This window comes from Solanum stenotomum, chromosome 8 (genome assembly GCF_019186545.1).
Source record: "Solanum stenotomum isolate F172 chromosome 8, ASM1918654v1, whole genome shotgun sequence".
NCBI lineage: Eukaryota > Viridiplantae > Streptophyta > Magnoliopsida > Solanales > Solanaceae > Solanum > Solanum stenotomum.
The window spans coordinates 20,480,438-20,552,526 of NC_064289.1; the positions used below are offsets into that span (position 1 = coordinate 20,480,438).

General features: G+C 31.9%; 4 protein-coding genes and 1 long non-coding RNA gene across 5 annotated transcripts; 1 reads left to right on the forward strand and 4 right to left on the reverse strand.

Moving 5' to 3' along the window:
• Positions 1-4,399: 4,399 nt before the first annotated feature.
• Positions 4,400-6,004, reverse strand: LOC125874598 (uncharacterized). The gene is made up of 3 exons (XR_007447286.1): positions 5,929-6,004; positions 5,661-5,765; positions 4,400-4,465 (listed from the first exon to the last, which is right to left on the reverse strand). It is a non-coding gene; the product is annotated as an uncharacterized LOC125874598 (long non-coding RNA).
• A 17,957-nt stretch (positions 6,005-23,961) lies between these two features.
• On the reverse strand, positions 23,962-39,395 carry LOC125874591 (spermidine synthase 1-like). Its single transcript, XM_049555504.1, has 10 exons — positions 39,280-39,395; positions 38,684-38,766; positions 38,471-38,593; positions 38,227-38,331; positions 37,957-38,029; positions 37,771-37,842; positions 37,450-37,645; positions 36,246-36,375; positions 35,799-35,840; positions 23,962-24,177 (listed from the first exon to the last, which is right to left on the reverse strand). Exons 1-10 carry the CDS (start codon positions 39,377-39,379, stop codon positions 24,157-24,159), a joined length of 945 nt encoding a protein of 314 aa, XP_049411461.1. The 5' UTR covers positions 39,380-39,395; the 3' UTR covers positions 23,962-24,156.
• Positions 39,396-40,245: 850 nt separating this feature from the next.
• Positions 40,246-44,179, reverse strand: LOC125874589 (putrescine N-methyltransferase 3-like). The gene is made up of 9 exons (XM_049555501.1): positions 43,904-44,179; positions 43,184-43,260; positions 42,893-43,015; positions 42,683-42,787; positions 42,488-42,560; positions 42,326-42,397; positions 41,332-41,527; positions 40,606-40,726; positions 40,246-40,498 (listed from the first exon to the last, which is right to left on the reverse strand). The coding sequence occupies exons 1-9, from the start codon at positions 44,082-44,084 to the stop codon at positions 40,442-40,444; spliced, it is 1,005 nt and encodes a 334-aa protein (XP_049411458.1). The 5' UTR covers positions 44,085-44,179; the 3' UTR covers positions 40,246-40,441.
• A 12,124-nt stretch (positions 44,180-56,303) lies between these two features.
• On the forward strand, positions 56,304-59,261 carry LOC125874595 (uncharacterized). The gene is made up of 2 exons (XM_049555509.1): positions 56,304-56,347; positions 58,739-59,261. The coding sequence occupies exon 2, from the start codon at positions 58,787-58,789 to the stop codon at positions 58,991-58,993; it is 207 nt and encodes a 68-aa protein (XP_049411466.1). The 5' UTR covers positions 56,304-56,347; positions 58,739-58,786; the 3' UTR covers positions 58,994-59,261.
• A 358-nt stretch (positions 59,262-59,619) lies between these two features.
• LOC125874593 (uncharacterized) lies at positions 59,620-68,425 on the reverse strand. Its single transcript, XM_049555506.1, has 3 exons — positions 68,231-68,425; positions 68,012-68,149; positions 59,620-60,045 (listed from the first exon to the last, which is right to left on the reverse strand). Exons 1-3 carry the CDS (start codon positions 68,357-68,359, stop codon positions 59,863-59,865), a joined length of 450 nt encoding a protein of 149 aa, XP_049411463.1. The 5' UTR covers positions 68,360-68,425; the 3' UTR covers positions 59,620-59,862.
• Between the last annotated feature and the right edge of the window lie 3,664 nt (positions 68,426-72,089).

Below are 72,089 nucleotides of genomic sequence, written 5' to 3' on the forward strand. Positions count from 1 at the left end.
TCAAAAAAAATCTGAATTTTAAACCAACAACTCTCATAGACCAATTCCCACTTTTTGGGACTGATGAAACCGAAGGAATTTCATTCCGACACTTGAAATTTCAAAAGACATCAAAAATAACTTTTAATAACTTTAGCCTTTCAAACTTGGAATTTACAAAATTCACAACTTTTTACTCAAAGTTCGAGACAACTTTCAAAACTCAAACGGAAATAACTTAGGGTCACGGTAATTTTACGAAATATTTCAAAAATGATTTACCGGATCATTTCATTAGACATACTTGAATTTGACAATATATATACATATATTTAACTAAGAGTCCATGCATTTGATAAAGTGTACATATATTTAAGTTAAAATTAATAACCAGTGGTGGAGCCACATGTAGTTGAGAGGTGTCGACCGACACCCCTTTGTCGGAAAATTATAGTATGTAGTTAGAGTAAAAATATTTTTATGTATATATATTACATATTGACACTCCTTGACTTCTACATAAGTTTACTTCTTTATTTTTTGACACTCTTTAGTCGAAGTTTTGACTCCGCCACCACATATAACCATTATATATTTCTCAGAAATCTTTGTTCTGAAATGTCTCAATAACATAGTGATATGGATTGTGTTGAACCAGAAGCTCGAAATTATTGGAGATCAATTTCGAGGAAGAAGAGGTGTAAAGTTTGTTGAGTAAAAAAAGAAATTAAAACATATTTTACTTTTTAAATTTTTTAGGAGTTGTGATATATACGGTAGATATTCTGAACTAAAATTCAAAAATGACATTTTCATATCCAATTTGAACGGCCTAATCACCCACCATTGTCATTACCCATTTATTACAAGAAAATAAAATTTGCATTTGAAATTAAATCCTCTGAAAACCAACCATTTATTAAAAGAAAATAAGGTTTGCAATTGACTATCACCTTGCAAATTTATTTGAACTTCAAATATATACTTGAAATTCTTATAGGCAAAATGGTCTCGTGGACCCTTATACTTGTATGTGTTTGTATTGTGAACCCTTCTACTTGCCTCTTTGTCATCTGAACCCCTGAACCCATCTAAACACAATTTTTTACTACTCAATTGTGTGTGTATCACAAATGCCTGACACATAATTTTAAAAATAATTATACAATGACACGTATGATTATAAAATGACACACATATATATAGTCACTCCACATCATTTTTCCTTTTATTATATTAGATTAATGTAGCAATACTTGTCTTTCCAATTTTTTTTTCTTTTTGCTATAACTGTCTCCATCCCCACAATTTCACTTCATCCCTTCTTCTACTTTTCCTTACCTTTTCCTTTTTCCTACTTCTTCTACTCTTTCCATTGAAGTAAAAAATGTTGGCATGACTTCTGATTGTTCACAATCTCATCGGAGTTCGGAATTGATTTTGAATTTTATCGGATTGGGGTGTTGATGGTGACCGGTGGCCTAAGGAAGAGTGGGGCTCTGATTGTTTCTAGTTGTTAACAATCTTGCCGGAGCTCGGGGCTGGCGGCTTTAGGAAGGTCGAGACTTATTGGCGGAGTTGGTTTGGTATTTTTGTTGTTGTTGTTGGTTCTCGCTTATAGTTGCTCGTTGAATCTTGTTGGAGGCGGTGAGAATGAATGCGTTTTGGTCAGAGAAGGTGAAGAGGACGAGAGGAAGGCAGTAAGTTTGTGTTTGGTTGGATCTGAAACAGGGGTCATTTGAGTGGTAGATGACTGAAATAGGGTCAATCTAAAAAATTATTTGAGTTTTTTTTTTGTTGTTTTTGTTTGATTTTCAACTTATCTAAGTAGGTTTTTCAATTTATTTTCAAATTTATTTGTTGTTTAATCTGGATTTGATCTTCTATTTGTGTCTTTGTTGGTTTTGGATTTTAGTCAATTACATTGATTTTCTTGAAATTTTTTGGAAGTTTTGCTTTGTTTTATGCTTAATGTTAGTGTAAGATATTTGGGAGTAGTGTTTGCTTTTCATGGCGTGTTTCATAAATAAAGAGAGCAGTATAATGACAATAAAAAATAGAGAAGAAATTTGGGGGGGGGGGGGGGGGGGGNGCCAAGAAAACCTCAAATTCTATCCAACAATGGTGTTAGATCCAACTAGGAAGATGATGGCTATATAAAAGCCCTAATGTGACTTTTAGACCCTTTTCCAAGGGTCTCATGCTCCTAATAGGTGTGTTTTACACGCACTCTGCTATTAGATGCCACACAGGATGTCAAGTCAGAAATAATGTTTAAAATATTGTGTTTCAATAAATTCAGGAGTTCAGATGACAAAGGGGCAAGTAGAAGGGTTCACAATACAAATACAAACGCATACAAGTACAAGGGCCCACCAGACCATTTTGTCAATTCTTACATCTTCCAACAAGAATCACTTTTTAGGACAAAGCACCCTTTGAGCAAAAGTTGGCAAAGCAAATGCTGCTGTATGAACCTGTGAATCAATTAAGAAAAAAATAGGATTATTTGAAGACTATATATATATATACAATTTAAAGACAAAATTTTAAGGGAAAAGGGTCCGAAATATATCTAAACTTTGATTGAAATTGTTGTAACAATCTCAAACTTTGAGCAGGACCTATTACCCAACTGCTCTATTTGATAGTGCATTTTAAAGGTGATTCACTATTAAAATACACTATTAACAATACACTATTAAATAGTGCATGGGGGTAAAATGTTCTTTCCAAAGTTCAAAATTATTATAACAATTTTGATTAAAGTTTGAATATATTTCAGACTTTTCTCCCATATTTTAATTCAATAGAGAGAGAAAAAGGTACCTCTGAGTTATAGTACTTCAAAGGTGATTCAGATTTTGTAGAGATGATATCCACATCAACTTTGTTTACAGGATTCTTGAAATCAACTGGAGGCCCCTCAGTAGAGCAAATAACAAAACCAATAGCCCCAGTGCAAATATTATATATTAGAATCATTTTTGTATAACAACAATGAATAATATATTTAGTGCATTTTTATAAAGTGGGATTTGAAAATAATAAAATATACTCAGATTTTACCTTTACTTTTTATGTGATAGAGCATTTATTTTCTTTAGACCCTCAATTTAAAAGAAAGAAGGAATTTGAAGCACAACTATAAGGAAATAAGATAGCAAAAAAAGATACAAAGTAAATTGAGCAATAAATAGTATTCCATTTGTTCCAATTTATATGATTTACTTTTATTTTTAGTCCGTCCGAAAAAGAATCACACATTTCTATATTAAGTAACAATTCAACTTTAAAATGCTCATTTTATCCTCAATGAAATGATTTATAGTCACACAAATATCTATCACTTATTTTAGACTACAAGTTTCAAAAATCTTCCTTTCTTTCTTTAACTTTGTGCCAAGTCAAACTAACTCATATAAAATGGGACGGAGGAAGTAATAAACACTGAATAACAAAAAAAATGTGATTTCTAAATATGATTACGAATAAGGAGGGGAAGCTAGCCTCGTGCCTTTCCTACATAAAATGCTACAACTCTCAACTACCCATTAAATTTCTATCCAAATTCTTAACCTCCATATATATCTTGTTATCTAGGGTCATGATTCCAATAAGCTTTGGCTTACCTCTACCTTACCTAAATTTTGTTATGGTCAGTCTTCACACCTCCTTATGGCGCACCTCTTCACATGTTTGAACCATTTCAGCCTCGTTTTTCTCATCTTATTCATCACAGAGGTCATTCTCACCTTGTATCGTATAACTTCATTTCTAATCATATCTTTCCTAATACACCCACACATCCATTTAAGCATCCTCTTTTCACTACATTCATTTTTTGAATGTGGACATGCATAGTTGATCACACAATTCAATAATAATAAACATAATAATAATAGGGAAGGAGAGAATATTGCCTTAGGAAGGAAGGAACATTAGTCCATCCATAGTTGACAGAGCCTTTGAAGAATATGTTGCAATCTTCAACAAGTTTTTGAATAATATCCAAGAAAATCCATGCACTTTCACCTTGAGTTGAGTAAACTCCTCCTGGCCTTAAGGCTTTTGAAACTGCCTCAAAGAAGGGCTTTTCAAAGAAAATTTTTGATGGTCCTACATCCACACATTTTATATATTTTTTCAATTCGCGCAAAAATTAAAGACCAACACAAAATACGTGTAAAGCATAGCCCTCCATTTCTAATTTAATTATATGCAAAATATTACTTCTTAGTTACCAATAGGATCAGAAGAATCCACTATAATTGCATCATATGTTCCTGGAGCAGTGTTCCTCACAAATGCATTTCCTACAACATTGAAAATGTATCCAAAAGTTAATATATATTGTTCATCCTAAATATTATTAATTAATTCTAATTAAATTATGTGAGTGGCTATATTTAATCATCTATACATAAATGGTTGCACGTGGATCCTCGTATCCCTTAGCTATGTCAGGAAAATATTTCCTTGAAGCCTACATTTAATTGAAAAATAATAAGTATAAATAAAGTACAGAAATTTCATATATTCAAAGACTAATTACATATTATTTTGAAAGTTTTCCCAATTATGAAAATCACAGATTTTTCATTACTCTCACATATATTCCTTAAATGGTTGATACATTATTTAATGAAAGGGATGTATCCGAGAGGGACAAGATATATTCCAAAGGGGACATCAGAAAAGGGATTTTATAATTTTTTTAAATAATAATTTTTTTAAAAATATTATAATATTTTAAACGGTGTATTTATGTAATTTTTCAAAATAATAATTAGAAACAAAATAATGAATCAACAAGAGTAACCACGCAAAAGTACAATCCATAACATTATATTAGACCTTTGTTGTTAATAGTTTTTAAGTTTTCAGTCCCATAATTCACTATTTTTGGCCAAAAATAAAGTGTCCAAAATAATAAAATAAAGGGGAAATTGTATAAAATAGCAAATTATTAATTCAAATTAAATGTCATAACCACAGTTTCATTTAATTCTAATCCGTAGCAAACAGTTTGTCACTCGCCTCTCTCCCCAGTGAATCTCTCTCGCCACTCCCAGATCTCGTTCACCACTCTCCCTCGCCTCTCTCACTTTATACAAACACAAATTTATAAACCGCGTTTGTGTTTGTATAAAGCGAGAGAAAAATGTATATACACATGCAAATACATATATCTTCATCTTATACACTTATAATTATACAATACAAATCTTCCTCTGCCGAGTTCTCTTTTGTCTTTCTCTCTTTCTCGCTTTATACAAACACAGATTATACAAAATACAATGTATAATTTGTGTTTGTATAATGCGAGAGAGAGATTTGTATACAAATCTATCTGTATACAAAAATACAATTACATATACATATACTAATTTATATTTAAATACATAAAATACACATACACATATACGACTGAAAATCACAACAAAAAAACATATATACAAAAATAGTTACATATACATATATAGATTTTTTTATGTATAAGTATAATGAAATATACAAATACAACTTTTTATGTATATGTATACCGAAATATATAGATTAATAGTCATAACAAACACAAAGTTTGTTATAGAGCACAATTATGCAAACTATAGTCATAGCATACAAATATGATTTTTATGTTTACTTAACCTAAAATTTACTCTAAAATAAATACTTACATTAACCACCATGTCATCAATTTCGACCAAATCAACTCTTTCAACAGATGGATAACGTAAAACTTCTCTCAAAGTAAATCCCATTCCTCCTCCAACAATCAGAACCTAAAAAATATCAACAAAATTTTTTAAAGATATGTTAAAAATCTATGTATAGACGACAGGAAGAATTTATAAAGTTGATCTAGTGCACGAATTTAAATTTAGACAAACTCCAACATAGATATCAGATATCGAGTGAGAAATAATAATAATAAAAAAAAGTTACCTTTTTTGGGTTAGGAATAGAAGCAAGTGGGAGATGGACTATCATTTCAACATAAGAACATACATCTCTCTCTGTAAAGTTACCTTTTTTGGGTTAGGAATAGAAGCAAGTGGGAGATGGACTATCATTTCAACATAAGAACATACATCTCTCTCTGTATGTTGAATTATCCCATCCAGAACTATCACTTTTCCATAAGTTAATGACTGACACAATAATATTAATTAATTGATGAATAATTAATTAATATTACATAATTACAATAATGGTAAAGTAGTACCTGAAAGATCATAATATCCTGGTACTTTGACCTCCCTCTGAATAATATCTTTTCTATCTTAATTGACATGATTTCTCCAGGTACTAACATTTTTTATCCACCAATGAAAAAATCAATTATCCATCATTTAGTTAAAATAAACAAATAAATAAATATTTCATCAAAAAAAATTAATTACATTTTTTTTTCATTTTTTCAAGGCCTTATTTGTTTCCAACTTTTCATTAAGATTCAGACATATGCATGTGAATAAAAATCTGAATTTTAAAATCTGTATTAAGATCTAGATGTCGAAATCTAAATACACATTTGAATAATTAGAAATTTAAGACCGGTTGTTTTCAATATATGAATATACAAATGAAATTAAACATTTATATCAATTAAATATTATAAAATTGTCATTTCATAAAAAAATAAAATATTTTAAATATTTATATTTTGATTAAAAAATTAAATTATATTATATGCAAATAAAATTATATATCAGTTCAAAAATTATTATAACATGATTTTTTTAAAGAATTCAACATAAACATATTTATTCATAAAAAAAAAAGTATTCGGTAAATCGAACTGGATACAAAAGTCTCCTAACTGAGATTTTTCTTTAAGCTTATCCATCTTTAAGTTGCCTAGATAATTTTAATTCATTGCACAAATTTAATCCTTCTTGAGGGCAAACTCCTATCAGCTTACCATAAGTATAATCCTTATAAGGAATTTCACCATGATTATTTCTCAGAGCTTTTCTAACTCTTTCGGCAAATAAAGGGGGAAGTCCATCTATAAACTTAGCTTTCCAATGTTCATACTTATTTTCGGGCAATTCCATCACCCTACTCATGTAAGTATCTTTATACCATCTAAATTCACCTAAGGTTCTACAGCGTAGACCATTTAATAAGGTACGAACAATCTCATATTAATTGGTAAATCTACCATTAAAGTGTTCTAAAATGGTCAAAACTAAAGTATAAACAACGTCTTCTCTATTTTTTACTAGAGTCATGCCTAAGTTATCAACACCTTCATTATCAGCAATAGCATTTATCACCGCTGATTTTTGCTCAATACTCATATAATTATCCCACCAACCTCTGAGTTGGCCAGTAAAACCTGCAATAATCATTTTGCAAATATTTCTATTTGTATTTTTAACACTTTTACAAATAGTTCCATACACAAGCATTCTATGAAAAAGAATAGTTAGTTGTCTATCAGTCAAACCATCAAGATTCCATTCGTAAATTTCAAACCCACTATAAGAGGTATTAGTCTGATTCCAATCCTGTTCCTCTATTAACACATCTTGAGGAGTTGGTCTGGGATAATAATAGGTATGCATGCTTGGTTTATGGCCATACTTAGTATTACTATTCTTTATAGGATATCCACGAAATTTATTAAATTTTGAAGAAACATGATTTTTAAAATCAAAAGTATTTTCCATTTCATTCGTAAAATTGTCTGACAAATCAATAGGCTTTGCATTTAATCCTGAGAATTTTTTATCAAGAAGTTCTTCCAAATCATTTAATGATTTAAATTTAAAATCTTGAATATCAGTGGGCCTTTGCACATGAGTAGAAACAATGAACTTCTGAATTACTTTTAGAAGTAGAGGCAATATCAAAAGTCTTTATATCATTTTTTATTTGGATTACTAAAGCAGTTAATTCATCCAATTTTTTGTCAAGAGAACTAATATGTTCACATAAATCTTTAACATAAAGACCCAAATAATTATTTTGAGAAATTAAACTATTTATTTCATTGATGCTGACTGCCGCAACATCTTCTTCAATAAATTTTTTAAAGGCAGTAAAAGTGATACATGTATTATTAGGTAAAATAAAAGATGACTGTGGTGGATAGATAGCCTTAATAATATTACCAGTTCCATCTTTATAAGATCGTTCAAGAACGTTGATGTATAAAGGTAAATAAATGGTTATGAACCAGGGTACAAAATATATAATTTGATTATGTAAAGCACAAGTTTCATAAAATTCTTGAGAAATATTATTCAAATCACTAGCACTATAAGTGTCAAAAAACCAGATTTTAAACCGGTTCCATTTATTACACAAAAACTCTTTCTGAATATACTTTCATGCCAGTGAACCTGGACTAAAATCTATTTGGTGTACATTCATGATTAAGTTTTATTAGGATCAAAATCCATTTTAGATACAGAAGGAATATCCTTATCAAAAATATATGAAGAATTATCATTAGCTTGACCAATATTCTTTCGAGGATCAATTTTTTTTTATTAACAAGTTTATTATTTAGATCAACAGATATAATATGACAATAAATAGTAGAAGGTATGGTATGTAAAGAAGCAGCACGATTACGAGCTGGACCATACACAAGTTCAATTGGTGAAATATGTTGAATAGCAGACAATCTTCTATCAGAAAATGAATGTCTACTATATGGAACACTTTTATCATCAAACTAAATGCAAATCCTACCATCAGGATTTTTGTGTAATATGATAATACTCAAAATTAGTGACAGCATATGTTATCTGACTTGGGGATAAAATAGTATCCAGTGTCCAAGTTGTTGGAAAATCAATTTCCTCCCATTTTATAGGTCATAGTAGTGACCTTAGATTTAACAAAATTAGTTTCCACCAAAATAGTCTGATCAGATGCATCATATAACTTACATTTCGAGTTTAACGTAGAAAGCAATTTAAAATAAATTCTATATGATAAACATATTAATTCAGATCCAAGTGCATAATTATAACCATGCGTTTTAACATTTAATGTTAAAGCATCAAGAATATTAACATCAGTTAAAGATAATTACAAATTTGGCTGAGTATTAAAATATACAAGACCATATGTCACAGTGGACCCAATCAAACCCATCAAAGATTGTCTAAAAATTTTCTAGTATCACGTAGAGCAGCTAAAAATGTCTCAAGTAACCCTTTAAGAGTTAATGGTTTAAAAGCAATTTGAACCATGCCAATATGCAAGAAATTATACTGATTTTTATATAAATCGATATCTCATTTATTTAATAAACAAATAGTTTGTTCAGACGAATTTAACGTCAAAGATTGCTCGGTAGCTTTTATTAACTGTTTATGAGATATTCTATCAAACCAGCCATAATCATAAATAGTTTTAATATCAACTTTAGGAATAGTCCATTTGTTTAACAAATCAAGGCTCTGAGGTAAATCTACCTCTTCCAATCTAGTACTTTTAGTACTTACTTCTCCTAGATCCATGTTTTAAAAAACATATCTATGTCATATACTTCACATCAATCTCATATTTACCATGAAGGTTCCTAGGCTCTGATACCATATTTAGGAACCCCTCTCTCTACTTTCACTCTTCAATTGTAAATCTCTCTCAACTTGTAAAGTTTTCAGTACACCGGATACTGGCCGAAATTTAATAAAATTTTTATAGTTTGCTCATAGGCCTTGCAGTCGGCCATCTCTACAAGGTAATATTTTTCTTTTTCTGACTTCTTCTTTAAGTATTTCTCCGATCTAAGTCGTGACTATGTCCGACTAAAAGATTCATATCCATGTCGGATAACTAACTTCTCTTTTATATTCACTATGAAAGATCTAGACTTTATCAAAATATACATAACTTTATATGTGGTTTCTTGATTTGGTTCCAAGATGGTGGTACAGTCAGATTCGATACTATTTTTATTGGCTTTGTCTTTGTGACTTCATCTAGCCAGCCGTGGTTCTAAGTCCGTTAAGGAGTTGAAAAAGGGCGCCTATACCCAGTTAGAACTGCTAGACACATGGGCTCAATAAAAATACGTATTAAATCTTGACAGGCCCCTTGCTCGGGTAAAACGATAGATCCTTCCATACAATCATAAAACTATATAAGAATTTGTATATATGTGTCTTAACTTCTAAGTTATTAATCCATCTATAAACAAAAGACATGTATTTCTACATTTAGTAAGATTTTAATTTTAATATACTCTTTTTATCATTAATAAAATGAGTAATAATCACACAAACATTTATGACTTATTTTAAATTATAAGTTTTAAAAATTATCTCACTATTCTTAAACTTTATACCGAGTCAAACTAAGCATATATAAATTGAGACATTAAACATTATGCCGAGTCAAACTAAGTTACTAAATTGAGATAGAGAAAAAATAACAATAAGTGATTTCTCCCAAATGCAATTAATGGAGTCCTCACATTTATTGATATTTAAATTCGACAAATGAAACGGCAATTTGTACAACGTCTGCAATGAACATTGTCCTTATTGTACATATTGGAAAAGTATGACTATGGTACACACGTGATTTTTTATCGTATTTGAATTTTATTTATCTTTTGTTCTCTAAAAGGAAAAAATATAATTTTTTTCAAATTTGAGTATTGTTTTCTTTAGCGAAAAAGTTTGAAAAACTATAAATTGAAACTCACCTTCTCATATTAAGAATACAAAAAAAAATAGTATCAACAATGTTTTTTTATTAGTTTTTAAATATGTAGGTCAATTGGCCAAAACATATACTTAATAATATTAAGTTCTTTTAATATAGTTTTATGTGAAGATTTCTGTCAAACTATATGTGGAGAAAAATTTCAAACTATATTCTCAACAATCCTGCTACTTCATCTTTAAAAACAAAATCAATTTTTCAACTCGTGTTTACTTTAATACATAAACTCCAACTTTCAACCCTGCTAATTTTTAATGCTTGAGCTCCAATTTTCAACTCATGTATATTACTTTTAAGGCAAAATAGTCTAATAGACTCTTGTACTTGTATGAGTTTGTTTTCTGAACACTTTTACTTGACTCTTTGTCAATTGAACCCTTAAACCCAATTGAAATGAGACTTTTAAACCCCTTCAACCATGTGTGTAGCTCACTCTCCATTATATAAATGACATGTCATATTCACATCTGATTAATAATGTCATGTCATAACTATTTTGTAACTATTTTTAAATTAAAAACTAAAAAGATAAAAATAATATTTTTCTATTTACAAAAATAAAATAAAATAGATATTTCTCTCATCTTTCCTCCACCTCCCTCAACCCACAACCTCCATTAATACCATTTTCATTCTCCTTAATTTTTTTATTCTTCATGGTCGTCATTATCTATAGTCGCGACTAGGCTCTTCAAGCCCTTAAAAATCATAATTCAATTTTTTCTCGAAGTTCCCATCATTCGTAACTCTTAATTGTATTTTTTTTTTGTCAATGTTACATCCACCATAGATTTCTTTTCCCCATTAATGCCAATAAACCACCATTAAAATATCTCAACAGATCACAATATTAGTACACAATTTTAAATAGCACATATCACCTAATTTCACAAAGACATTATATTCAACAAACACTTTTCGTCCTTACCAATCCGAGCATCCAAACCAAAAATGTTGACCAAAGTCAACATATATACAAAAATTTCACAAATTTACAACTTAGGGCCTCAAATCCAAAAAAAAAAAATCTGAATCTCAAACCAACAACTCTCATAAACCAATTCCCACATTTTGGGGTTGATGGAATAGAAGGAATTTCATTGTAACATCTCACAAATTGAAATAACTAGGAAGGGGTTAATAATTGGAAATAGTCGTTTTTGGAAAGAATGAAAATATGGAAATTTTGTTAGTTAGAATAAGTTGAGTTTTGGTCAACTTCAAAAAGCCATAACTCCTAGCTCAGTATGAGTTAGGTGTACTTCCAGATATGGCAGGAAAGATCTTGGAATAATCTTTCCAACGCCGCCGAGTTTGTACGATTCCTAGTTCGTATGAGTGAGATATGCCCTTTGGAAGTTGGTCTGTTTGATTAAGGAAAGTCTAATCCGGATTTTGGAAGGGTATTTTAGTCTTTTCCTTACCAATTGTTTTAATTCGTTTTTAGGAGTTTAATTGGGGTAAAGTCAGATTTTAGTCAGTTTAGAAAAGTTGAAGTTCACGCTAGGGCTTGGAGAAAAGAGAAAAGAGGGAAAAGGAGAAGAGAAATCAAGAATCGTCAAGAACGTTCGAGTTTAGCTTGTGGATTTCGTCAAGGAGTGATCCCTACGAGGTATGTGAGATTGCATAGCATTGGGTTAGTTCACCCACGCACCAAGCATGATTCAATTCAGCATAGTTATATTGATTTGAAAGCAAATCCTTTGAGTTCTTGATGAAATTCGTTTGAATTCTTGTGGGCTGTGTTGTTGAAGTTTTCTTGAGATTTGATTCATGTTTTTGGGTGTAATTTTGAGTTGAATCTGGTATATATTGAAGGTATAATCGATTTTAAGTGTTTGGTAAAAGAACTAAGATATTATAGGGGGTTTAGAGTTGAAAAACGAGCAGGAAAAATAAGGAATTTTCTGGGTAGAGACTTGGAAAGCCGCGCCTCTTAGAGCGCCCCACTTCAGAGTCTGAAGTTGGGCTCCAGGGCGATGCGCCAGCCAGAGCGCTACAACTTCAGCTCTGAAGTGTGTGCTCTGGCTCCCTGCGCCTCTTAGAGCACCAGGGACGCCAGCTCTTTTCATTTCTTTTCCAACTTTCCGTACTAGTTCCTTAGCAATGTACCTATGTTTTCTAGTTGATTCCAACACTCTTAGGTACATTTAAACATCAGGAAATACCTTGAATCCATAATTCAATTCAAGAAAAGTTAAGAGTCAAGTCTAGAAGTTAAGAAGCAAGTCAAAGAGAAGTTTATAAAGTTTTCAAAAGTCTTTTACAAACGTTTTAACTTTGTTTTAAGCCTTAAAGTTCAAGTTGAGTAAGGATTGAAGTTCATTATTCAAAGAAGTATATGGGGACTATGTATTCCCAAAGAGTTTAAACATGTTTTCACATTTGAGCAAAAAAGGGAACATCGATACCAAGAGAGCTTTTAAGCTAAGTTTTGACTAATTATCTCAAACCAGAGAAAAAAGTCTCTTTTAAAAACATATGAGCTAAGTATATTTTGGGAGTAGTATTGAGTACCTATATGGGGATGCGAGTTCATATTAACTCAAGTCTCCATAAATCATGTAGCCATCAATGGTAGTAAATGATCATACTTTTTAGATAACTCCTTAAGATGTTTTTAGCATAGACTAGTGGATCCACTTAGTTAAGGCGTTCTATATGACGGCAAAGTATAGGAAAGTTCTCGCAGTGTGGGCAAGACGTTGTATCACCACTTAGGCTCATAGTAGTGGTTGTCGGTTAGATAATCTCCCACAAAAACTATATTACTTTACTATATGAGTAAATTTGAGTTTGTTATTGCATTTTCTTAAACGAACTAAGTTTGTTTCCACTGTTTTACAAGTTTTCTATATATTGCATATGCTTTATTGCTTTATAATGAGTTAAGTTATTCAGGAGTTGAGTAAAGCAAAGGTAAGCGTTCCCTTCAGATTCTTTTCAAGCCTATGTTGTGTTTAGCATTCTAACTCGCATACTCGTATATTAAATGTACTGATGTCAGTTGGCTTGCATCTTCTTATGATGCAGACGCAGGTAACCAGGATCTCACCCAGCGCCTCGTTGATCCAGTTGAGCACTCAGAGTCAGTTGGTGAGCCTCATTGCATTCCGGAGGACTCCTTTTACATTGTTTTCAGTATTTCATTGTTAGGATGATGGGGGGTATTGTCCCGACATCCCTCTTTGTTTTAGAGGCTTCATAGACAATGAGACAGTTAGTAGTTCAGTTGTCTTTACATTATCATTTCATATGTTAAGACTTGAGTTGCCATTTTGGCCAAGTTGAATGTTGACTTTTAAACATTCTAAGTTATATTATTAAACTATTGAGTAAGTGCATTTGATCATTGTATTAATGCTTAGAGTCTTCTGCTGAGTAAGTAAGTCAGGCCAAGGGTTCGCTTAGGGCCAGCAATGGTTCTCGAGTGTCAGCCACGTCCGGAGTGTAGGCATGGGACATTACAAACTTGGTATCAGAGCCCAGAGTTCAAGAGTCCTAGAGAGTCTATAAAGTTGTGTATGTAGAGTCCTGGTTATCGGTGTGAAGCGCGTCATATCTATATTTAGGAGGCTGCGACACTTACGAAAATTTTCTCACTTCTTTCACACTCATTTCATGCATTAGAGTTTGATCTCTAAAAAGTTTCTTTCTAATTCGTGCTTGCGCGTGTTTTTCAGTTAATCATGCCTCCACGAAGAGCTGTCAGAGTTTCATCCTGCTATGCGTAATGTTGAAGAGCAAGAGTTACCAAATGCACCTAAAGTGCAACCTCAAGGGGAAGTCACTAATGCTGAATTAATGGAAGGAATAAGGATGTCAAGTAAAGCTGTGACTAATCAGGTTGGGCAACAGAGAGGAGCTAGATAAGAAGTGACTGATACTTCGAGGATCCGAGAGTTCTTGAGAATGAATCCTCCGAGTTTCACGGGTTCAAGCACTACCGAGGAACCATAAAACTTTATTGAGGAACTGAAAAAGGTATTTGAGGTTATGCATGTTACCGATACTGAGCGAGTTGAACTAGCTGCATATCAACTAAAGAATGTTGCTAGGACTTGGTTTGACCAGTGGAAAGAGGGTAGAGTTGAGGATGCACCACCTGCGAGTTAGGCATGTTTTGAGGAGGATTTCTTAGGGCGTTTCTTCCCCCAAGAATTGAAAGAGGCTAAGGTATGAGAATTTGTTACTGGATTCCTTGAGTGTTCATGAGTATGGATTAAAGTTCACCCAGCTATCCTATTATGCTTCGGAGATGGTTGTGGCTAGGTTGTCCCATCTATCAAGCAAAGAGGACAGGGCAACGATGCTAATTGGGGATATGGATATATCGAGATTAATGATATATGTGCAGCAGGTTGAGGAAGAGAAGCTGAGGGATAGGGAGGAATTCAGAAATAAGAAAGCTAAGACAGGGAATGAATCTGGGCAGTAGAAAAGTAATGTGAACCATTCGTCCTTTCAGCAAAAGCAAAAGGGACCTGCTCCATCATCTGCTAGTGCACCTGCACCCAGAAACAAAGGTGAGTATAATGGTCAGAATTCGCAGAATTTCAGATCCAGACTTGCACAGTCTCAAGGTAGTATGGCAAAATGAGGTAATTGGGCTCCTGCATGTGCTAGGTGTGGTAGAACCCACCTAGGTAAGCATCGTTGTAACATCTCGGAACTAGAAAGAAGTTTAAAATCTGGAAATAGTCATTTTTGGAAAGTATAAGGAATTTTAAGTTAAAGTGAGTTTTTGGTCAAATTCAAACGACCATAACTCCTAGCTCAAGATGAGTTAGGTGCAGTTCCAGATATGGTTGGAAATCTCTTGGAATTATCTTTCCAATGCCACCGAGTTTGCACGATTCAGAGTTTGTATGAGTAAGTTATGCCCTTTGGAAGTTGGCTTATTGGATTAAGGAAAGTCTAATCCGGGTTTTGGAAGGGTAAATTAGTATTTTCATTACCTAATTATTCTAATTCATTTTTAGGAGTTAATTTGGGTAAAACAAGATTTTTGGTCAGTTTAGAAAAGTTAGAGTTCACGCTAGGGCTTGGAGAAAAGAGAAAGGAGGAGAAAAGAGAAAAGAAATCAAGAATTGCCAAGAAACGTTCGAGCTTTGCGTGTGGATTTCATCAGGGGTGATCCCTACAAGGTATGTGCGATCACATAGTGTTGGGTCAGTTCACCCACGCGCCAACTATAATTTAATTCAGTGAATTAAAGTCATTGAAAGTTTAGAAATTGAGTTCTTGATGAACATTGTTGAAGTTTCGTTTGAATTTCTTATGGGTTGCGTTGTTGATGGTTCTTCCAATTTGATTCATGTTTTCGGGTGAAATTTCGGTTTGAATCTACCATATATTTAGAATATAAATGATCCTAAGTGTTTGGGAAAAGAACCATTAAAGTTAAAAGGGTTTAGAGTTGAAAAACGAAGAAGAAAAGTAGTCAAACACTTGGGGAAGGGGGTGGGGCGTCGCACCAGCCAGCGCACCCTAAAAGGGGCTCTAAAGTTTACCCCTTGGGGCGACGTGCCAGTCAGTGTGCCCAGCAGGTCCTCTGAAGTTTGAGGGCTGGAGCCCCCCGCCTCTCAGAGCGTCAGGGACGCCAGTTCTCTCCATTCGTTCCCCACCTTTTCATACTTGTTGCTTAGCAATGTACCTGTGTTTTCTAGTTGATTCCAACACTCTAAGGTACATCTAAACAACATGAAATCATGAACCTTGAATTCATAATCCAATTCAAGGAAAGTTAAGATCTAAGTCAAGAGAAGTAAGAGTCAAGTCAAGAGAAGTTCTTAAGAGTTTTCCAAAAGTCATTTGCAAACGTTTTAACTTTGTTTTAAGACTTAAGTTTTGAGTTCAGTAAAGAGTAAAGTTGAAGTTCATTTCTGCAAAAGTATATGGGGACTAAGTATTCCCAAAGAGATTTAAAATGATTTCACATTTAAATAAGAACGGAAACTGAGATTTCCAAAGAGCCTTCGGGCTAGTTTTCAGAAAAAGTAATCGCTTTCTAAATGAAGCAAGAGGGGAAACTTTGATTTCCAAGATAGCCTTTCAGCAAAGTTTTTGAGCACTAATCTCAAATCACAGAAGAAGTATGTTTTTAAAACATAAGAGCTAGTATATTTTGGGAGTAGTATTGAGCACCGAATTGGGGGCGAGCATGAGTTCAGATAACTCACGTCTCTACAAAACCATGAAGCCACCATAGGTAGAAAAGGGTCATACTTTTTAGATGAACCCTTTTCACAATAGACTAGTGGATCCACGTAGTAGTTCATGTCCTATACCTTTGGCCGGGTGTAGGATGCGCTGGCAGCGTGAGGTAGATCGTTGTATCATCACTATAGCTCTAATGTGATGGTTTTCGATTAGAGAAACTCCCACAGAAGTTATTGTATTTTTATATACATCAGTTTGTTGTATTTTTACATACATTTCAGAGTCATGTTATATCCTTGTATATACACAGACTTGACATCATGTTTTTTTAAACAACTTTTCTTTATATTGCACTTGTTTTAAACTGCTTTATATTGAAATGAGTTCAGTTAAGTATTCATGAGTTGAGAAGAGCCAAGGTAAGTGTTTCTTTCAGATTCTCTTTCCATCCTATGTTGTTTTAGCATTCCAACTCACATACTCTTACATTCAATGTACTGATGCCAGTTAGCCTGCATCGTATTATGATACAGACACAGGTAACTAGGAGCGGCATCCCAACGCACCGTTGATCCAGTGAGCAGTTCAAAGTCAGTCGATGAGCCTCTTTGCATTCCAGAGGATCTATTTTCATTGCTTTCTTGTTAGTTCATTAGGATGTTGTGGGGTTTGTCCCAACATCCATCTCAATTGTTTAGAGGCTTCATAGACAGTCAGATGTTAGTCATTTGAGTTTTTTCATTATCATTTCTTATTATTAAGACTAGGGTTGCCACTTTTGGCAAAGTTGAATGTTTAATCTTTAAAACATTCTCAGTTATTTTATTTTTCAGTTCAGTTAAGTTCATTGACCATTATAGATATGAATATTGTCTTCCGTTGAGTTAAGTAAGCCAAGTCAAGGGTTCGCTAGGGCTAGCAACGGTCTTCGAGTGCCAGTCCCGCCCAGGGTGTAGGCTAGGGGCGTGACAGTCGTGATGGCCAGTCAGGTTGTTTCAAGTGTCGACGAGAATGTCATTTCATGAAAAAGTATCCCAAGAACTGGCAAGGTAATGGGAGTCAGGGCAATAGGGCCCAATCTTTATCAGTTGCTCCACCAGACAGGTCTGCACCTAGAGGAGCTATTTCTGGTAGTGGCGGAGGAACAAACCGCATTTATGCATTATTAGTCGTCAAGAGCAAGAGAACTCTCCATATGTTGTCACTAGTATGATCAAAATCTTTATTTCTGATGTTTGTATTGCTAGACCCAGGAGCAAGTTTATCTTTTGTAACCCCTTATGTTGCAAATAAGTTTGATGTTATTCCTACGAAACACTGTGAACCCGTTTGTGTTTCTACACCTATTGGGGAGTCTATTCTAGTTGAGCGAGTTTATCGTGATTGTGTCATTTTCATCAATCACAAAGACACTATGGTTGATTTAATTGAGTTAAACATGATAGATTTTGATGTCATTCTAGGTATGGACTAGCTTCATGCATGTTATGTTTCCATTGATTGTAGAACTCGAGTTGTTAAGTTCCAAATTCCTAATGAGCCAGTCTTAGAGTGGAAAAGTAGTTCAGCAGTGCCTAAGGGTCATTTTATTTCATACCTTAAGGTGAGAAAGTTAGTTTACACGGGTGTGTCTATCACTTAGTCCGAGTTAATGACACTAGTGTTGAGATACATCATATTCAGTCAGTTGCTATAGTAAAAGAGTTTCAAGAAGTCTCTCCAGATGATCTACCCGAAGTCCCTCATGAGAGAGAGATAGACATATTATTCCCGATACTCATCCGCTCTCTATTCTGCCATGTAGAATGGCACCAGCAGAGTTGAAAGAGCTTAAAGAACTGTTGAAAGATCTGCTAAATAAGGGTTTCATTTGACTAAATGTCTCACCTTAGGGCGCTCCGGTCTTATTTGTGATAAAGAAAGATGGTTCCCTTAGGATGTGAATAGATTACCGCCAATTGAACAAGGTTACCATCAAGAATAACTATTCTCTTCCGAGAATTGATGATCTTTTCTATCAGCTTCAGGGTGCTTCTTGTTTTTCTAAGATAGACCTCAGATTTGGCTACCATCAATTGAAGTAAGGGAGTGTGATATACCCAAGACAACATTCAGGACCCGTTATGGTCATTATGAGTTTCTGGTCATGTTGTTTAGTTTAACCAATGCACCTGCAACGTTCATGGACCTTACGAATAGAGTATTCAAGCCTTATTTGGATATGTGTGTTATAATTTTCATAGATGACATTCTAATCTATTCGAGGAATGAGGAAGATCATGCTAGCCATCTTAGAAAAGTTCTTCAAACTTTGAAAGATAAGGAGTTATATGCTAAGTTCTCTAAATGTGAGTTTTGGCTTGACTCTGTGGTGTTCTTGGGTCACATAGTTTCCGATGATGGAATTATAAAAGGTTCGTATAGGGGTTCTCATCTATTTCATCCCCTTTGACCAAGTTGACTCAAAAGAAAGTGAAGTTTCAATAGTCTGAAGCTTATGAGAAAAGTTTTCAGGAATTGAAAAAGAGGTTGACTACTACCCCAGTTTTGACCTTGCCAGAAGGTACTCAAGGTTTTGTGGTATATTGTGATGCATCTAGAGTTGTTTTGGGTTGCGTGTTAATACAGAATGGCAAGGTTATAGTTTATGCCTCCAGACAGTTGAAAATTCATGAGAAGAATTACCCAACGCATGACTTAGAGTTGGTTGCTTTAGTATTTGTTTTGAAGATATGGCGTCATTATTTATATGGTGTCCATGTTGATATATTCACTGATCACAAGAGTTTTCAGTATGTGTTTACTCAGAAAGAGCTTAATCTCAGACAAATGAGGTGGTAGGAATTACTCAAGGATTATGACATAAGTATTCTTTATCACCCAGGTAAGGCTAATGTGGTTGTTGATGCTTAAGCAGGTTGTCTATGGGTAGTACCACCCATGTTGAAGAAGAAAAGAGAGAATTAGTGAGAGATGTACATAGACTTGCATGCTTAAGAGTCCGACTAATGGATTCCACAGAAAGAGGAGTAGTGGTAATGAATGGGGTTTGAATCTTCATTAGTTTCGTAAGTGAAAGAAAAGCAAGTCCAAGATCCTATTTTGCTTGAATTGAAGGCAAATGTTCATAAGCAAAAAGTATTAGCTTTTGAACAAGGAGGAGATGGTGTATTAAGATATCAAGGTAGATTGTGCGTACCAATGGTGGATTGAATCCAAGAGAGGAACATTGAGGAAGCTCATAGCTCCAAATATTCTACTCATCCAGGTTCCACGAAGATGTATTGCGATTTGAGAGAAGTCTATTGGTGGAGTAGCATGAAGAAGGGCACTGTAGAATTTTTTGCCAAGTGTCCGAATTGCCAACAAGTAAAAGTAGAGCATCAAAGTCCCGGTGGTTTAGCTCAGAATATAGAACTTCCAGAATGGAAGTGGGAGATGATTAATATGGATTTCATCACAGGTTTACCAAGGTCTCGGGCAGCATGATTCTATCTGGGTGATTGTCGACAGAATGACAAAATCAGCCCACTTTTTGCTAGTAAAGACTACCTATTCAGCAAAAGATTACGCTAAGTTGTATCTTCAAGAAGTGGTAAGAGTTCATGGGGTTCCTGTCTCCATTATTTCAGACAGAGGTGCGCAATTTACTGCATAGTTTTGGAAGTCATTCCAAAAAGGCTTAGGTTCAAAGGTGAACTTAAGAACCACATTTCATCCTCAGAGTGATGACCAATCAGAGCTCACTATTCAGGCCTTAGAGGATATGTTGAGGGTGTTCGTGATCAATTTCAAAGGTAATTGGGATGATCACCTACCTCTCATCAAGTTTGCTTACAACAATAATTACCACTCTAGTATCCAAATGGCTCATTATGAAGTTTTTTTATGGGAGGAGATGCAGATCTCTTATTAGATGGTTTGAAGTTGGTAAAGGTGGGTTGATAGGACCAGATTTAGTACATCAGGCTATGGAAAAGGTGAAAGTGATTCAAGAGAGGTTGAAGACGGTGCAGAGCCCATCAGAAATCCTACACTGATGTTAGGAGAAGAGAGTTAGTAAATTATTAGGTGTATTTAAAGGTTTCACCCATGAAGGGCTTTATGAGATTTGGTAAGAAGGGGAAACTTAGCCCCCAGTAGATTGGACCTTATCGAATTGCCAAAAGGATTGGCAAAGTAGCTTATGAATTGGAGCTACCACAAGAGTTAGCAGTGGTTCATCTGGTACTTCACATCTCCATATTGGAGAAATGCATGGGCGATCCTTCATTGATCATACCAACCGAAGATATTGGGATCAAAGATAGCTTGTCTTATAAGGAGATTCATGTTCAGATTTTAGATCGTCAAGTTCACAAGTTGAGAACAAAAGAGGTAGCATTAGTCAAAGTCCTTTGGAGGAACCAATTTGTTCAGGAAACTACTTGGGAAGCTGAGAAGGATATGAAGAAGAGATATCCACATCTCTTGGAATCCAGAGAAGTTCCGAATTAAGGTACTAATACTTTGCTTGGCTTTTTATTTGTAAGTTAGCATGTTGTAATTGCATTACTTGATTGGGTGTTTGAGTTGAATGTTACATTTTACACCCTTAGCCTGGTAAGAGTAATCTCATTCGAGTACGAATGTTCCCAAGGGGGAGATTTTGTAACATTTTGCAAATTGATATAACTAGGAAGGGGTTAATAATTGGAAATAGTCGTTTTTGGAAACAATGAAAATCGGAAAATTATGTTAAGTTAGAATAAGTTAAGTTTTGGTCAACTTCAAATGGCCATAACTCCTAGATCATTATTATTTAGGTGTTCTTCCAGATATTGTAGGAAAGATCTTGGAATAATCTTTCTAGCGCCGCCAATTTTGCGCGATTCTGAGTTCGTATGAGTGAGATATGCCCTTTGGAAGTTGGGTTGTTTGAATAAGAAAAGTCTAATCCGGATTTTGGAATTCCTTCCCAATTGTTTTAATTTGTTTTTAGGAGTTTAATTGGGGTAAAGTCATATTTTAGTCAGTTTAGAAAAGTTGAAGTTCACGTTAGGGCTTGGAGAAAAGAGAAAAGAGGAAAAAAGAGGAGAAATCAAGAATCGTCAAGAACGTTCGAGTTTAGCTTGTGGATTTCGTCAAGGGGTGATCCCTACGAGGTATGTGAGATCGCATAGCATTGGGTTAGTTCACCCACGCACCAAGCACGATTCAATTCAGCATAGTTATATTGATTTGAAAGTAAATCCTTTGAGTTCTTGATGAAATTCGTTTGAATTCTTGTGGGTTGTGTTGTTGAAGTTTTCTTGAGATTTGATTCATGTTTTCAGGTGTAATTTCAAGTTGAATATGTTATATATTGAAGGTATAATCGATTTTAAGTGTTTGGGGAAAGAACTAAGATGAAATAAGGGGTTTAGAGTTGAAAAACGAGCAAGAAAAATCGGGAATTTTCTGGGGAAGGGCTTAGGGAGTAAAGAGTAAAGATTGAAGTTAATTTATTCAAAGAAGTATATGGGGACTATGTATTCCCAAAGAGTTTAAACATGTTTTAACATTTGAGCAAGAAAGGGAACATCGATTCCAAGAGAGCTTTTTAAGCTAAGTTTTGAGTAATTATCTCAAACAAACGAAAAAAATTTATTTTAAAAACATATGAGCTAAGTATATTTTGGGAGTAGTATTGAGCACCGATAAGGGGATGTGAGTTTATATTAACTCAAGTCTCCATAAACCATGTAGTCATCATGGGTAGTAAAGGATCATACTTTTTAGATGACTCCTTAAGATGTTTTTAGCATAGACTAGTGGATCCACTTAGTTAAGGCGTTCTATATGAAGGCAAAGTATAGGAAAGTTCTGGCAGCGTGGGCAAGACGTTGTATCACCACTTAGGCTCATAGTGGTGGTTGTCGGTTAGAGAATCTCCCACAGAAACTATATTACTTTATTATATTAGTAAAGTTGAGTTTGTTATTGCATTTTCTTTAACGAACTAAGTTATTTTCCACTGTTTCACAAGCTTTCTATATATTCCATATGCTTTATTGTTTTATAATGAGTTAAGTTATTCAGGAGTTGAGTAAAGCCAAGGTAAGCGTTCCCTTCAAATTCTTTTCAAGTCTATGTTGTGTTTAGCATTCCAACTCGCATACTCGTACATTCAATGTACTGATGCCAGTTGGCCTGCATCTTCTTATGATGCAGACGAAGGTAACCAGGATCTCACATAACGCCTCGTTGATCCAGTTGAGCACTCAGAGTCAGTTGGTGAGCCTCATTGCATTCCGGAGGACTCCTTTTACGTTGTTTTCAGTATTTCATTGTTAGGATGATCGGGTGCCTTGTCCCGACATCCTTCTTTGTTTTAGAGGCTTCATAGACGGTCAGACAATTAGTAGTTCAGTTGTCTTTACATTATCATTTCATATGTCTTACTTGAGTTGCCATTTTGGCCAAAATGAATGTTGACTTTTAAACATTCTAAGTTATTTTATTAAACCATTGAGTAAGTGCATTTGATCATTGTATTAATGCTTAGAGTTTTTCGCTGAGTAAGTAAGTCAGGCCAAGGGTTCGCTTGGGGCCAAGAATGGTTCTCGAGTGCCATCCATGTCCGGGGTGTAGGCTCGGGGCGTGACATTCATTCCAACACTCGAAATTCCTAAAGACATCAAAAACAACTTTTAACAACTTTAGCCTTTCAAATTTGGAACTTACAAAATTCACAACGTTTTACTCAAATTTCGAGACCAACTTTCAAAACTCAAACAGAAATAACTCGGGGTCAATATCAGGAGGGACAAAATGGTAATTTTGCGAAATTTTTCAAAAATGATCAACCGGATCATTACAATTAGGTATACTTGAATCTGATAATATATATATATTAAACTAAGAGCCTATGTATTTGATAAAGTGTACATGTATCTAAGTTAAAATTATATAAGCATTATAAATTTCTCAGAAATCTTTCAGAAATGTCTCAATAACATAGTGATATGGCCTGTGTTGAACCAGAAACTTGAAATCATTTGAGAACCATTTTAAGGAAAAAGAGGCGTAAAGTTTGTTGAGTCTCAAAAAATTAAAACATTTTTGAGATACAAACATAAAAATATATCAATGGTAATTTCTTCAATTCGAAAATAGAAAATTCAAATCGAAACTTTCATATATTCGATTCAAATGGCCCAAACGTCCACCCTCACTACTATTAATGCATTAACCATTTATTACAAGAAAATTAAATTTGCAATTGGTCATCGCCTATCAATTTTATTTAAACATCAAATAGATACTTGAAATTCATACATCTTCCAACAAGAATCACTTTTTAGGGCAAAGCACCTTTTCAGCAAAAGTCGGCAAAGCAAAAGCAGCAGCATGAACCTGTTAATTAAGAAATAAAGTAGTATTATTAGAAGATTTATATATATATATATATATATATATATATATATATATATAGAAATTTAAAATTTTAATTCAAAAGGAAAAAAATGTATAGTACCTTTGAGTTATAGTACTTCAAAGGTGATTCAGAATTTGTAGAGATGATATCTACATCAACTTTGTTTATAGGATTTATGAAATCAACTGGAGGCCCTTCAGTAGAGCAAATAACAAAACCAATAGCCCCACTGCAAATATTATATATTAGAATTATTGTTTATATAATTCGAAGCACGATTATAATGAAATAAGAGAACAAAAAAAGGTACAAAGCAAATATATCAATAAATATTAATAAATATCGAATAAAAAAGTGATTTCTAAATATGATTACGAATAAGGAGGGAGGCTGGCCTTGTGCTTTCCCCACATGAAATGTTACAACTCTCTGCCCAATTCCTTGACTTTCTTATATTCCTATATAGGGTTATGTCCTCAATAAATAGAAGTTGTGGCATATCCTGTCTAATCATTTGTTAGCCTCCCTTTACATGTCCTAACTTTTTTTATAGCCAACATTTCATACCTTCTTATGGGTGCATCCACACAACTCCTTTTCACATATTCGAACCATTTCAGTTTCACTTCATTCATCTTGTCAGCAATAGAGATCACTCTCACCTTATCCCATATAATTTCATTTCTGAAATATGGTAATCTCTAACAACAACAATACCCCCTCCGTCCCATATTACTCCCTCTGTTGAATAATATTTGTCTATTATTGATTTTACACACTACTTAAGAAACTATAAATAGGAGGGTAATTTTACTATATCACCATTTGAATGTAATAAACACAATATCTTGAAAAATGTCATAGAGAAATGACTATAATTAATGATGAGGGTAAGTAGGAACTAAATATAAAATTATCCATTGATTTCATAAAGTGGACATGCATTGTTGGACATCCCAAAATAGTATAGTAAACAACTATGGTTGAACGGAGCTAGGGAGTAGTTGATTACCTCATTAGAAATATATGTCCTAAATTACAAGTTGATCACTTATTATATCAAAATAAAATTAACTAATTTTTTCCATTTTGCCCCTACAATTAATACTCGTTGGAAGCCTAAATAAATTTAAAAGTTCCAAAAGTTTCTTTTTCCAAGAGTTACTAAATACTACCTATCTATTCTAATGATATTTTTTCACATGTCTTATGTTTTTAAGCATATTTTTTCATAAATTATCTTGATGTCTATAGATAAATATAAAAAGTTATCAAGCTGGAATAGCATTGGTAATCAATATTTAAATGATTGTCTAGTGTGTTACATAGAGCGTACGTGATGTATTTACAAATGTAATTAGTAATGATGTCATTATCGATCGTTTCAGAATATGAAAACTCGTCGAGGACAATTGTAAATGAATGATAAATATTTATAATATTAGTAAATATTATTGAAAGTCTTAAATTTGTTAACTTCATGATTTTAGTGTGGAGTGTGGATTTGTAATATATGTAATACATAAATTTCTATTTTATTATTCATATTTTATTGATTGATTTATCATATATATTGAAAAGATGAATAATTTAATCACATATAAAGTTAATTTAATCGATGAATCTATTTGACACCCACATACTCTAAATCCTGAATAGGAGAGAAGATTACCTTGGGAAGGAAGGAATATTAGTCCATACATAGTTGACAGAGCCTTTGAAGAATTTGTTGCAATTTTCAACAAGCTTTTTGATAAAATCCAAGAAAATCCATGCACTTTCACCTTGAGTTATATAAACTCCTCCTGGCCTTAAGGCTTTTGAAACTACTTCAAAGAAGGGCTTTTCAAAGAAAAATTGTGATGGTCCTGCATCCATACATGCATTTTTAATTTTACGGTTTATTCTGGTCTTTAATTTTTATCCTTAGCAATCAAACTCATTTCTTTAAGGAATAACTTGTGATATATATATATATATATATATATATATANATATATATATATATATAAAATACAAAATATAAATTTATGTCTCGCGAAATTACTAGAAGGATCAGAACAATCTACTATAATGGCATCATATGTTCCCGGAGCAGCATTCTTCACAAATGCATTTCCTACAAATATTATTATAGAAAATATGTGTCAAAAAGTTATTAATACATATTTTTCATCCTTAATATTATTAATTCTAATTAAATTATTTGAGTGGCAATACATATTTAATTAATCATCTATAAAAAGAAAATGTTGTTAGGAGTATACCATCTTCTATATAAAGTGTTGCACGTGGATCCTCGTATCCCTTAGCTATTTCAGGAAGATATTTCCTTGAAACCTATAGTTTATTGAAAAATAATAATTAGGAACAAAAAAAAAATTAAAAGTCCAAACTAATTAAGTTCAGAGGCGGAGCTAGGTGGAGGTTCGTGGGTTCGGACAAACCCAATAATTTTTAAGTAGACTCTATATTTGTACTAGAAATTTAAATAAATATATATGTATTTTAACTTGTGAAACCCTAAAAAGATTGATTGACGCTTCAGTGATAAGGAAGGGACTGTGGAAATATTTTTCACGCTAGACTTGTGGGTAAAGGAAATTTAGAACTCTCAAACTTCTAATCCTTGCTCCGCCTCTGATTAAGTCTATAAGTAAAAATACTTGCATCAATAACCATCTCATCAATCTCGACCAAATCAACTTTCTCAACAGATGAATAACGTAAAACTTCCCTCAAAGTAAAACCCATTCCTCCTCCAATAATCAGAACCTGAAAAATATCGAATTTAGTCGAACTTTAATATAAATATCAACCGCAGATAAGAAATAAAAATAAAAAAAAAAAAGAGTACCTTCTTTGGGTTAGGAATAGAAGCAAGTGGGAGATGGACAATCATTTCAACATAAGAACATACATCTCTCTCTCTCTGTTGAATTATACCATCAAGAACTATCACTTTTCCAAAAGTTAATGACTGCCACAGTAATATTTATTGATTAATAATTAATAATATTCACAATATTAATTAATTACATAATTAAAATTATGATAAAGTAGTAAGTACCTGAAAGATCATAATATCCTGGTACTTTGACATCCCCTTGAATAATATCTTTTCTATCTTAATTGATTTAATTTCTCCAGGTACTAACAGTTTTTATTCACCAATGCAAAAATCAATTATCCACATTTAGTTAAAACAAATAAATAAATATTTCATCAAAAAAATTAATTATATTTTTTTTCATTTGTTCAAGGCATTATTTGTTTCCAACTTTCCATTAAGATTCAGACGTCTGAATCTGAATAAGAATCTGAATATTATAATCTGTATAAAGATCTAGATGTCGAAATTTGAAATTCTGAATACACATCTGAATAATTAAAATTTTAAGACTGGTTGTTTTCAATATATGAATATACCTATGAAATTAAACATTTATATCAATTAAATTAATATTATAAAATTTTCATTTCGTCAAAAAAAAAAGTTAAATATTTATATTTTGATTAAAAAATTAAATTATATGATATGCAAATAAAATTATATATCAGTACAAAAATTATTATAACATGATTTTTTTTAAAGAATTCAACATAAACATATTTATTCATAAAAAAAAAGTACCCAACTTATCAAATACAATAAAGAATGTTTCACATTATCAACGCCTAACATATATTCTAATTAGTTAAAAAAATTAAAGAATTATTCCTAAAATAATTTCGATGACTTTAATGTAATTCTATTACTTGTGTATAGCCGTAAATTTCCACAATATATACGAACAAATAATATTGTATAATGATTCTTCCCATTCAAGACCACAATATATACTAACAGATAGCATTATTTTTATTAATAGATAACTCTAAAGCAGTACTCGTCTTCCCATCAATTTCCAATTAAGACAAAGACATTTTTCTTTTCATCCCACAATCATAACTAAACTCTCTCATTTATTTTTGTCTTCTTTGTTTTATTTCTCTACACAATATTCCCCAGAACAATAAGGTTTTAAAATGAATTATGAGTCATAATAAAAATTTAACTCTTTCTTATTATATAAAACATAATAACCATTTAGGACATAGAAAACAAAGATATGAATTTTATTACTATTAATTTTTTTTATATTATTTAGGGTTAGAACTAAGTTTTGAAAGATAGGACAAATTTTTTTTTAAAAAAAAAAACTCCTTCACTTTGGACGTCTACACAAATTTAACAATTTTTTTAAGACTAAATATTAATATAGATATTTTTCAAAAATATTGAAAATTGAAAAAATATTTTCCGAAAAATCTTTTCCTTCATACCAAACACACCCTAAGTGTTTTTTTGATCTTCTAAACGTGTTTCAAAACAAGTGATTTGTTAAAAAAAAAATAATAATAAGAAAATATTTTAAAATGCACAAAATATTTTCTAGAAACTCAATTGTGCAGGATGAAAATTGAAAGAAATATTAAAAGAGTCGTGATAGGGCGAGATAAAATATAGGAGTTAAGGTTAGCTATTTTGTAGTCGCCCCAATCTATTTTTGACTCCCCTGGATGAAAATTTTGTCTCCCGCCACTATATGTAGTAGTATATACAGAAGAGACACTAGGACGGGGATAAGTACAACTTGAACTCTAATCATCAACTCTTGTTGAAGAAAGACCTTAAAAAAAAATTGTACACAAATCTTGAAAGGGTAGAGGTAAAGTGTACTTGATAAACATCAATATAGCCTAAAAAATTGTTAATATAAAAAAATGTTTGTAAAGATTATGAAAACTTATCCGTTCAAAGAGGAAAAAATTGATGTTTGATTAAGAAAATTTGTAGCGACAGAGAAAAAAAAATGACGAGTGATTATTTTAAAGCATAATAAATAAGTTAAGTTTGACTGATATAAATAATTATGATTCAGATCTCCATTAAACACAAACAAATAAGACGTAAGTCTTGATGTACAAAAATCATATCATACTTATTAATACAGATTAAAAGTAATATATATTCGATAAAATAAAAAAAAATTGAAACGGATGTGATAGAAAAGATGGAAATGCTAACCAAGAAAGAGGTCGGTGACATCTGAATACCAACCAGGAATAATTGAAAGACATTCAATTTCTTCGCCATTGCTGTTATCAACACTCACACATTCCTTTTCCATTTTTTTTCTTGTTTCTAGTAAAATAGTATAGACTATAATCTCTTTGCACTCTCATATACATGTATTACTCCTCGTATTTATAGTACTAAAGCTTGAAATATCAACACCTCTCGTTAAAAGCGAAGGAATCTTTTATATATATAGTTGTACTTTAGATATAGTTTCGTTAAATTTAATTGTATTATATATTATTAATTTTACTGGACCGCATCAATAAAATAGATAAATGGAGATCTTTTATTTCTTAATAATTTAGCTTAAAATATTTTGTTGTGTAATATTACTTTAAGTTTGATGTTGGGCCTGTGTATAACACGAGCTACTTCGAACTAATTTATAGTACTAAAACTTGAATTTTTGAAACCTCTAATTAAAAGCGGAAAATCTTTTTCATTTTATTCGTTTGATATCTGCATTAAGACTTCAATTATTATCATCTCTAAATTGCCGCATAGCCAGAATTTTTATATAGAGAATCAAAATTTTATAAAATAAATACACAATTTTTTTTTATAGGAATTCATAAATGCATTTAAACTTTGTATTCATTCGTCCTAATTTTATGTGTTATTTTTTTTATACCGATTAAAAAGAACAGAATGTCAAATAAATCTAAACAGTAAATGTATCACAACACAATTTTGGGTAGGTAAGATATTACTACGTATAATACATCCATTTTGAAATTAAAATTCATTTTGATGGAATACACAAATGTGAGGTTGACAATTTGTACAACGTGTGCACACAATTACTGAAAATTGTCCTTATTGTACAGATTGGAAAAGTATAACTATGGTATACATGTGATTTGTTATCGTATTTGAATTTTATTTTTTCTTTTGTTCACTAAAAGGAAAAAATATAATTTATATATTTTTTCCATATCTGAGTATTTTTTGTTTAGTGAAAAAGTTTTAACTCATCTTCTCATACCAAGAATAGAAAAAAACAATAGTATCCACAATGTTTTTTTATTAGTTTTTCAATATGTAGGTCAATTGGCCAAATCATATAATAATATTAAATTATTTTAATATAATTTTATGTGAAGATTTGTATCTAACAATATATGGAGAAAAATTTCTTCTCAACAATCCTGCTACTCCATCTTTAAAAATAAAATCAATTTTTCAATTCGTGTTTACTTTAATACATGAACTCCAACTTTTAACCCTGCTAACTTTTAATGTTTGAGCTCCAATTTTCAACTCATGCATATTACTTTTAAGGCCAAATGGTCTGATTGACTCTTGTACTTGTATGAGTTTGTATTCTGAACACTTCTACTTGACTATTTGTCAATTGAACCCTTAAACCCAATTAAAATGAGACTTCTAAACCCCTCCAACCATGTGTGTAACTCACTTTCCATTTTATAAACGACATGCCATATTCACGTCAGATATAATAATGTCGTGTCATAATTATTTCATAAGTATTTTTAAATTATCAACCAAAAATGTTATTCCATAAAAGACAAAAATAATATTTTTTCTATTTACAAAAATAAAATAAAATAGTTATTTCTCTCATCTTTCCTCCACCTCCCTCAACCCACAACCACCATTAACACCATCTCCATTCTCCTTAATTTTTCTTCTTCATGGTCGTCATTATCTATAGCCATGACTAGGCTCTTCAAGTTCTTAAAAATCGTAATTCAATTTTTTCTCGAAGTTTCCAACATTCATAATTCTTAATCGTATTTTTTTCATCAATGTTTGCATCCACCATAGATTCCTTTTCTCCATTAATGCCAATAAACCACCATTAAAATATCTCAATAGATCACAATATTTATACACAATTTTACATAACACATATCACCTAATTTCACAAAAATATTCCACAATCACTTTTCGTCCTTTATGACTATTAAATCTTTGTCACCTTATGAATTGTAAATAACCCTAAAAAATGAAAAAATTTTGTTTCTAAAGAGAGAAAATATGAAAAAAAGGAAAGAGAATTTTTTTTTGGAGAGAGCTGGGAAGGGGAGAAAGAAAAAAGGAATGAGGTTGGATGGAGAAGAAGGTAATGGTGATTAGAGAGAAAGAGTATTGGGGTGGGCTGGGAGGGAAAGAAGAAAGAAGTGGGAAAAAAAGTTATTTTTGAGCTCACGCTCCTTCTAGGCGTGAAATCACGTAGGTGCCATCTCAATAATTAAATTGCCACATAAATTTGGTCAATGATCAGAAAGACTTAAAATATTGAGTTTCATTGAGTTTAATGGTTCAGTTGACAGAGTCAAACAGAAGGGTTCAAAATATAAACTCATGCAAGTATAAGGGCACATCAAATCATTTCACCTTCTTTTAACATATGAGCTCCACTTTCAACTATGTTTATAATTTTTAACGCAGGGTTCCAATATTATTAACACGTGCTTAGTTTGATACACAAGGCTTCAATTTTTAATTCATATCAATTTTAACCATGACAACCCGCATTGATGAAGATTATGTGAAGAACGAAGATTATTATGCATGTGAAAATGTGGATCAAATTTTGTCAAAAAAATTCAACCAAAAGAGGAGATTTGTTAGAGTTTTGCCCTGATTTTCTTATAATATTTGTGAACCCCTTGTCGCTTTTGTGATACCTGGGAGGATTTTTTGGCCTGCAAATTTTGGGGTTTAAGCCTCAGTTTCGACAAGTGTTTATAAAGCTGATGGAAAATGGGCTGGGCTAGTGATTTGATATAAAGCTGACGGAAAATAATTCCGACTTGTAAGATTATGCCAAAGAGAAATGGTTCCGACAAGATATTAATTATTGTGACTTGATGCATTTGATGCTTATGTGTGGCTTGCTTGTTACTTGGATTGATGTACTTGTTGTGTGTGATTGAACTACTTGACTTTGAAAATGACTTGATTAGTTTGATTGTTGATTGTGACTATTGTACTATGGATATTGGGTCTTGTGAGTCGTGTATTGTAGAATTACTAGGTTAGGCTGATTTTTGTGCAGGTTATAGTTTGAGGAGGTTCGGTTAGAATGTAAGAGGTATTCGATTTCAAGCTAGATGCCTGATTTACTATGTTGTTGGTTGGGTACTGTGTTGTTGGTACTCACCCCTTGTTTCTACACTTGTGTAGGTTCCGAGCTTGGATTCGTGTGATCTCTTTCTCCTTCTTCTTATTTCGAGGCTTGTCAAGGATTTGAAGAGGTAGTTGTTTGTCACTTCGGTGAACCCTCTTTGCCTTTTTCTTAAAGCTTTGTTCTATTTGAGAAACAAAGATTGACACTTGTACTTATTTCTTAATTCCGCTTTTATGTATTTGGTGGCGTGTACACGTGGCAACCAGATTTTGAGGGGTTTAATAGAAAAATAAATTTTTCGCTTTATCTAGTTCTTGTCTTACTGTTTTTCTGCATTGACTTCGTTTGAGGCTGACTTGTCTTTGTGGAAATAGACAAGTATCATCATATACATTTTTGAGTCGTGACAATATCACATCACTAGCCGGAACCATCTTCCATCGGCCTTATATCACATCACTAACCGGAACCATTTTCCAACAGTTTTATATCACATCACTAGCCAGAATCATTTCCCATCGACTTTATATCACATCACTTGCCAAAATCATTTCCCTTCGACACAATATCACAAGACGAAATCATTTCCCATCGACTTTATATCACAACACTAACCGAAACTATTTTCCATCAGTTTTATATCACATTACTACGCAAAACCATTTTCCATTGACTTTATATCATATCACTACGCAAAATCATTTTCCATTGCCTTTATATCATATCACTAGCAGGAATCATTTCTCATCGGCTTTATATCACATCATTAGTTGGAACTATTTCTCGTCGGCTTTATATCACATCACTTGTCAGAACTATTTTTCTTCGGCACAATATTATTAGTTGGAACCATTTTCCATCGGCTTTATATCACATGTCTCATCACGGTTTACAACAATCAATGCACATAAACAAATTTCACACCATAAAGATGAGACAACAGTTCAAGCGATTCAAGTCCACATTAATAACATCAAAGCATTTCATCAATCAATCAAATAAGGCTCACAACAAGGCAAATCACAAGCATTATGATCAATATGTTGTCTTTTCATTAATCCATTTTTTATTCATTAAGGTTAATCAAGTGGAATAATGAACTCATCACCTCATTATCATCACTCCCCAACACACATAATGAAGGGCAATACACAATTCTACCAGATTTACAAGGTTTAAGAAATCACTTGCCTTAATTTAATCAAATAGTCAATTCAAGACTTGAGTCTTCCCCTTCCGAACAACGTTCAAAGCCTCACAATATGATTCAATAAAGTTATCTTAATAAGATTTCAAAAATAATAATACACATATCATATTCTTTGAAAAATGGGTCATTCAACTCAAAAATCAAATTTTGAAAATGACGTTTGAATCCGAAAATCTTTCTTTGAAGAAGTTACCCAAGACATTTGAAACTCATTGGTGAAAACCATTTTGGAAAAGGATTTAAAATCAGTTCACAATCACCATTTTAGTTTAGAACTCAAATTCTTGAAAATCTTGCCATTTGTTAATTAAAATCTCAAGTTTTGCTATTTAAATCCATAAATAATTAAAGGTAAATTAAGGTTTAGGGTCACAAATGCTTTACCCAAATGATTTAGCACAAGAAATCTCTTCAAAATTACCTCCAAGGGTTTTATCAAGCTAAAAAAAAAATAGGGCTTAAACCCTAAAATTTCAGGCCAAAAATCTCTCTCCAATGTCGTAAAAGCGACCCAAGTGTGCTTAAGCGAACCCCACGAAAATTGAGGGTCTCGCTTTTGCAAACCGAGCTTCGCTTAAGCGATCATAGATAAAGTGAGTCTTGATTTGCTTAAGCAAACCCCTCCTAAATTGTTAGTCTCATTTTTCTGGCATTCGCAAAAGTGAAAGCCCTCTACAAACGCAAGGACTGCAGAATCAGAAACATCAGTCTACACAAAAATCATCGAAAAGATCATCAAAATTCATTTGGGACCCTGTACACACAAAAAAAATCTGCAAATTGACTATACTCAATGTTTCAGACTGAACAGAACTGTCGAAACACGAACCTGGTCTCCTTGACCCGACATCCGTGAAAGTCATAAGAAATGAACATAATGGCTAAAAGGCCAAAACAAGCTCAGGACCTCTGAAAAATCAACCAAGACCTCACTTAAGCTTAAAACATCCCCAGAATCCAATAGAACTCTCAGAAATTCAATCCGAGCATCCAAACCACAAATGTTGACCAAAGTCAACATAAATACTAAAATTTCACAAATTTCCAGTTTAGGACCTCAAAAAAAAAACTCTGAATCGTAAACCAACAACTCTCATAGACTAATTCCCATATTTCGGAACTGATGAAATCAAAGGAATTTCATTCTGATACTCGAAATTCCAAAATACATCAAAAACAACTTTTAACAAGGAATGACAGGATTTTTGAACAACAGGTTGTGGATGAGAGTAAATTGACTAGAAATATTGCTTATGCTTGTAATATTAGAGCATCATTGGAGGCAAAGGATGTAGTACAATCTTGGCTTGTAAAGTCTTAGTTTTCTGTGGAGATTGATGAGTAGTCTGGTAGATAGCAGTTGGTTAGGATGGTGCTATAAATTAGACTAAGCTGGTTGTGGTAGTTAGCTTGATTTGTAATTTTGTTTCGGGTGATTAATGGAAAAATTAATCACCTAAAAAAAAAAGTTCGAGACCAACTTTCAAAACACAAACAGAAATAACTCGAGGTCAATATCAGGAGGGGAAAAACAGTAATTTTACGAAATTTTTCAAAAATAACCAACCGGATCATTACATTAGGCGTACTTGGATCTGACAATAAATATACATTTATTTAACTAAGAGTCTATGTATTTGATAAAGTGTACATGTATCTAAGTTAAAATTATATAACCATTATAAATTTATCATAAATCTTTGTAACGGAATGTCTCAATAACATAGTGATATGGCCTATGTTGAACTAGAAGCTCGAAATTATTGGAGAACAATTTCAAGGAAGAAGAGGTGTAAAGTTTGTTGACTGTTGAGTTTCGAAAAAATTAAGACGTTTTTGAGCTTTTAAATTTTTTAAGAGCTTTGATATATATGTACCATAGATATTCAAAACCGATATTTCCATATCCAATTTGAACGGCCTAAACACCTACCATTGTCATTAACCATTTATTACAAGAAAATAAAATTTGCATTTGAAATTAAATCTTCTAAAAACCAACCATTTATTAAAAGAAAATAAGGTTTGCAATTGACTATCGCCTTGCAAATTTATTTGAACATCAAATATCTATACTTGAAATTCATAGATCTTCCAACAAGAATCAGTTTTTAGGACAAAGAACCTTTTGAGCAAAAGTTGGCAAAGCAAATGCAGCAGTATGAACCTGTGAATCAATTAAGAAAAAAAATAGAATTATTAAACGACTATATATATATAACTTAAAGACAAAATTTTAAGGGAAAAGGGTTCGAAATATATCCGAATTTTGACCGAAATTGCTGTAACAATTCCAAACTTTGAGCAGGACCTATTATCCACTTGCACTATTTAATAGTAGTATATTTTAAAGGTATATATGTGCCCACGTGGACACGTTACTATTTATAATGATGTAATATTTATGATGTCCACGTGGGCACATATATACCTTTATATACTATTAAATAGTGCATGGATAAAAGGTTCTTTCCAAAGTTCGAAATTATTATAACAATTTTGATCAAAGTTCAAATATATTTCCGACCTTTTTCCCAAATTTTAATTCAATAGAGAGAGAAAAAAAAGGTACCTCTGAGTTATAGTACTTTAAAGGTGATTCAGATTTTGTAGAGATGATATCCACATCAACTTTGTTTATAGGATTCTTGAAATCAACTAGAGGCCCATCAGTAGAGCAAATAACAAAACCAATAGCTCCACTGCAAATATTATTATATATTAGAATTATTGTTTGTGTAACAACAATAAATAATATATTCAGTGCATTTCAATAAAGTGGGGTTTGAAAAAAAATAATATGTACTCAGATTTTACCTCTACTTTTATGGAGTAGAGCATTTATTTTTTATAGACCCTCGATTCAAAAGAAAAAGGAATTTGAAGCACAATTATAAGGAAAGAAGAGAGCAAAAAAGATACAGAGTAAAGTGAGCAATAAATAGTATTCACTCTGTTCCAATTTATATGATTTACTTTCCTTTTTAGTCTGTTCGAAAAAGAATTACACATTTATATATTAAGTAACAATTTAACTTTAAAATACTCAGTTTATTCTTAATGAAATGATTTATAGTCTCACAAATATCTATCACTTATTTTAGACCACAAGTTTCAAAAATCTTATTTTCTTTCTTAAACTTTGTGCCGAGTCAAATAACTCACATAAAATGGAATGGAGGAAGTAGTAAACACTGAATAACAAAAAATAATGTGATTTCTAAATATGATTACGAATGAGGGGAAGCTAGCCTCGTGCCTTTCCTACATAAAATGCTACAACTCTCGACTATCCATTAAATTTCTACCCAAATTCTTAACCTCCATATATATCTTCTAATCTAGGGTCATGTTTTCGGTAAGCTTTGGCTTACCTCTACCTTTCCTAACTTCTATTATAGTCAGCCTTTCACACCTCCTTATGGGCGCGCACATCCACGCGTCTCATCTTAACATGTTTGAATCATTTCTGCCTCATTTCCCTCATCTTGTTCATCACAGAGGCCACTCTCACCTTGTACCGTATAACTTTATTTCTAATTATATCTTTCCTAATATGCCCACAAATCCATTTAAACATCCTCTTCTCTGCTACATTCATTTTCTAAATGTGGACATGCATAATTGATCACACAATTCAATTATAATATAAACATAATAATAATAATAATAATAATAATAATAATAATAATAATAATAATAAACAACAACAACAACAACAACAACAACAATAATAATAATAATAACAATAACAATAGGGAAGGAGAGAAGATTACCTTAGGAAGGAAGGAACATTAGTCCATCCATAGTTGACAGAGCCTTTGAAGAATATATTACAGTCTTCAACAAGTTTTTGGATAATATCCAAGAAAATCCATGCACTTTCACCCTGAGTTGAGTAAACTCCTCCTGGCCTTAAGGCTTTTGAAACTGCCTCAAAGAAGGGCTTTTCAAAGAAAAATTTTGATGGTCCTACATCCACACATTTAATATATTTTTTCAATTTGCACAAAAATTAAAGACCAACACAAAATACGTGTAAAGCAGAGCCCTCCATTTCTAATTTAATTATATACACAATATTACTACTTAATTACCAATAGGATCAGAAGAATCTACTATAATTGCATCATATGTTCCTGGAGCAGTGTTCTTCACAAATGCATTTCCTTCAACATTGAAAATGTATCCAAAAGTTAATATATATTGGTCATCCTAAATATTATTAATTAATTCTAATTAAAATATTTAATCATCTATACAAATTGTTGTTAGGAGTATACCATCTTCTACATAAAGTGTTGCACGTGGATCCTCGTATCCCTTAGCTATGTCAGGAAAATATTTCCTTGAAGCCTATATTTAATTGAAAAATAATAAGTATAAATAAAGTACTGAAATTTCATATATTTAGGGCTAATTACATATTATTTTGAAAGTTTTCCCAATTATAAAAATCGTAGATTTTTAATTGCTCTCAGATACATTCATTAAGTGTCTGATACATTTTTGGCCAAAAATAAAGTGTCCAAAATAATAAAACAAAGACTTACATTAACCACCATGTCATCAATTTCGACTAAATCAACCTTTTCAATAGATGGATAACGTAAAACTTCTCTCAAAGTAAATCCCATTCCTCCACCAACAATTAGAACCTAAAAAATATAAGATATGTTGAAAATCTATATTTGGATGGAAGAATTTATAAAGTTGATCAAGATAGTACACGAATTCAAATTTAATCAGGCTTTAATGAAAATACCAAATACAGAGTGAGAAATTAAAAAAAATTACCTTTTTTGGGTTAGGAATAGAAGCAAGTGGGAGATGGACAATCATTTCAACATAAGAGCATACATCTCTCTCTGTATGTTGAATTATCCCATCAAGAACTATTACTTTTCCAAAAGTTAATGACTGCCACAGTAATATTAATTGATTAATAACTAATAATATTTACAATATTAATTAATTACATAATTAAAACTATGGTAAAGTAGTAAGTACCTGAAAGATCATAATATCCTGGTACTTTGACCTCCCCTTGAATAATATCTTTTCTATCTTAATTGACATGATTTCTCCAGGTACTAACAGTTTTTATTCACCAATGCAAAAATCAATTATCCATCATTTAGTTAAATAAAGTATTTCATCACAAAAGAAATATTATTTGTAGTTTGAGGCATGTTATTATACTGTCCTTAACGATATTTTATCTGATTGACATAATTTCATTTACTATGTATATTTTTGTTTGTATAATACGTTTGTCAATATACAAACAAATAAGTATATACAAATTATGTATTTATATATTTAAGAATTTTTTCGAACTTGTACAAATCAAATGTTTGATCAACTGAATAATTATATACAAGCTAGGATAAACATATACAAATTCTGAATCTATACAATTAGGAAAATTATGTTCTTATACAATTAATTAGGAGCCGAATCATACAAATACTGGATTTGGACCATGTAATTATAATTGTAAGTTAGTAACGAATGGTAATTTTATTAAACCATAGCGATATTAACTAATTATCTAGTAAATATATATATCTGATAAAACAATGGAGAGAAGATAGAATGCTGACCAGGAAAGAGATCACTGACATCTGAATACCATCCAGGAATAATTGAAAGGCATTCCATTTCTTTGCCACTGTGATCAACACTCATACATTCCTCTTCCATTTTCTTTATTTTTTTGTTTCTAAAACTAAAATTTTGCACTCTAATATATACATATGTTTCTCGTAATATTTTTATTTATTATTATCATATTATATAAGAGGGAGTTACAACGTCAATAATCATACAGCTCATCATCAACCTACGTGAATATTTTGGAATTATAAATTCTTTCTTGCTGAGCTCTACTATATTGTTTGTACTAGAAGGCGTGTAACACAACCTATTGTTTAAGGTCCATTGGCCTTTTTTTTTACGATTTGATGAGGACTTGTTGAAAATGTATCGTTTAAATATAAGATATTTAATTAAATTATGTAAGGATCGTACTACGCTGCTTTTCTATTCTACTCATTTTTTAGAAGAACAAATTTGAGCAGTATCAAGATTTAGAAAAATTTGACTTTCTTTAATTGAATTTGGCAAATGGAACAAGATATATTAGTGTTCAATCATACTGTTCTTCTAGATTCATATCTTTGTCGAATGACTTATTTGCGATCTTGTAATGAATTATATAAAGTTTTCACTATTTTCTCCATCTCAAATTATTTGTTATATTTTTGAAAAGTAATAGTCTCAATTATTTGTTAGTTTAGAAGTTCAAGACAAAATACATTATTCTTTTCATATTTTAAAAGACATAATAAATATTCAAAATTTCTCCTAATTAATATTTTCATAAGTAGCATGTAATAGATTAACACAACAAATAATTTGAGATGAATGAGAAAAATTATGTCATGGTTCTTTTTTTAATTAAAGAAAAAAGAAAAAGAAAATCATAATCATGAAATGTGCAATATTACTCTAATGCAAGATATTAATTAATATGATTTTTTATATAATAATAATATATAACCACTAACTCAAAATAAACGTCCATGAATAACAATAGTTCTCGTACAATGTTACATTTTTGGTAGATAATAATCATTCCCCACTTTATTACACATTATACATTTAATTTTATTTTTAAGTAATAAATTGCATAGACATAAACTTCTTCATTATTTTCCCATACACAACAAATCTTGATACAATAACTATGCATTATTTGTTTAATCAAGATTCAATCAAATCCCTTGCAAAAGACGGCAAAATAAAAGCTGATTTATGAATCTGAAAAAGGAAAAAAAAAAAGAACAAGGGGTGAATTGACAAATTAACAAAAAGAAGAGACATAAAAGTAAGAAAATAAAAAATTAAGGGGTTAGATGTGTAATTACATCAGAGTTGTAGAACTTCAAAGGTCCCTTGGATTTGACATATTTGTCAATAGAGTTCACTGGATTCTTGAAATTAACTTCTGGTCCCTCCGTAGAGCAAAGCATGTAACCAATTACACCACTGAAAATCATATCAATTTACAAGTCGTTTGGAAGTATAAGGTATAATAATCTCAGAATAAAATACATGATTATCTTATTTTGTGTTTAGTTGGAGAGTATTAGGTAGTACTGTAGTGATGGAATAAATTATATATCTCACATACATATATAATTGAATAACTTATCCAGAATAACTTGTTCCTAACCAAACGATCCCTAATAATTATGGGTCCGAAATTGTTTTATCCTTTTCTAATATAGTCTATCTATATAGGACAATAAATACTACTAATAATTAATTATATACTTCTAGTTAAAAATAATAAAGAATTTCCCATTACAAATGGCTACAAGATTTCTGACTCTTGTTGTTTAATTTCTCCAATCATATTATATGTTTAATTTATACTTTTATTCTTAGTTTATTTATATAAGAATATATTCTTCTTAATTTCTAACCTTTCATCTGATATATTTAAAATCATAATAACAAAGGACATGCATTTTCATATAATATACACATATATATTTAGTCTAAGGATCGATTGTATATAAGATTCAAGATACACATTTAATTTCATGTCCAGTTAAATTATGACACATGAAATCGAGAGAAATACGTACGTAGGGTAAGTAGGAACTGTAGTCCATGCATAATTGACAGAACCCTTAAAGACTTGTCGACAATTTGCAATAATTTTCTTAATTAGATGCATGTGAAGCCAAATACTTTCTGCTTGTGTGCACACTACTCCTCCTGGCCTTAGGGCTTTTGCTACTGCCTCAAAAAATGGCCTTTCAAACAAGTCTTTTGCTGGACCTGTACATTAATAATAATATGTACGTAAGTTTTATGTACTGACAATATATATGAATTTTTAAGTTGAGCTCAAATAATTTATGACAAATTTGATATGATAACATGAAAAATAGAATAATTATTTGCTATTCATTCACAGACTACAATAACATATATCCAGCGTAATTTGTATATTGTTTTATTATATTTTATGAAGATATAGAAAGGTTGTTTCCGATAGAACATCTTCATTCAAGTAAAACATATCAAAAATCAAACATGTAAAACAAATACAATAGTGAAGAAATCATGTTGAAAACAATCACTACGTATACTAAAAGCCCACTATTTTTCAACTGAAGTTCCCCGTTACAAAAATGTTCTGTGACTATTTTTCACAGATCTTTTGATTGAATTGTTGAGAAAATAAAAATAATAGTAATGTTTTTATACAAAAAAACTAGGAAGCTTTCCACTATGTGAGTGAGAATTCATTTGCTATCATGCGTTTTCCCAGTGTGTTGGTACGGTGAAAAATAAGTGGAAAAATCATATTTTATAGTACATATTTTTCATTTATTTGCGGTGGAAAATACTTTTGTTTGTAGTAGTGAATGATCGAAGAGAACACTAACAACAATAAATAATACGACGACTGAAGCAAATTAAATAACAAATAATACTAAAAATCAAAGAATAAGATAATCGGAGAATCATAATAGCAATACTGATACGAAAACTAAACAATGTAAATCAATTATAACTAAACGATAACTTTATTAATTAACCTTATAGTTTATTTTTCTCTAAATAAATTACCAATAGGATCAGAAGAGTCAACAATAATGGCATCATAGTATCCAGGTTGAGCAGCTTTCACAAATGCAGCTCCTAACAAGAAGACAAAATCAAATTAACACACAGATGAAGAAAATAAAAAAAAAATTAAAAAACTAATTAAATTATTAATTAATTAATTACCATCGCCAATAATAAGAGTGACTCTAGGATCATCAAATCCTGCTGCTAGGTATGGGAAAAACTTTCTAGATACCTATCGAAAAAGAGAAAAATATATCTATAAACCAAGAAAGTTATAATATTTTTTGTAAGATGATTGTAAAAATTTACACTATGATATATCGATCATGTATAATTAATTTAAATTAAACTTACATCTACGACCATGTCATCGATCTCAACTATGTCTATTTTTTCGATAGTTGGGTAACGAGAAACCTCAAACAGCGTGAAACCAATCCCTCCACCGATGATTAACACCTAAAATACAAGTATTAGTGACTGTTTTTATAATTGTAATCCGTGACCTATTATAATAAGTCAAAAAAAACAATTTTATCATTGCAAACTAGCTATATAATTAACCTTTTTGGGAGATGGAATGGAACCAAGTGGGAGATGAACAATCATCTCAGTGTAGGGAAATCCACCATTCTCTGTGTGTTGAATTGCCCCATCCAGTGTTAACACCTTTCCATACGTTGTTGACTGCACGATGTTTATATCAAATCGATACAACTTATTATAATCGAGTGATTTGTTAGAATGATCTATACATGCATGCATTAACTAATCATGGTTAAGTAATAGTTATGTATAATCATTATTCATTATACACATGATATACATATATTTATTTGATGTAAATATATTTACCTCAAAGAGCATGACATCTTGATAATCAGACTTTCCTTGGAATAGCAATTTTTCAATTTTAAGTGAAAATGCTTCACCTGCATATAATTTGATTACACTAATGGTTAAAGACGACTAAAGTTATCAAATTAAAACAAATAAATTGAAATCGACAAAATAACAAAGAAGAGTAATATTTGAGCAAATATTATTATATCAATAAGGTGAGAGTACTAGATATTATGCTGATAGTACAAGAATTTTAATGCTATATATCACTTAAATGGCAGATCAGTACGCATACACTATGTGCACGGATAGAATATAATAGATAAGTATTTTTAAAAATGAACTGACATAACTATCTATAATATATAAACACGGTCAAATTAAATAACTTAGAAAATGGAGTAAATAATCTACTATAATATTAGGTTAAAATTACATTGATATTATAAAAAAAAAAAACATATATATAACTTAAACCCTAAATGATATTACAGGTAATAAAACAGTACAATTAATTAATAACACAAAAATAAAACAGGTTACCTGCTATAACATATACAAAATTTACATATAATATATAATGTAATAAAAATAAGATAGTCAGTGTGTAGGGATGGAGCTAGCAGTCCATATAAGTTCGACAAAAGTAGATTTAATGTATAAATAATTTATTAAAAATGAAAATTTAGAATTCATAAACTCAAAATGTTATATAATTTTAAGACGACTAACCTGGCCAGAGTGCACTGAATTCAGAAAACCAACCCGGTTTGATAGAGTTAGTGAACTCTACAAGCTTATTTTCATTATTATGGGTGTGGGAGTTGCCATTGCAAATACTACCATTTTTGTGAATAATTTTGGTGTTGGTGTTGGTGTTGGTGGTGGTGCCATTGTTGCGATTGTTCATCATGACCTCTATTATTCAAATTAAAATAAGAGAAAAAACTATTATATTTGATGAAATTATTTTTCGCAATACTCAAAAGGCTTCTTCACTTTTTGCCTGTTTATTCCCTTAGCATTGCATGCATATTTATAGTGAAGGTTTTTAGCTTTATTATAAACTTACGATTTATTGGTGGAACCACTCGATCACAACGTCAATATTGTTGGGCCCTTGCCATTTTGGAATTACCCGCCTATTTTTTTGTTTTATTTTACGTGACATTGTTACTATTTGAAAAGTTAAAATAATATTTTTATTACATTTTTAAAAAAAAATATTTTGAATTGTTAATTATTATAATTTGTAACATTTTTTTAATATAGTTTTTAAATATGTAAATTTAATTTCAATTTTTTTTTGTGAAGAGACTATGTCAGAATCCTCACAGAAAAATTAGATAGTTTGACCATTGTACTTTACAGGGGCGGACCACCCTTGGCCGAGGGGTGTCAAGCGACACCCTTTTGTCGTAAAATTACATTGTATATAGGTCAAATTTTGGTTTATATATATATATATATATATATATATATATATATATATATATAAAAGTATTGACACCTCTTGACACAAGTGGAAGGTTTTGTCTAGTGGTTAAGGGGTTGTAAAAGTTCCTAAAGGTTGTGTTTTCAAGTCCTATGGCTTCATAATTATTTTTTTTTATTCTCTTACTACAACCATTGACACCCCTTCATGAGAATCTTGTGTCAGCTACTGGTACTTTGGATAATGCCATTTAAAGTGTGTCAAATTGCATCGCTAACAAAGTGAGTGTATATTTTTGTTAGCGATGCAATTTGTGGAGGAACCAATATTTTCACTAGAAAAATTTTAAAAATAAAAACATTAAAAAAAAAAAAAAGTGTATAGTTATATACGCAATTCGTTTTAAAATAAGTTTCACTTTAGCGAGAAAAAAGTTGTTCATGAATTAAAGACTAAAATTAGTATGATTTTTCAACTATACATTTATATTAAATACCTATTTCTTTTTAATAATGCTCAATTCTAAAAATCATTTAATAAATAAGCATAACTTAGTAAATTATATTTTTTTAATGAGCTAAATTGACATTTATTTTGATACGGTAAGAGATTTTTTGGTGAAGATATGTCAATTAACTTATGACTCGACGCCTTATAAGTGCAATGATTGTTGATAATATATTAATTAAATAAAAACTTATTATGGACAGTTCGTGAGGTTTATTATTATATATTATATAATAATATCGTTATTTTACCCTTTTGGATTAGTAAATAATGGACCTACAAATCAACGTGAGATCGCACGTAGATACTCCAAGTAGCTAATAATATTAATTTATTATTATAGGCACCTGTTTGTTTTCCAAGTTAATTATTTGATACTATATTATAGGAAAAAAGAACAAATATATTTCCGAACTATTATAAATGGTATCTAGATATCCTTTGTTATATTTTTAGGACATTGATAACCCTACCGTTCAAATTTTGGGTTGTATATACCCTTTGAACTAACGAAGAGACACGTGTCACAATCTTAACGGCCTATCCAAAATTTATTTACTTTTTATCCCTAGTTAAAAAGCCCACCCAAAAACCCACCCGGATAAGTATAACCAAAAAAAAAAAAAACCAAACAGACCACACCCAAATAAACCCATTTCCCTTTCTTCATTGTTCCACCATCCAAACACCCCCACGAAATAGATCGACACCGAAAACACCACTGCAATTTCATCCTCTCCGGCAAAGACCAAAAAATAAAAAGACCCACACACATATTATAACCCAAAACCCCCCCAAGTATACATGCTCCTCTCTTGTGTGATCAATAAACCTGATAAAGATAGCACAAACGTGAGTCAATAACAATATGTTTGATTTCGAGAAGATAGGGGGAAAGATTGGAGAAAGGACAAAGATATTTTTCGATTTATTTTGAACTCGTGAGGTATTAGTGAGAGGTTTTGATTGAGAAATCATCACCAACTACCAAAACTGACAACAACCAAATGTTTATAAATTGAAATTTCAATAAGACAAAACAAGTTATTAATTTTGCGATTGTAAATCCATTCGAAGCTTTCTGGTTCTTTTCGCTGGTTCTACTGGCGCAGTGATGAAGGAGATACGGGTTCATGATGGTCAAGTTTCATGGTGGCCGAAGGGTCACTGCATCGCTGATTTCGCCTGGAGCGAGGGAGTTGAGTTTAGAAGCAACTAGAGGTGGTTTTGTTGTGGAACTTTGTCGGAGAAGATGAGTCACGACGGTGTGGTGGAGTTCCGGCGTGGGTTCGGTGGGGTGTTAATTGGTTGCCGATGGTTGGTGGAACAATGAAGAAAATAAAGTTGGAGTTTATTTGGGATTGGTTTTTTTTGGGGTGGGGGTGGGGGTGGGGATGGGGGTGGGTTTGGGTTTGGGTTATAATTATCTGGGCGGGTTTTCGGGTTAGGCCTTTTAATTATGGATAATAAATAAATAAATTTTGAATACGCGGTTAAGATTATGACACGTGTCTCTCTGTTAGATCAAAGGATATATACAACCCAAAATTTGGACAGTAAGGTCACCAGTGTCCTAAAAGTATAACGAAGGGTATTTAAATACCATTTACGATAGTTTGGGGTATATTCATCCTTTTTCCCTATATTATATATTATTGTACAAATTATTTCTCTCGAAAATTGAAATAAGATAAGAAAAAAATCCTTTTTTATTTAATTTTGATCTGAAGAGCCCCATGTGAAATTCTGTTCTATCAACCAGTATGTTGAATTGAATTGATCAAGTGTGCAGGGAGGACATTTTAATTTAATTATTAGCTAAAATAAATGGGTGAATTTCCCACATTTTATTATCTCATCTTACAAAGTAGTTTTTTCTTTTTTTTTTTTGTATCTTACCAGAAGAATACATGAAATTAGTTATGAAATGTATTGATAATATCTAATTAATTCATTGTTAAAATGCTTCTAGTTAATTAATTTTTTTTATAATCCGTCTCTAATCTGTAGTTAAATGGGATTAACATAAAGCTTTTGTTGGTTAGCTACAAAAATTTGTCTGTCGCTAAAACGCTCTTAGCTAATTGATTTTTTTTTTTTTTATAATCAGTCGTTAATCTGATGAGATTTTTGTTGTTTAACTATAAAATTTTATTTATTGCTGAAATGCTTTTAGCTTATTGAATTTTCTTACAAATCACCGCTAATACATAGCTAAATGATATTAACATGAAATTTTTGTTATTTAGCTATGAAATTTTATCTATCACTAATTCCTCGATTTTAGTCATTTGTGCTCGGCACTAAGGAAAATGTGTTTTTAAAATGTTTGATATGCAAATAGAAAATATTATCTCCATAATTAATTGGAATTTGGAAATGTACCAAAACACTTCAGGTAAAGAGCTGAAATATATATAACTATATAATTAATCAGCAAGTTAAATGAAATTCTTCTAGTACTTTTCAAATTGTTAAGTTTCACTTGCAAAATTTCAAGTAGTCGAAGCTTGTTTCAATTAAAAAATTATTAACTCACACAAAATATGATGGAGTAAGTACGTCTTTTGTAAGAAATATTTTATGAAAGAAAATGTGAAGTAAGTGAACAATCAGCATCTGTACTGTATCTCAGACAAAAGATACTCCTGTATAAGTATTTTTCTGATTTTTTATTCGATGACTGGTACTCATATTGGAATATAATTATTTGGATTTGCTCCACGTAGAACTTCATTAGGAGGAAAACGCTCTCTATCAGAAAAAATTTGATACCCAAATCTCTAACTCAAGACATTTGATTAAGAAAAAAATAATCTCATTCACTGTCCCACATTCTTTAATGATGGTAAAATATATATAAATATCAATATTACATTATATATTTTCATGCACTAATTAAATATACCATTATACGTTACGTAGATGACATGCACATGCTCACGAGAGAAATTCTGAAATTGATCAAAGATACATAACATATACAAAAGCACTACGTGAATATTCCTGTGATCCAAGTTTTTCATATTTTACCCTTTTTTAGCTCTCAAATATTATTTACTTTCTTTACCATTTTCATTTATAAGTTCTTTAACAAATATATTTAATTACTAATAAATGAACTTGACAAGTTAAATAGAAACTCGTGTCTTTAATATTATATAAATTAAAATTTATCATTATCTCGATAAACAATAATACTAAAAAAGAAAATAAAAAATTACAAAAAGAGGAAGGAAATTAATTAACTAGCAGTATGGTGTCTTTCAATTATTTATTCCGTTGCTGCATCATTGGTTCTCACTGTATAACACGTTTTCTCTCTCATATTTATTTGATGGATTTTAAAAAATAAATAAACTACTCCCCATACAAAGTCATTTTTGTTAGGGAATATTTTACCATAATATGAACTCGATATGAATTTGAATTTAATCGGACTTTAATATGAATACCGAACATTAAGTGGAAAATGAAAAAAGAGAGTAAATTTTAGGTTTAGCAAACATAACAATCATATTTATATGTTATAACTATAGTTTGCATAATTACGCTCCAAAACAATTTTTATGTTTGCTATGACTATTAATAATCTATATATTCGGTATACTTATACATAAAAATCAATTGTATAAGTATATATTTGGAATCTGTATACAAATAAGAAACTAAATTGGTTGTTGTATAAGTTTTTTTTTTTGTTGTGATTTTCAGTCGTATATGTATATGTGTATTATATGTATTCAAATATAAATTTGTATATATATGTATATGTAACTGTATTTTTGCATACAGTTGTAAGTTGTAGCTTTATACAAACACAAATTATACATTGTAATTTGTATAATTTGTGTTTGTATAAAGTGAGAAAGAGAGAAAGGCAAGAGAGAACTGGTAGGGGAGATCTATATTTGTATAATTATAAGTGTATAGGACGAAAATATATGTATTTGTATTTGTATATACAGGTTTCTCTTGTTTTATACAAACACAAACACAGTTTATACATTTGTATTTGTATAAAGTGAGAGAGGCGAGGGAGAGTGGCGAGCGAGATTTCTGGGGAGAGAGGTGAATGGCAAAGTGTTTGCTACGGATTAAAATTAATTAAATGAAACTGTGATTATAGCTTTGAATTAAGAGTTTGTTATTTTATATAATTTTCCTAAAAAAAATTAACTTAATTTGTTAATATTTGAGATACTATTATATAAGTATATTGCAATATATATATATATATATATATTTGTATCGTCGACGTCACACCCATAGTTCCGCAAAATAACATGACACGTGACATGTGACGTCCGGAACCAAAAGTGCAACAATTTTTTCAAAAATTCCAAAAGGGCAACTCAATTAATTATAAAACCAAAAGGGCAACAATTTGTAACGGCGTCTAAATCAGGTTTAAAAAAATGAGGCTCAAATTCCGATGAACCTTACAAGGCTCAGCAGCTTTTAGCCTTGTAAGGCTCAGCCGCTATGAGCCTTACAAGGCACAAAGCTGTCAGCGCCTTGCAGGCGATTTTAAAAAAAAATTAAAAAAATTGCGTTTTATTTTCTTGTTTGTCAATTACTTATTTTCAATATGAAAAGAGTATCCAATATGCACAAATATAGTCAATATATTACATTCAATCTGGATAAATAAGAGAGAAAAAGTTGGACATTGTTATCTAATTGAGTTATCCTCTGACACTATTTTCACATAATTTAATGTATCTCAATAAAAATACTATCTCTTGGAATAAATATAAAACAAAAATTTATCACCTCAAACCCAATTAGATACGAATACGATAAATATTTACTTGTATTTGATGTTTATATTTAAATCAAATCGTTAATATTAAAAGTCAATAAATCAAAGTGAAAATACACATCATTTTATCATAAATAAGTATTGAAAATATCTATGCAAGGCTTATGTTACTTTCGTTAACTTGATATAAACCTCTAATAAAAATAAATTTTATCGGTAAACACTTCCACTTCATACATATAAGTTGACTCATCGGAGAGTCAAAATTATGTTATCTAGGGGGGAACTAATGTTGTAGCTTCAGGCGCCAAAAATTGAAGTCTTAGAATTGCTTTATTATATTTTAAAGACGTTTTAGTAAAGATTTGAAATAGTGATGGTTCTTTCTTGAAAATATCAAAGACACTATTCTAAGATATTGAACATAAACTGGAAGGACAAAATATAAAATTGAAAAAGACAACGAATTAAAATAAATTCGAAGGACAGATAACAGGAGCAGTAATTATAAATATTAATTATTTGTATGGTAATTCTCTCTAAAAACATGCATGGTTCATGTTTACTATTTTTGCCCAAGAAAATAAAACGGAAAAAAGAATAACTAATTGACAAACAAGAATAACTAATATATTGACTATACCTGTGCATATTGGATACTCTCTTCTTATTGAAAATAAGTAATTGACAAACAAGAAAATAAAACGCAAATTATTTTATTTTATTTTTAAAAAAATCGCCTGCAAGGCGCTGACAGCTTTGCGCCTTGTAAGGCTCATGGTGGCTGAGCCTTACAAGGCAAAAAACTGCTGAGCCTTGTAAGGCTCATCGGAATTTGAGCCTCATTTTTGAAAACCTGATTTAAACGTTGTTACAAATTGTTACCCTTTTGGTTTCATAATTAATTGAGTTGTCCTTTTGAAATTTTCGAAAAATTTTGTTGCCCTTTTGGTTCCGGACTCATGTTTTTTGTTTGTCTTTCTTTTAAAACTGACATGCTTCAAAATTAAAAATAAAATTAACTTTATATTTTCATTTTATTTTTAACGATTTTTTTTTATAATCATACAAATTTATATCATATTTGAGGTCATAACTCTTTCTAAGAAAATAATAAATAAATATAGATATTATGACATGTTTGATATCATTTAAAAGTTTCATTAATCATCTTTTTTAAATTGACATAATACATAAACATGATCTTTAACTTGACTTCAGCGGATAACTATGCTCTCCAACTTTGAGTGTGCACAAGTAGACACTTAAATTTGTATAAAATTGAACAAGTAGACACACTTGTCCACATAACATAATACACATAGGACACCGTGTTGGACACAAAATTGCCACGTAGGATGCCATGTAGGACGGATGTGTCTATTTGTTCAATTTTATACAAATTTAAGTGTCTACATGTGCACACCCAAAACTAAATGTCATAGTTATTAGTTGACGCTAAGTTAAGAGTCATGTTTATATACTATGTCTTTCAAATTTGTGTTGATTATACTATCCACATAAATTGAAAATGGAGGAGTATTTTTAAACTACGAAATTGGAGGTCAGAATCAAGATTATATATTTTTATAGGACTGAATAAAAACAAAAGGAAACCACATTAATTAAACATTGAAAATAATGTATTGCTCTATATATATAATTGATGATAATATTATTGGTAGCCTTTTAAAATAAAAATAAAATATTGATAGCTTAAAAGTATTATTTTCTCCGTTCATTTTTAATTGTCATGTTATTTTAAAAGTTAATTTGATTAATTTTCAAAGTTAAATTAGATTACATTAATTCAATATTTTAAAAAATATATATATTCAAAAATTATACGAAAAGCACTATAAATTGCATTTTTTTGCATATCAATATGATGAAAAATACATCATAAAATATTAGTCAAAATTCTTATTATTTAACTCTAAAAAAAAACTCTGACAACTAAAAGTGAATGGAGTAATAATTTACTTGGGTTTGATTACAAATAATTTACTTGGATCATAGCATTGAGACAAAACTAGTTTTATTCTACAATATATCAAAATTTCACTAAATAACAAATAATATAGGAAACGACAATTACGTTGGTACCAATAATTGGTAGGTGGAATCACGTGTTTAAAATCATAAGATCAAATAATATTTTGAATTATTTTTAATATAAATTATAAATTTAATTAAAAAAATTACTTTCTTAAATTTTTGTATCAAATCCCAGAAGTACTTTTAATTTGGAACCAATAAATCAAGCACAAGTTATATGCTTCAAATTAATTAGCCAAACATAAAATGTTATTCTTTAAAAGTATTTCTTTTCTTTTTCAAAAATTACTTTTCAAAAGAAGTAGATCAAACATGTTATAAATAACATATAATTAGAATTTAAATTCTATGCACTAGATTATTTTTTTGGTTTCCGTTCAAAGTTGGTATTAGAGCTTCGATTGAATTCAAGTCGCGCACTTCATGTCTCATTTGGAAGCGACGCTTCCAACATACTTCATACCCAATAATCAAACTTAAAACCTCCAATTAAGAATATAACAATCTCATAAGCTAGATATTTATATTATAAAAAAGTTATAAGTAAATTTTTATGATTATAATTATCTCACAATTCATATATAAGTTAAATTCTTCAATTAAACTTTAGTAAATAGTGGAGAAATTCTAAATTTAACCTTAATCTCTCTAAGCACAGGTCAACAATTCGAGGATTTAACAACATCAATTAAATCATGTAAGACTATTATATCCACAATGGATTATACTAGTCAATGAATTGTAGGGGTCGTTTGGTACAAAGACTAATAATGTAGGGATTAATAATGTTGAGATTAGTAATCCAGGGATTAATAGTGAAGGGATTAGTAATGCCGGGTTTATTTTTATCAAGTGTTTGGTTCATTGTTTCCCACCTCATCTTGTGTTTGGATTAAAACTTTATAAAAAACTTCTTTCCAATTATACCCTTGAATTATTATGTAATTGAGTTAAGGTAAATAATTACTGGACAATATTATTTTTTTATGGCCTTCTAACTAGTTATGAGAAGAACAATTTTGTTGTCATGTTTGTCTTTTTTTCCACTTAAATTATTTGAGGATAAATAATTATCATCTTAGTAAATTGTTCACTTACAAAATGTCAATTTTCAATTTAAAAAAGATAAACTATATATCACTTTAAAAATTGAAAAGACGGTAAACAATAGTAAAATTGAATAAATCATCTACATTTATACATAAAAATTGCAAGTTGTAATTTTAATATGTATGCAATTTTATAAATTGTTCAAAATATATATTGTATTAATTTGTATTGGATTTATTTAGTAACAAACAACTCTCTCTAAATAATTTGGAAGCTAATTTATTTAAATAAAGGGAAAAGGGTCTGATATACCCCTCAACTTTGTCATTTAGAGCTGATATACACTCGTTATAAAAGTGACTCATATATACCCCTACTGTTAAACAAAGGGCTCACATATACCCTTTTCCTCTAACGGAAGTGAAAAATTAATTTTAGTTTAATTTTTTTAATTATTTTAAAAATATATAATCCCATATGGGTATATTTAATCCTCCTCAAACATATATTATTTTTTTTAACTTTTTTTTGTTTCAATGACTAATTTAGATTTATTATTTTGATGGTCAAATTTATTTAAGTTTTGCTAATATTCTTGTAAAATTTATTATAGATGACCCAATTTTTTTCTTCAAATACAAAAATTAAATTACAATATATCCGAAAAAATAGTTTTAAATTATAATATAGCCACAAAAAAAATAGTTTTAATTTTTTTTCTTTACACTAAGGAATGAAAGAAAAAAATAAAATAAGAGAAAGAAACTCAAATAATGATAATCAAAAAGTCAAAAAATAATTTATGTCCGAAAAAAATTAAAATATACCTTGAAATTTTCTAGAAAAATCATATATACCCCTAAATATTTTTTTTAAAGAAATCAAAAGTCAAAAATATAAATTTAAAACTAATTTTTTCACTTCCGTTAAATGAAGGGTATATGTGAGCCGTTTGTGTAATGATAAGGGTATATATGAGCCACTTTCGTAACGAGGGGCATATCAGCTTCAAATGACAAAGTTGAGGGATATATCAGGCCTTTTTCCCTTAAATAAATTTACTAGTACAATTAAAAAACATAAAATAAACAAAATAATTAAAATGATTTGAGGGATATTTTTGTCTTTACATAGACTTATCCCATGGTATTATATCCTATGTATATTACTAATACCTCCAAATGGAAGGTATTAGTAATACATCCTACAATACCATGTATGAGGTATAACTACATAGGTGCAAATTCCTACCAAACATAGTACTAAATAATACCACACATAATACATGGACTATTTATTTTAATACGGCCTACCAAACGACCCTGTAGTACATTATGTCCCAGACATAAGTTAAATGATAAGTTATACCCCTGAGTATAAGTTCAGTGACACAAATTATATCCCAAGTCACAAGAAAAAAAAAAAATTAAGTCAAAACACAAATTATATCCCAAGGCATAAAAGTTATGGCAAAACAAACCAAGACACAAGTTTGGTGATCTAAGTTATGTCCAAGACGTAAGTTCAGTGACATAAGACATAAGTTCAATGATACAAGTTATGTCTCAAAATTGTACAAGTTATGTCATAATGACAAAAGTACTCTAAAAGTCTTGTCCTGCGAATTAAATACTATCACTCCATCTGTCTTTAATGACTTGTGCATTTTTGAATTGACACATCTATTAAGAAAACAATGATTGACATAGTGAGTTTACCATTTTACCCATATTAAGTATGAAGTGGATTAAAAACTTAAAATTAGGGGTGGCAATAGGGCGGGTTAGGGCAGGGCGGGGTGGGGTAAGCCTTGACCTATTAACATTTTGGCCTGCCCTACCCTACCCCGTTTAGCATTTTTTTAAAATTAACATGCCCCACTAATCCCTGCCCTGCCCTCCCCCATTATAATAACAGTGCAAGACCCCAACCCCATCAAGTTACGTGATTTTTTAGTTGTATCATAAATATTGGTAAGTGCGGGTAGGAATTGGAGTAAACTTGATTATTTTTTTTTTTATTTTTTTTGCATGTAGCACACTTATTATTCTATCACAATTGGAACGTAGAAAAATAACAAATCACACCTTAAATTACTACTATTAATTAATCAATACCTTACAAAACAACAAAATTCCAAAAATATTATTCTATTAATTTCAAGTGACTGTGACTATATGATGAATTCCAACTAGTACTTGAGGCTGCAGAATCACGGTATTAGGAGCCCGAAAGTCCCCAAATCGTTGAGGTTTTTTCAGCTTTCTTCACCGATTCTTCTCCTCTAGCTATCTCATCCTCTATTTTAGACCTTGCCCTGCCCTACCCTACCCCGCCTCATTTAAAGCTTCCCCTGCCCCGCCCTATTAAGGGTGTGCCCTGTTCCCCCCTCCCCTGCCCTCCCCCAATTGCCATCCCTACTTAAAATCTTCAAGAAGTTTTACCTTTTTCAAAGTAATTAATTGAGGGTATAATAGGTAAAACAAATTATTTTTTCTTAATTTGTCAAAAGGGACAAGTAATTAGGGACAACAAAAAAAGGAAAAGTGGACAAGTAATTAGGGACAGAGGAAGTATAAAACTTATCCCCCCACCCCCAAAAAAAAATATATTCTATTAAAAGTTGTTTCCGTGAAATTAGATCACAGTTAAGGATTGGAGAATTTTCACAAATAGCCACTCAAAAATAACTTAATTATGCTCCATAACAATAGTTTACTAATTATGATTCGTAGCTACATGTTAGAGCGAGGAAAGAGGGTAGAGAGTGGAGAGAGGCGAGCGAGATTGGGAGAGGGAGGAGAGAGGGCAGAGAGTGGAGAGAGGCGAATTGTATATGTATATCAGTCGAATTGTAAATGTATATCTGTCAAATAATTGTATATATGTAACTGGTATACATATGTATTTGTATATCTGGCGAGCGAGGGAGGAGAGAAGCGAGCGAGAGAGGGTAGAGAGCGGAGAGAGGCTAATTGTATTTATATATCTGTCATATAATTGTATATATATGTGTATAATTTGTATTTGTATATGTATACACGACATAATTACATCTAAAATTAAGCTGTGAGTTGTAATTAATTCAAACTATTGCTATATTAACTAATAAACTAGTATATTTTTGCTTATCCACGTAATTTTTCCGAAGGATTTAATCCACAATTTTGCATCAAATAAATATTATGGGCCAAAATTTAAAACCCATGCAAAAACTTGTAAATAAGACGTGGATTGGATTGATAAAACCCATCTGACCCGGCCCACAATGTAAGAGGTTTATCTGTCTCCTGCTAAATAGATTTTGACATTATTAGGGTTTTTGATCATCTTCAGGTTCCTTCTTCACCAAGATTTCCAGGTTCATTTCCAATTTCTCCTCCCTTTTTTTGCTTGATTTTGTTTAATTCTACTTCTTTCAGTGAAAATGTTTGCTCCTTTAAAGAAGAGAAACTTCGAATTTGAGTCACTCTTATGGAAGAAATGAGTATATATGCTTCTGTGATTGGCTTTTGCTTACTTGACATTGAATTTACTTATTATTGATGCGATGATTTGATTGTGGATGGATGCTCTTTTGATCATTTTTTCGCATGTACCTTCAATAGTTTTTGGATCAGTGCAATACTGATGTACTGCACTTGCCTACTTAAAAGTAGTGTTTGGTTGTAATATATCTAACTAGAGGTTGGAATTGCTTGTGTATTTTAGTGGAAACTATGTCAATTAAAGGAAGTACTTGCCCGTTTTTTGTTTGTGTCTGTAGTTCTTTGGGGTTTTGATTTCTTTTGGGTATTTGATGGATGAAAGATCGTTTCTTTCGCTTGAATTGTAGAATTATTTGATGGAAATTGTCATGTATTATTGAAAGTTTGGAACATCTTTGCATATGTTGGTATAAGCATTAGTTATGAATGCTACAAGTATTGTCGAGCAGAGGTAGTAAATTACTATGTCCATGTGGACTTACCTCCAGCTTGATTTCAAGTTTGGTCTCTTTAGACAAGATATGATGTTGCCAAATTGTTCAATCATAGATTTTTTGTTTTGCTTGCTTGACTTTGTAACAATGGTCAAATCTATCTTGATCTCGTATTTGTGTAGAGCATTTAGTATTAAATGATAGTAGCTTTTTGAAGCCCACCTGGTAAGATGGATAATTAACAAGCATCTTAGAATTCATTAAGAGTCTTAGATCCTTAGAGATAACTACGTCCTCTTTGAATCCATTACCTCTTTGGCTAGACTGAAACATACAACATCTTGATAACTTGTCACTCGTGTCATTAAGAGCGTTGTACTCCAATATTACGATATATCTCTATGCCGTTGTGTCACATTGCTTCAGTCATCAGCAAATTGATCAATGTGTTCCAGTGATGTTGGGTTACAGAAATATGTATGGGTCTGGGTTATGTCCCTTACTATGCATTTCTCTCCGTATCAGTGGTTTTCTGAGACGTAGTCTGAGTGTCTCCTTTGGGGTTAAATATGTTGGTACACTCTCTACACAGTTGTTAACTCTCATTTGGTATGATCGGACTATGTAATCAATTTTTAAACATATATGAATTTTGAGGAAAATAAATTTGCAAGTAGCAATTGTAGCTAATTGTTGAATGATTGCTAAGAAGATAGATATGCTTACACAAATGTTGCCTAGTTAAATCATTGATGGAGATATTCCATGATAAAGGAATGGCCACAACACAAGTTAAACCTTGTCCTAAAATTGCATCATGTGCAGATAGCATAAACTTGGCTACTCGGTTGACATTTTCTTGCTTGGCTCCATCCCACAATTTCCCTCAACTTGACTTGTCTCGGAAGAATTCTGCCCTTCTATTGTTTCCCTGCATTCTGCCCTTATGGGAATAGGATGGTGGATATTGTTGTTGGGGTACTTTGTTTTTTTAAAAAAAAATTTAGTTGTGAGGGGGCAAATATGATGCCACAACAAAAAAAGTTGAATGCACACACTAAATACGGTGGGAATGGATGGTGGATGTTGTTTACATTCATCCCCTATTTGAATGTACACACTAAATGGACATTTATGACGCCACAAAAAAAAATTGAAAGTAAACTTTTTTAAATGTTGAGATGAAAAATCTCATATTTTCCTTCTATGATAATAGTGTTTAAATGTACACTGAACCTTGTTGCGTTTAAGATATAAGTCTTTTCAACATCGAAATAACTTACCTTCAATTAAATGTAATTCGAAGCTAGATTGGAAATTTAGATGCATCTTGTGTTTGATGCATCTTGTGTTTGAATGTTATAATACAACCTGATGGAGTAGTTGTTTTTGCATTTCTTATTATAGTATGATGTCTGAATGCATCTTGCAGTACTTGTTTTCAGTATAGGCATATTAAATTATGAAAATAAATAGAAATGTAATGTCTGATTTATACTGTTCAGCTGGTATCTATATTAGATACAGCCTCATTTTTGTACCTGTGCTCCACAAGGTGTTGTGGTAGGAAGGAACTGGGAAGCTTATGTCCTGATATTTTCATCTATATGTAATTTGCTTACTTGACTATAATACTCCGTGACTTTTGAGGTCTTGATTCTTTTATGCAATTAAACCTTGAACTTGCATCAAAAACCAAAAAGGAGAATGAAGTAAGCCGTAATCACATATTCACATTTGTCAGAGACATGCACATCTATTGATTTTTTCACCAGATGTCTTGTAGTTTCAAACATTCCCAATTCAGCTGCATTCTGCGTCTTATTGCAGGAGAAAAAAGCAGAGTACAAAAGTCTTAGGTTAGTTCCTTCTGAGAAGATGGCTGGACTTCCAGGATACAGTGCCCTTGCTCCCAAGACTAAGAATCTGGTTATGGCAGGAGGTTTGACAGGATTTGTTTTTGGTGTGTACTACTACACTATGAGAGCTGTTGGAGGCTCAGATGAACTTCAAGTAGCCATTGATAAGTTTGAAGATGCAAAACGCAGCAGTGAGGCTGAAGTAAGTTTGGCACCCAAGCAATAATTGTGTGCAATATGAAGGTCACACTGCAATTTGGAAAGAAGTATCGGATGATTTTGAATCAGTAGAACAGGACTTCAATCATCTTATGCTTGTTGAATAACTTGTCCTGTTTCTCATGCTTTGCGAATATATATACTTTGCTGTAAAGATATCAAGATATTGCATCTTTTTTTAAGCTTTTCATGTTGAGATAAATTTTCTTCCTTTTTGAATTTCATGGTCTACAGACTATACAGTCATATTGTTTATTTTAGGTTTTACAGACTCTGCATTAAGTATTCATTGATCTGTATTAAATCATTTACTGCGCCAGTGTGTATATTTTGTAACGAAAATTATCAACTACTACAAATAAAATTGGCCGTCTCAGGGTGCCCATATTATCATTATCCCAGCAAATGAACATTTGAAGAAAATGTTTTAAAATTGTCTGTGTTAGCACAGTGAGCTAAATTTGATCTTTAAAGTAGTTGAATGACTTTCTCGTTTTATAGACATAAGTTTAGTTTGGTTCATCGGGCACGATGATAGAATTCAGAAACGAAAATCAAGTAATGTTGTATTCCTTGACATTAAGGTATGCTGGAGACTTCCAAAAAAGTTAGCAACAAGCTAAAACAAGTTAGGTATAAAGTGACTGAACATTTTATTTTACTGATAATCTGTATGCACAATCGTCCTTAAAGTAAACAACTTCCAGGAGCAACTGATTTATAGTCTGCAAAGCTGAATTCATTTTTCATTACTTCTTGTAGAGTTGATTTCCCTTACTTAGACTCATCTAAGCAAATACTGTTTATGAAAACTAACATTAAAATATAAAACCCTCATTTCACCTCAAATTCATGGCGATGCTACCTACATCTTCTTCAATTATTGATGCCGAGAGAAGCCTTTAGTTTGTCAACAAGATGGGGCAGTACATTGATGCTGTCGTGAACTGACTGGTCAACACATGATTCCAGTTCCATTGTGGCGTTGCTTTTGTTCTTCTGGAGTTTGGCACTCTCAAACTTGTCTTGGCACACCATTAGAGACCTGTTCAGTCTTTCCTATAATTAACCAATAAATTACATTAATAAACTATGCTTGACGCTATAGAAGTGAAGCACACGGCTTTTGCGGGAAACAAAAAGAAGAAGCTCGTCTTTTTAAAATTGAATGACAATTTACGGAAGATAAAATAATATCATACATATGGGAATTTAGTACTATGATATGATAGAATTTCAATTGACATAACTAATTTCAACATCCAATGTACAATAATGTTGATATTAGTCTAACTCCTTAAAATTGAGATCTAATTGATCAAACGTTTCTCGTTGAGATCACTTTGCACGTCAACGATTAAAGCACACACTTATCTGCAGTGCAGGGCTTCAAGCCTATGAAGCAACACCGACTACTATTATTATTTTTGGGATGCATAGTTTTTCATAGTTCCCAAATCTGTCTCCAAATGCCACTACTACTAATGTGAACTCAAGAAAACAAATTATCAGATTATAATATAAGTAACAAACCCCACAACCCAAAGTCACAGTTGGTGTACAAGGAAGGAAGAGGGGGAGATAAGATGCCTAGCCCAAGATAGGAAAGCTAATCTGAAAAACAAATGATGGTTCAGTCGTTCAGAAATCCAAAACCAGGACTTGACCAGCCACCCACTATTAAGGGTTCAAGGCAAACATCCTAATTACAAAACCTAAAACCAGAGTCAATTTGATCCATCCGACTCGGAAACAGAGCAGATGCAATATGCCTCTGAAAGAGACTTTTCCATCTCACTTCAGATGCACAAGTGACTCAAATTCTATTAGTACAGACATTTGGAAAGACTTCGGGTGGTTCATACATCTTAGAGCAATACATGCAGTTGAATTATCAAAAAAAAAAAACATGCGTGCAGTCAAATGCTTTTCTTGGTTAGTGGTTAAAGGTAAATGCCTTACCCTGAACAATCTTCAGAAGAGAGGCATCCCTCTTTGCAAAAGATGCTCACTCTGTGAAGAAGATGCTGAGGATGTCAATCATCTTTTTCTTCATTGTAAAGCTGCTTGTCAATCTGGTATATTTCTTTGACCGCCTTGGACACAAGATGGTTTCACCCTACACCCCCTTGGAATTTTTGTTAGATAGGAAAAACAATGGCATGTCTAAAGTCTCCTCTAAGATTTAGAACACTATCCCTGTAGTTGTGTGGTGGGTTATCAGAGAGGAACATAAAGCTGAAGGCTTTGAAGACAGAAGAGACAACATTCTCAATTTTAAAAACAAATGTGTATTTTTTTCTTGGTTTAGAACCAACTCTCATGATAGATTTTCTTATTAGTTCTTTACATTCTCTGAGAAGTTATTATCGAGCTTTTGCTTAGCTCTCATTGATAATACACTTGATTTTACTGATTAAAAACAAACAAATCAGAGACAAATTACCCATTCCACAGAAACTATTCACACAAGTTGCGAGTATCAGTTCACAAGCTTCAACAGCAACTTATTCTCACAAGAACATCAACATAATCAGTGAGAATCATTTGGACATTTGGTCTCAATTCTCAGAGCTAATACACTCTGGGAACATTAACTTTTTTTGATTGGTACTCTGGGATCATTATCATCAAATATTTCTCTGCGACAATTTTCTCTTCTGGCAATTTAATAGCTGAGAGGAGGACAAGAATATTTTATTTTGAATTGGTTGTTAGAGGAGAAGAAGAATATAAACCTTCCAATTATATCGGTGAACTCTTAAATTGATTCATGTCCCCCCACTCCTAAGGAAAATTTTATAGTTATACTGGATTCAACAAACCTATTCAACCAGTAATATAATATGCCGAATGAATATCCACTCGATTCTTTGGGTCGTAAGCATTATGTAGGAAAGATGAGAGCTTGGTTGAACTGATGAGAATGTGAGGAAAATCAAAATTAGGAGTCACTTAATCTTAAAAGATGGAGAAGGCAAAAAATGGTATCAACAATCTTAAGAATATACTTCACAATCTTAAGGGTATATGCTATGTAGCAGGTGTTACTTATGAGAAATATCTAATTAGTTTATTGAGCATCTTTTCATACATTGCAGTTTGGCAGATCGGGGAAATGTTATTGACAGTTTTTGGAGTATATTGTGCAGTACACTACAGTTTTAGAAGATTGTTAGTCTGCTGGAAGACATATTATGCTGGCAGAATTCATAAAAAGATTTGGATGTCAGTTCCCCTATGCAATGCTTGGACTCTACAGAGAAACAGGAGGTGTTGTGAAGATAAAAAGGAGATGCCCTCTGTTATAACGTATAGATGTAAGCAGAATTTGTTCTACTAATGGCAATTTAGTTTTGAATATGAATGATATGCAGGAGTTGTTAGATTTGGAATATGTAATTGTAAAGCAAGTCCTACTTTTGTAATTTTGCAGCAGTAGCCTATTGGTAGTGCTTATAAATAAAACTTTATCCTATCAAAAATTATGTACACACTTCAAGAAGTGTTGTTGGACTAAGTATGTATGTGTTTGGTTTGTTTGGGTAGGGGAGAGTGATTGTACTTCTACTTTAATCTATTTTGTCTAATACCCTCGCCCTTCAACCAATCTCTCTCTCTCTCTCTCTCTCTTTCTCTCTCTCTCTCTCTCTCTATATATATATATATATATATATATTTGATAGGGGCAAACGACATGAAGTTTCCTGAGTTTTTTTCACTCGATTAGATGCAATTTCATACTTATAAAGTAAAGATATGCAAGGGCTTTATCTGATCTGTAATATCTAATAAGTAGATCGTTTCCTTTTTGAAACAGAACGTGTCCCTGAGTCGCTACTAACCCAAAATTCAGTTCCCTGATAACAAGCTTCTTCAAATCATATACCAATATATACTCTCTTTGTCCCTTTACTTTTCCAATTTTGACCTTTTATTTGTCCCTTTTTACTTGTCATTTTTGACAAATCAAGAAAAGACAATATTTTATACCCATTATACCTCAATTTATTTAGAGAGGTTAATGTTTTTGAAAAAGATAGAACCTCTTTCATGAGTAAATTGATTTTGGAATTCTATCAATTAATAGGGGTAAAATGGTAAACTCACTATGTCAATTATTATTTTCTTAATAGATGTGCCAAGTCAAAAATGAACAAGTAAATAGGGATAGAGGGAGTACTTGATGAAACCTTCATCAGAAGAACTTATCAAACAAGAAGGGAAATAGCAACTAATATTTCCTAAGGTATAAGAGAATTGAAAGGCATAAACTGTAAAATTACTAATGAAAATTGTTGGAATCATATTTTTCTCAAGCAAAATGCTACTAAAAAGTGTAGCTGAAAAGGATAAGCATTTCAATAGCAAGATTATCATCTAAAACCACTACTGTCTCATTTCAGGACCATCCAACTGCAATTAGCAACGTGGTGATTTGTATTAATTGGAAAGAAAGTCAAACATATCAAACAACTCATTGTGAAATCAAAACAACTAAACCCCAATTCCAAATTAGATAGGTCAACAACATGATGCTCTATATCAACCCCACTCCACTTGGTCTCCTTCATTCCAATACTCAATCAGACAAATTAAAGGTTTTAAAACCAAAGATTCATTAAGTTTCAAACTTATCGCTACTGACATAAAAATCTCAAACTAAACAAAAAAGCTTCTTGGAAAATACCAGACCTAATGTAAGTGCACCCAATCACAACTAAACCTTAATCTAACTTGTTGGTATCGCCTGCATGGATACTTTGTTTCCACTATGTTTTATCCACACCGATTCGAAAAGATCACAAGTCTTTTTAAGAAACTTCCCTCCATGTAATTTGAGATCTACCTCACTTCCTTTTAACACCTTTGATCATCATGGTGGCACATCTAACATCCGGTCCATTTCGAGATTTTTATAAGAGACATAGGGCCAATAATAGTTTATTCCAGATGTGATTATTTCTAATTTTGTATAACCAGTCATTCATCTTAACATCTACATGTGTACAACAACGCTTCTTGTGAATATGTTAGGTCCCATAGAGACAGTATTTACTCTCATATAGCATTCACTTCCATATGAGAATTTAAAACAGGAATAAATAATGATACCATAGATTACATCATTATTTTTTTTATTTTTTTTTATAACCGAGAAATCCGTCTGTGACCCTCCCTTTGGACCAATCACAGCCTTCTAAACTCGGTGGATAATGGGCCCGCCCCTCTACCCCTCTCCACTTAAATACCGGGCTTCGCTTTGCATGGTGTGGGGCTTGAACCTGCGACGGAAGCCACAAATCCTCCACCTTTTGCCACTTGAGCTAGGCCTTGGGGGCCATAGATTACATCATTATGGATCCATGAGATCACCGATGTGTACCCATAGTGTTATTACTTCTACATAGCCACAATATGCACATATATACTAAGGGAGGAAATCCCATTCCACCAATAGGGAGAGTACATGATAAATGGTGCTATGGAATTGAGAAATCAAGAGGCACAAGTAAAAATTTCAACCTATCAACAAATTTTAAATGACCCACTAAGTAATTGATGAAAAGAACAACTACATTCTCACAAGGACACGCAGAGCTCAGATTTAAGCTATTTAACATAACTCTAAGTCCATGAGAAGTTCCCATGCCTCACACGCAACGTCACCTCCAGCCCTAGGAAATAAAAATCAAAAGCTGCTGCTTTTTCTTTCCTGTCTTTCATCTTCTTTTGTTTCCATGTTTCTTTGATAAGTAGGAATTTTACAGTATGTCGAGGGGCAGAACCTGTGAGAAATATAGGAAAAGAATAGTATTGAATTGTTGTTGTGTCTACATTATTACATTGAGACCCTATTTATAGACACTAGAATACAATCCTTTACCAAGTAGGATACTATTTACTATTCCAATTCCTATTCTAAATAGGATTGTATAACCCTATTCCTATTCTAATAGGATTGTATAACCCTATTCCTATTCTAATAGGATTGTATAAACCTATTCCTATTCTAATAGGATTGTATAAACCTATTCCTATTCTAATAGGATTGTATAAACATATTCATGTTCTAACACTCCCCCTCAAGCTAGTGCATACAATTCATGTACCTAGCTTGTTACAAATGTAATTAATACGAGGACCGATGAGGGGCTTGGTGAGATATCTGCAAGTTGATCAGTCGACTTCACAAAATTGACAGTCAATCTCAATGTGCTTGTCTTCTCATTAAATATTGGATTTGATGCATAATGTCAGTCAATTTCAATGTGCTTAATCTTCAATTAGATGCATAATGCCGATAAAACACAGAGTGATAAAATTACAATGCTGAACTTCCCAAACCAAACTTGCAAAGACTGTTTCGAACCATTGAGTGACCCACATAATCGACATACAAGGCTATTAAACTCCCCCTGAGCAACAAAGTGCTCAAAATCTAGTACAAAGTATATGGATCATGTTGGAATCAATAGATGAGTCGATATTAAATAAGAAAGTCACCGAAAAATTGGCCGGAACGTGCTCATACGACGGAGTAGATTTGATGGCGGAAAGTTGTCAAATAAAATTATATGAATAGGGTCGGAATGATGACACGACCCAACTAGAAAATAGAAATTATATAGGAAAGGTCAGATTGATGGCACGACCCTATTGAAAAAAGGAAATAATATGGGTAGGGTCGGAATGATGGCACAACCCTACGCAAATCAGATTTGAGTTGTCACCGAAAAGACGAATGGAACTACGGAAATCAAATCTAAGGAGCCACCGAAAAGACACACGGTGCTATGCAACTCAGATATGAGTTCAGAAAAATCCACGGCGCAAATTAAATATGAAAAGTAGTTCGGAGAGATGCACGGTGCTACGCAAATCAAATATGCAAAAAAGGTAGTCACCGGAAGGGTGGCACGATGCTACACAAATTAAATATGAAAAAAAAAGTCACCAGAAAGATCGCACGGTGCTACCCTTCGGGGCGGCCCAGTGGTTTGGGCTTGGGACTTCCATGTTGGAGGTCTCAAGTTTGAAACCCCTTGCCAGCAAAAGCAAGGGGTTTGCCTTCTGGGTCGAGCTCGTCGCTTCGGGCATGCCTAGTGCGGGTTACCTCTCCTATGTGGTTTGCAAGCTATTGCATAGGAGCAAGGGTTTTACCCTGTGCGCACCCAAAGGGTAGCGGGTTTCCCTTGTCATAAAAAAAAAGATTGCACGGTGCTACAAAAATTAAATATGAAAAAGTAGTCACTGGAATGATGGCACGGTGCTACACAAATTAGATATAGAAAAATAGTCACCGAAAAGATGGCACGGTGCTACACAAATTAAATATGAAAAAGTAATCACCAGAAAGATAGCACGGTGACCTGTCTGACTGAGTTTTCTTCCCCTGAATATGGGGTTCATGCATATATCATTGATTTTTGTCACTTTTGTTAACATAATTATTGGCCAGACGGGCGGCATATATGGGTAATAGCCACCCGCCGGCAACGGACTCTCTTTGATTTTCTACCAAGATCGTAGAGGCTCTGATACCATGTGAGAAATATAGGAAAAGAATAGTATTAAATTGTTGTTATGTCTACATTATTACATTGAGACCCTATTTATAGACACTAGAATACAATCCTTTACCAAGTAGGATACTATTTACTATTCCTATTTCTATTTGTATTCATATTCCTATTCTAAATAGGATTGTATAAACCTATTCCTATTCTAATAGGATTGTATAAACTTATTCATATTCTAATAGGATTATATAAACCTATTCCTATTCTAACAGAACCTAAAATGAATGTAAGCACTATTTTTATAAACTCAGTCCTCAGAAGGACCATGAAGACCAACTTTAATGCTTTACACAAGCTCAAGCACAATTTTGAATGAACAAAAAATTCACTTGAATAAGAAAAGGGGAAGAAAAGAACTGAAAATCAAACTATCCTATAAGAACAAAAATATATGTAAGCTTTAAACAATTCTGGCGTCGTGGCTATCCATCTCCCTTTTTCTATATGGTGAACTTCACCCCCTACCCCAGGAGCCAAACGATTACCCTTCCCCATTTTACGCCTATGGTGACTTGAATCCCCAATCTTAAAGTTGGAGGTGCAGGAACTTTATCACTAAGTTGTTCCTCCTTTGTCTCTCACGATCATCTATCCATCCGTTTCATTACTTCCATTCTCCATCTTATACCTTTCCCTATTCATTTGTTTTATCTCCTCGTCATTACTTTCCACAAACTTCACATACGCCACCTTCTTTTCCTCTACCTTCACTTGGACTTCTCCATCCCACCACCAGTCCCCTTGATGCCCACCGAATCTACCTGTCGAGACCCCTAGCACCTCTCTAGTCACATCCCTAATGCAACTAGCACCTCATGATGAAGTCATTTTTCAGTGTCTTATTACTGAAAAATACTTTATGATAATTTTCTACCAAGAAGGAGAAATAAGTTTTTTCACTTATTAGTGGAAGCAATTTTCTTCTCAAGCTTAAACTAACATGTAAAGACTTTCAATCTTCAATACTAAACAATATCACCAAAATACTGTTCTCACAGGCCACAGCCTATCCTTAACATCATGTGTCACCTACGTTGTACCAAACCGGAAACTATAAAAAGATTCCCTAAGGTAAAACGTTTCAACTGACTACAAATTTCCTCTATACCAATCACAGGCAACATTAGAGTAAGAACAAGAATCTCACACCAAGCACTAAAACATAATTATATACATCTTCACCTGTCTTTGGTATTTTTGATAATGGAAAACAAGTACAACCTATGAATTGATTTATGGCCACAGACGTGGTCCACGAATGTTTTAGACCACACATTTTTAAAGACTTCATCTCTTCCTTAAAACTTAGTACCAAATCAAATCATATCACATAAAATTGGGACTGAGCGAGTAACAAACAGCACATTATCATTGTTTTAGATATAACTTCAAATTCATACCGCAAGAAAAAATGAAATTACGTATAAAGAAATGAACTTTACCTGAAACTTGGCCATTTCATTCTGGAAAAGATTCTGAGCATTGTGCACAGGAACACTGCAATGCTCCACACATCGCCCTATCTCCTCTTGATTTCTTCTCCTATCAAAGCATTCGTAAGCACATCTGTAATAAGCTTGCTGCACATACCCATTAAAAATTAACAAAACGGGCCCTAATCAAACATACAATTATCAGCAGGTGAGAAGAAATTGCAGAACCTGAAGAGTGAAAGCAACGTGGTCTTGAATGCCGGCGAATTGGGTTTGGGCAGCTCTGTTAACTTCGTTGAGTTTTTGCCTTAATCTTTCTGAAACTATCCTCTCTTCAGCTGCTGCTATTGCGTCCATTTTCTTCCAATTTGTTGGAAATCAAGATGTAGGGCTTTACAAGGGTTTAAGGATTGGGTTCCAACTTCCAACTAGCGGTAGCAAATGGGCGGGTTGAAAATGGATCAACATAAAATGGATAATAATTTAACCCGTTCATATTTGATATGGATAAAAATGGATCGAGTAAAATACTAATTTATTCATATTTTACCCATATTTTCATGAGTAAATAGTACTCTATTTAAGAATTCAACATGGAGAAAATATTTTAGTTTTTTTTAGATGAAAAATGTTGAAAATGTTTCATTTAGTTTTATTGTACCATAAAAGTAAAAAAAAATAAAAAAATCCTAACTTTTCAATATAAAATAAATTTATGTAATAACAAGGAGAAAATATTTTTAATTTCAAAGTAAATGAATATTTGCATTTTAGGACTAAAACATGCTTAATGCACTTTAAGGCTTAAGCGATGTCAATACTAATACATGATTTGCTTATTTTACACTATTATTTATTATTCAATATAAAATTAAACAAATATAAAAATATAATTATAATTAACAAAAAAATGTACATTTAAAATATATATTTTTGGAGGGCCAAAGACTTCACATTTTCAATTATAGAGAAAAATAATTAGTTCTATAGAAGAACATAAAAAGGAAGAGAAGTTACAGTTTTTTTTTTTTTAGTGATATCATGAATTTTGAGTGAATAAAAGTTTTAAGTTTAACTTATTTGGCTAATCCATATTTTACCCATAGTTTACTCATTTTTTATAGGTTGAATATGGGTATGGATCCATATTTTACCCATGTAAAAAGTTACTCGCCCAATCCATTAAAATATGGGCAGGTTACCAAAATATGAGTTCATTTTGCCGGCACTAGTTTCAACTAAGCCCTCTTTTCACCCCACCCCCACCCCAATCAAAGAGTGTTTTTACTTTGCTCTAGCATGATTCAAATTCTCAATTTTTGGTTGATGTCAAAAGTGTTTCAAACGCTAAATGAGTCGAAATAATCTTTTTCAAATAATGTAATCTTAAATCAAGCGCACACCGAATTCAAAAAAAAAAATTGAAATTGTTATTAAGAGTGTTTTTACTTTACTCCGGCGTGATTCAAATTCTCAATTTATTGGTTGATGTCAGAAGTGTTTCAATCACTAAACTGAGTTCAAACAATTTGTTGAGGCAATGTATAGCTTATATCGAGCTTACACCAAATAAAAAAAAAATCAATTTTTGAAATCGTCTTGGCTAAATTTATAGAATTTCACTTCTTTTTTTTCTTCAATTTATAATGTATTAAAGGGACGAAGATCAGAAACACTTTCTTGAATGTGGCTCAAAATTGATACTGATGTCCGATGTAGTGATGTCCCTATTGATATTTTTGAGCTTTAATGGTTATCTCGCCATATCTAAACTAGTGATATTAAAGTTTGATGCATGCATTTTTTTTTCTAGTCAAAGATAGAGGAAAATAGAAAGATATAGACCTTCAATCAAGAATTTTCTTGTACTTATTCCTTTGGATTAGTTTAGTCTTCTCTATTCAGTCTTTTAGTTAAGCATCACTCGAGTATTTTATTGAATACGGTAACTTTTTAAAAATTAATCTTAATTAATGATACTAAATTTAAGAGTATTAAAAAAAAAAACTATACAAAAATTCTACCTTCACTCACCGCTCACCCCTACTCCCCCTTCACCAACAACGCCTCCTCTTCATCATTGTTGGTTCTAAACAATTACAACAACTATAATTAGTGTTGCAACAAAATTAAATAATTATCACAAAAACTATTAAGGTCATTGCAATAATTTTTTAATATATTAGATTTTCGATAAAATCTCCTTTAATAATCTGGAAAAACAAATCTTATATTTTATCCATAATTTTTTATAATTATCAATTTACCTATCCTATTGGATAATTTACAAACTATACCAAGTCGTTATGATTTCAACCTTCTCACTTGTGCACCATCGTTTAAAAATGGTCTAAAACTCCTCCAATCTATACCCGAAATTCCAACTACACACTCCAACTTCACGAGTGTTCTATTACCCACCTGAACTTTATATTTCTCTATTTTCTACACACCTAAGTGGTGACCTCAACACATAAACCAAATAATTAGTCCAACATGATTCTACACGCTGGGTCCCCCGCCTCTTCAACTCCCATTTCTTGTTTTTTTTTTCATTTCCCTCCTAAAACGTAAAAGACCAAAAAAATCATCCTTTCTCATTGTCACCTCCTTCTCCATTTGCAATGCATTTCTGGTGATCATCAAACGATTATGCTATCATCGAACGATTTTGCTGTGTATTTTCAACTTCATTTCGTAGTTTATCAACTGATTTAGTAAAAGGTTAACTCTTTATCCCTTATTTCGAGATTGTGCTTTATCCCCTAGGGTTTTTATTGATTCGTGAAATTAAGATCAACATTGTGTGAAATCTTATGTGTGGCTTACGATTATAGTAGTGTTAGGTGTTCATTTACACCATATTATACCACATTTTTCATGAAATTAGGCTTTTCCCTTTCTCGTCTAAGTCGCGTAATTTTGTATTTCTGTTCGTCTTAGTATTATGTTCATGGAGTGTTGTGTTTATGTTCTTCTTCATATTATGTTCATAGAGAAGCTGCTAGTCTGCTACTGTGTTGTATTTATGTTCATAGATTATGTTCATAGAGAAGCTAATGCTAGTATATTGTATTTATGTTCGTCTTAGTATTATGTTCATATTGCTACAATGATACAACGTTTTTAAGTATATTTTATTTTTTGGATTGCCCTCAGGTTAGAGTATGTCTATAATTACTATTCTATTTTTTTTATTGCCTTCAGGTCAAAGATGTATTGGTTTACTTTGATTACTCTAAGGTGGTACCATGGTGGGGTGTTAGATTTAAGTAGTGGGGAACCAATATATAATAGTGAAAAAGTTACAGAATTTTGGATGTTGATGTAGATAAAATGTCATATTTTGAGTTGAAAGACTATATTAGAGAATTGGAATATAATACAACTTGCACCTTTAGTATTAAAGCACCTAATAGTGGCATTTTGGTAGATGTTGATAATGATAAGGATATTTTAGACATGATGTGTTCCTTGGAAGATGGGGATGTAGTGGAGGTATTTGTTAGGCATTTGGTTGATAAGGCAATTGTGGGCCCCATGTTAATAGAAAATGGTAGTCATGTGGATATAGGAGAATCTGTTTCAGCTTTTAATACAAGGCCTAGTGAGAGCGAAAACTTTAACTTTAGGGTAGGTAAAGACCATTTAAACAATGAGGACCCTGTTGCTACTTTTTCAACCTCACCTCCTCTCACTACCACACCTCATTTCAATACTGCTACTGCAGATGGTGCTATTGCAGATGTTGTATGAGATGATGATATAGATGTTGGTCCTGTTGGACCTGATTTCTCAGAAGAAGAAGTAGAGGATTCTGATTATTTAACTGAGGATAGTGTTGAGTCTGAAGTTGAATTAGTTGAAGATGATGATAAGGAAGAGTATGGTAGTGATGTACATGAGGACGTTAAGGAGTTGAGGGCTAAAAAGAGAAGTTTTCAAAGGAGGAAAAGAAGGGAAAAAGTACCAGCTTACAATGAAAAGGTAAAGCTGGACCTGATCTAGGTTTTGATGTAACTAGAACAGGTAAAGTAAGTCATGAATGAAGGCTAGGAGGTGATGCGCCTTACTTTGCAAGTTCTGA

Bases quoted from the DNA above. Each gene is read 5' to 3' on its own strand.
- LOC125874591 (XM_049555504.1), bottom strand. From the start codon at position 39,379: ATGGAAGAGGAATGTATGAGTGTTGATCACAGTGGCAAAGAAATGGAA. The intron at 37,843-37,956 runs GTATACTCCTAA...TCAATGTTGAAG, and splicing joins AACACTTTATGTAGAAGATG to GAAATGCATTTGTGAAGAAC. The intron at 35,841-36,245 runs GTACCTTTTTTT...ATTGATTCACAG, and splicing joins TAAAGTACTATAACTCAGAG to GTTCATACTGCTGCATTTGC.
- LOC125874589 (XM_049555501.1), bottom strand. From the start codon at position 44,084: ATGATGAACAATCGCAACAATGGCACCACCACCAACACCAACACCAAC. The intron at 43,261-43,903 runs GTTAGTCGTCTT...AATTATATGCAG, and splicing joins ATTCAGTGCACTCTGGCCAG to GTGAAGCATTTTCACTTAAA. The intron at 42,788-42,892 runs GTTAATTATATA...CTTGTATTTTAG, and splicing joins CCATTCCATCTCCCAAAAAG to GTGTTAATCATCGGTGGAGG.
- LOC125874595 (XM_049555509.1), top strand. From the start codon at position 58,787: ATGGCTGGACTTCCAGGATACAGTGCCCTTGCTCCCAAGACTAAGAAT.
- LOC125874593 (XM_049555506.1), bottom strand. From the start codon at position 68,359: ATGGACGCAATAGCAGCAGCTGAAGAGAGGATAGTTTCAGAAAGATTA. The intron at 68,150-68,230 runs GTTCTGCAATTT...GGGTATGTGCAG, and splicing joins ACGTTGCTTTCACTCTTCAG to CAAGCTTATTACAGATGTGC. The intron at 60,046-68,011 runs GTAAAGTTCATT...GGTTAATTATAG, and splicing joins ATGAAATGGCCAAGTTTCAG to GAAAGACTGAACAGGTCTCT.